This window comes from Arvicola amphibius, chromosome 3, assembly GCF_903992535.2.
Source record: "Arvicola amphibius chromosome 3, mArvAmp1.2, whole genome shotgun sequence".
NCBI lineage: Eukaryota > Metazoa > Chordata > Mammalia > Rodentia > Cricetidae > Arvicola > Arvicola amphibius.
Window position 1 is genome coordinate 37,672,871 of NC_052049.1, and position 72,089 is coordinate 37,744,959.

The window sequence follows — 72,089 nt, forward strand, 5'->3', positions numbered from 1 at the left end:
ACCATGAAGGCATTGTTACATATGCTATGTAAGGACCCTCTTTATTATACTCATCCTAGGCCCTACAGCAAGAATTCTTGCTGTCAGGGGGCTGAAGGTTAAAAGTACTTGCTTTTCTGACAGAAGACCAAATTTCTGTTCCCAGGACCCACATAACCGTTCACAACTATCTGTAAGCCTTGTTCCAAGGGATCCAACACTCTCTTCATACAGACATGCAAACAGAATACTCACATACATCAAATAAAAAAGAATACATGTTTTCTAATAAAAATAATTTTGATTCCTCTTTACTGATATATTCTAGCTCTGTAGGGTTTACTAACTGTATTTTGTCTGTTCAAGCCCGGACAGAGATAAGAGACAGTCTTCGTTAAATCTCACAGTAATTTCAGGTACACAGCAAACACACCTTGAGTGGTGAATAGAAAGGTATATTACAAAAATTTTAATTACATGATCAATTAATTAATAAGGAGCTCAAGACAGTGAGAGAGACTTAAGATCCTGTTTTTTCAATTTTTATTTAAAGTTTTTTCTATATAATATGTTTGGTCATATTCTTTCCTTTCCCCTGTTCCTCCTAGATCCTCCTCCTTTCTTCCCATTCTACTTCATTCTCTCTCTTGCAAATTAAAACAAAACAAAATAAAAAAACAAAAATCAAAACAGACAAAGTAAAACAAAAATACTAAAACAAAATAAAAAATGTGAACGTGTGTGTACGTGTGCAAACACGCACATGCGTGTGTGTGTGTGTGTGTGTGTGTGTGTGTGTGTGCGCGCGCGCAGACACACATACACACACACACAGAGTGAGAGAGAGACCATGGTATCCATTTTCTGTTGGCTAACTCCTCCAGGTCTGCCCTGGAGTGTGGTTGATATATCCTGTGATACTCAATAGGAGAAAGCTGATTTTCCCTTTTCCAGAAGGTATCAATGGAAATTAGCTTCTTGGTTAGGAGTGAGAATTTGTGCCCACTTGTGCTTCTCAGCGTTGGGATTTTTTGGTTTGAACCTGTGCAGGTCCTGAGCTTGCTGTCATGGTCTCTGTGAGTTCATATCAGTCCTATTGTGTCCGGAAGACTTTGTTTCTGTGGAGTCACCCACTGCCTTTTAAAAATCTTTCTGCCCACTTCTTGGCAAAGATCCCTGAGTCTCGGAGAGGGGTAGGGATTCGATGAAGACATTTCCATTTAGGGATGGATACTTTAGAGCCTCTCACATTCTGCATACTGCCCAGCTGTGCATCTCTTTGTTAATTAACACTCAGATCTTAAATGTTCAAGTTTAGGACAGGAAAATAAACAGAATTGGAATCAAGCTGTCTGGCTCCAACCAGTCCTTCCGTCAATCTTCCTGGCCTCCAGGAAAATACATCACTTGCTTTCCAGAGCTGTGAGAAACAACTGATAGGAACAAAGGGAGTTGGTTTCTGTTGTATTTCTCTAGAACAAGTTCTCAGAATTATGGTTCAGGTTTAAATGTATTCTTCATAAAATGCACAGGAAACTTCTTGCATGGATTAGTAGAGATCATAAAAGGTTTTCAGCTCATAAATTCAATTTCTTGCTCTCTTGCTCTGCTCACCATCATTTGATAATAGCGCAGAGGTCTTGGCCGGAGGCTAGCTATTTAGTTTTGCATATCCTAGGCCCCAGAACTATAAACTAATCAATTTTTGTGTGTGAAACTTACTTAGTTTCTGATATCTGTGATAATATCCTAAAACAGACTAAGTCATATATAGAGGCAATGATTTGATTTATCATAGTAAACATGATAGAATCCATGACTCTGCTCTTAAATTCTGGAGAGCTTGCAGGGTGATGAGCAAGCCATGGGTACCAAGGAGCCCCATTGGCATCTGAGCCCTACTTCAGGTTATTCTTGGCTATATGATTTTATGTTCTCTCTGCCACCATTTCTCACCAAAAGAAGCAAGGGTTTTAATCAATATTTTGACATTAGAGATTGCAAAGATGAACAAAATATGCAATCTCTCTGGTTTTATATACATATCTATTGATAAGATTCATACCTATTCTATGTAGTTATGAGGATAAAATGAATTTTCACATATAATATGTGTACAGTAGTACATATAAGAAGTCTAAGGCCATTTAAGTATTCCTATTCCTATTATTACATAATATATATACATAATCTATTTAAATATGTTTATATGTATCTGTCTGTCTTGCTATCTATCTGTTTATTTGCCTCTGTCTCTCTCCAGACAGCCAGACAGCCAGAGAGAGAGAGAGAGAGAGAGAGAGAGAGAGAGAGAGAGAGGAAATCTTTGCGTATCAGCTTATTCAATTATCCTTCAACATGACATGATTTAAGTACCAGTTCTAAAATATCCATGCTTCACAGGATTAATATTTAGGAAACTGAAATGTTTTCTCCTTACTCTCAATGGTGCCTACCTTGATTCTAGCATCTCTGTCTTATTAAGTGGCAATTTTACCCTCTCTGCGATGGTTCTGGAAGTCCACTTGACTTCCCATTAGCTTTGAATTGTATCAACTTCTCTGTGGGACTCCCCTATAAATCTGACCACCTAATTGCTAATTACCTGGCATACAGAGATGGCGCCCAGCTCTTTTCTACAATGTGTTTTCTCAGCATCAATCATAGCTTGTGACCATTGATGATCTGCATTATAGGTCCTGTTTTTCACGCATAGTTACCTTTCACAGGTTAAAAAAATGGCAGGAGTGATGTCATATACGCCTTTACCTTTCCCACATATACCTTTGCAATTTATTACTGTTTGGTTTTCACGTACTTTTTGTTTGTAGAAGCCACAGAGAGTTTGATGCTGAGGATCCTATCAGTCTAATGGTTTGAGGAGGAGTTGGGATGGTTCTCAGCTTGCAAGGGATGGGGGTGGGGTAGTGTAGATAACAGTAATTATGGATGGGATAAGTCTAAACATTGCAACCAGCTAACTCTGTGAAATTAGCTTGTAAAACTACCTTGGGGAATGGGAAGGAGCGTCTCAGCTGGCTTTTGCCTTTTGTCATTATGAGCTAACCACATGCAGGTGGAGAAAGGAACTTAGCAAATACAGTGAGAATTGCTTCTCAGTGTTAGGGATTAGTTTTCATCCTGCTACTCAAGTGTTCAGGAATCAATAGGCATCTGCAACACCCAGAAGCTTGTTAGAGCTGGAGCACTCAAGTTGCACCCGAGCTGCTGTGTTAGAATCTACACCTTAATAAGAAAGTCAGGCTTTTTAAAGGTGGAAAAACACTGAATTCTTGAGTGTTAAACATTTTCTGTCTAGGTTGTTCTCTACACCAGTTAAATGAGAGTTTGCAGCTGGGGCCCAGCATTTGAAAAGCTGTTGTATTTCCAATATTTGGAAGCTCAAATGTGGAGTCATTTGTTTTGTAAATATTTGGATGGGGCAGATGTGAATTTATTTTTGAAGCAGTTTTTTTCCCTTGTGAGTGCCGTTCCTTCTCCTCTTCCTCCTTCTTCCTCTTATTTCTCCTCCTCCTTGTGTGTGTGTGTGTGTGTGTGTGTGTGTGTGTGTGTGTAATAGATGCATATGTGTGTATGTGTGATGCTGGTGTATATGTGCATGTGGAGGACAAAGCTCCATCTCCGTGTCTGGCTCAGGAGCTGTCTACCATTTGTTTGGAGACAGGGTGTCTCCTTTGGAGTTCACTGGTTAGATTCATCTGACTGCCTGGTGGGCCTTGAAAATATATGTGTCTCCACTTCTCCACTTTGCTTGCTTTTTATTTATTTTTTTTAAGATTTCTGTGCATGTATGTGTGCGCACCTGAGTATATCCATGTGTAGGATATGTACGCAGGTATAGTCAGAGGCTAGGAGAAGGCATTGGGTCCTCTGAACCTGGAGTTACAGGCAGTTTAGAGTCACCTGGTTTGGGTGCTAGGAACTGGTCACAGGTCTTCAACAAGAGCACCTGTTCTTACCCACATAGCTGCATCTCCAGTCTCTCCTGCTCTCCTGTTTTCCTTTCTTTATTTTTTGTTTGTTTGCTTTTGTTTTTCCTGAGACAGGGTTTCTCTGTAGCCTTGGAGCCTGTCCTGGAACTTGCTCTGTAGACCAGGCTGGCCTCAAACTCACAGAGATTCATCTACATCTTCCTCCCGAGTGCTGGGATTAAAGGTGGGTACCACCACCTCCTGGCTGTTACTGTTCTTTTTAATGTGGGTTCAAGTATTGAATTCATGTCTTCCCTAATCTCTCTATCATCTCCTTCCTCCTTTTTCTCCTTGCCTCTCCTTCCCTACTTATCCTTACTGAATACCAACATTATTCTAATGTTCTAATGAACATTAGAGGAGTTGGTAAAACTGAACATACAAACCAAATTTGCATTTGCTCATAGGGTTTACCACAACAGTAAAGAGCAAATACAGGTCCTAAGATGTGAAGTTGTCTATCAGGACTTTGGGGATATACATGGTCATTGTTGCATGAAACTAATAAACTTTGCATAAGGTTAAAGACGAAGGCTTCTTTGAAAATGAAGCTATGTGGTTGTCTTAGAGTTTTATTGTTGTAAAGAGGCACCATGACCACAGCATTTCTTATAAAGAAAACATTTAATTGATGTGATAGCTTACAGTTTTAGAGGTTCAGTCCATCATCACCATGATGGGGAGCATGGAAGTGTGCAGGCAGACGTGGTGCTGGTCACATCTCGACCAGGAGGCATCAGGAAGTCGACTGACTGTCACACTGACTGAAGCTTGAGAAAAGAGACCTCAAAGCCCGCCCCCACAGTGACACACTTCTTCCAGCGAGACCACACCCATTCCAACAAAGCCACACATCCTAACAGTGCCATTTTCCTTCAAACCACTATAATGGTTGTGACTTATTTGTGATTGAAGCTGAGGTGAGCGAGATTTTCTTTCATTTTTTTGTATTGTAAAACCATTCTTTCCATTCATAAACCTACAGTCCAACACGTCCATCGGGTCGCTCCTGACTGGATGAGGATGGAAAATGGTCTCTCAGCCCCCTTCATAACTACCAGCACATGTCCAGAATACAGTATATGATTTCTACGTATTTGTGGAAGAACAGAAAGATTCCATGGTGATTCTAAAAGTCACAGCAGAACTCTGTATTGTGAGCTGACTAGATGTATCCTTTGTTTGTTGAAGGCAGTATAACATAAAGGTTAACCTTCAGCATCTTTTTTTCTACATGTGGTTTTGTTAAAGGTACATAATCAAAGGAGAAAGTAAAAGAGACCGGGATCCCTTAATCGTTTCAGGAAACCAGGATGCAAAGGCAATGTATAAAATGCCAGTTTGATGGTTGCAACATAGAATCTAGATACACTTGAGGGCAGGGGTCCTTAACAGCTAAGGTAAGTCCTCATTAACGGGGAAACTAAAACCCAAAGAGATTAAGCTGTTTTCCCAAGGTTTCCATGCCCTCAGACGGCAGTAAGTGAACACTATTATTATATTTTAGTTGTCAAATTGATTGCACTGAGAAATCCCTATGAGATTAGGAAAGTACACCTCTGAGTGTTTGTAAGGTTCTTTCCAGAGATAATTATCTAAGCAGGGCCATGAGAAGGAGAACCCACCCTCAATAGAGGTGGCACAATCATATGTGCTACAGACCCAAATGAACTGCAAGGAACAACAACAACAACAAAAAGCCCATTACCACAGGCATTCATTCGCTGTCTGCTTCCTGGCTACCATGAACTGTGACCCTCCACCACCACCCCTGCCTCTGAAACTGGGAGCAAGGTTTATGTTTGGTTTCTAAGGCATTTTAAAAATATATTCTTAATTGAAATAGAAGTACGTCACATTTGCCCTGTATTTCCTCCCAGCTACCATCCGTTAAATTTAACCCGTGTTTCCCTTTCAAGTCAGCGGCCTTGTTTTCATTGGTGTGTGTGTATGTGCATGCGCGCGCAGACAGATATCTATATACACACACAACATGCTGAGTCAATTTTTGTTGTTTGTGTGCGTATGGTTTCAGGAATTTCCACTCTGCATTAGACAACCTCTTCAGCCAGCCCGTTACCTGTAGTTTCTGCAGGTGGGACCCTGCAAAAACTTGCCTTTTCCATGTTAAAATACCCATTGATACTGCCGGTGTTCTGGTCTTGTTGATGCCATCACAACAGGGAGACTGTTTCACAGCAGACTTTCTCTTTCTTATTTTGGTCCCTTCGGTCTGTCCAGCCCTCTTCTGGGACCGTCCTTGAGATGCAGGTGCAGGAGCTGGAATGTAGATAGAGCCGTTGGGCTGGGCTCCTCATCATCTCTTGATATTTGTTTGTCAGGAATTTTCTCACGGTGGTGAGAAAGCTGACTCACTCATATTTATATGCAGGTAAGCTTATTGGTTAATGTAGCAGAGATCCTACTAATCGAGAACTTTGTGGAACATTAGAGATACTCCCCACTCCTCTACTGGAAGCTACTTCCTTCCGAGAAACAACTCTTTGTTTTCCATTATTTAGCCTATCAACTATCTTCGGCTTCTACCTTTGACCCTTTTCAGTAGTTAATTCACAGGAGTGGAGAAAATATAACACACTAAAATACAAACCCAACCTTTCCCCTCCCAGCAGTATGGGAGAGAGCAAAGGCTGCCGGAAAGGCTGACATGATATTTGGAGATTTCTTGGTGGCTTAGTGGATAGTGTTTGTTTTAAAATGTTAATTCCATAAAGCATCAAAAGCTTAATCCAAAAATACATTGGTACACCTATCCTAAAAAATCTCCCATGATTTAAAACTTGGATGCCAAACCTGACTCAGTAAGTCACTAATCTTCAGGTCATTGATCCATCTCATCATTTGCATTTCTGGAAGAAGCATTAAGGGGCCCGAGGATCAAGTTTTATATTTGAAAATGTGTATGCATGCATTAGTAAAAGGCGGTACCTTCCCAGACTTTTCCCAGACTTTCCTAAACTGAGACTGTCATCGTAAGTGTGAACCAATGCCCTGGTAGCCGATACTGGGTGTGAACCTCTTGAAATATTGGAGGAGGGCCAGCATTTCATCATCGTCTTCGCACACAGTGTCATGCTCTCGCGTGCTGTTCCCGAGCAATGAAATGCCAAAGGCTTATCCAAAATGCCAGTGATGATACACCTCTTCACCCGGAGCACAGCTTCTGCAGTCCCCACAGCTACTTTCCCAGCTAAAAAATGCGGGGGAACCAGCACGACAAGGCCTTCATGAGTCCCTGCTTACAGTTACTGGCAAACAGCAAGCACAATTAAATTTCAGTATTGAGTCACTTGTCAACCGATCAGACTGACTTCAGCTCCTACCACTGAGTCTGCAGGCTGCGTGGGATTTTGCCATATTGAGCTTGGTGTGCAAGCATAGATGTGTGCTATTACATTCTAGAAAAAACGCATTCTTGTCATAGAGGATATATGCCCATGCTATAGAACATGTGTGATACTCACCTCTCTAGTTTCTTAGCTGTGAGTTTTTGTTTCCAGAAGGGTCGACGATAGACACTGATCCGGTGTGAACAGACAAAATGTGTCGCTTTTTGCTGGTTAAAGAACCTACACAAATGCCAAATGAGTCTCCTCCACGCATGAGTCTTTTCTGTCACTTCAGTGGGAGTTTTATGTGGGAATAAAGAAGAGAAAAATGTCACCCAGAGTATGTCTGATCATGATTTAATATCTAAGCCAAGAAATCTTGAAGTACAATTCCCCCACCCACATAACACTAAATCACTGACTCATGCAGGCAACAGGCCTCCAAATAAGCCTTTGCATTACTTAGAGTAGAACAAGCTAGAACTAAGTTAACTTGATGACTCCAAACAACCTTCACAGGAAATCCTCTGATCAATTAGGGTATCTAATTGAAGTTTAAATGGTAGCATGCTCACGGTTTACTTTCAGTCTCCCATTGCGAAAGGAACATAAAAGTTACAGCCAGTGGGGGGGAGAGAGAGAGAGAGAGAGAGAGAGAGAGAGAGAGAGAGAGAGAGAGAGAGAGAGAGAGAGAGATTGATTTAAACAAATATTTCCATCTGGTGAAACAGGAGTGGGAGGAGGTAGAGAAAATAAACGGGACAGGGTATGGAATCCAATGGTTTCTCTACCCAATTAATTGCAGCTTTCTGTAAAACATATACTCATTGAAATTTAGAGTCCATCTAACTTAAATTACCATTAAAAGGAATATTTGTAACAAACACAACTCTGGTTTATTAAAATAGATAATGGAGCTTATGGGATCTGTCCACAGAATTTAAAAGTAGCCCTAGCCCGTGTTTCCTTCCCTTGGGGGTAATTACATGATTCAGTCACTAGACACCAACTAAGCCAACGCAGAGCTAGAGAAATAAGAGGGGAGCATCCTAGGACCCCTCTGCCTGGCTTTTAAGTCGCTGAATTGGTATAGACTTGAGTGTGATGTCAAGGTTGCAGCAGGAAGCAGTAGCGAGCATTCCTAAAGAGGGAAGTACGCTGGGGCTCTCAACCTACGCACATCCAGCAACTGAAGAGAACCATTTGGGAATGTCGAATGTTGTTTCCAACCTGTTTCCTTGTGTGCACAACTCTTCAACCATTCTGTAATCTTGCCTTTTTTTCTTAACCAAACAGACAACAATTCTAGCCCCAGATCTCGTGCTGCATTCTCATTAATCCCCAAAATAGGAGTCTCCGTTAGCCACTTTTAAATGTTTCTTTATGGCTCCGGAAGCAGCACATGTTGTGTTCTGTGTTCTTTGGGGAGAACCCTTTTTAGAATCTTGGATGAGGACCTTTACAGTTATGTTAGGGCACCTGAAGTTCATTTCTAGATGATATACAAATAACCACTCAAGGCCAGACAATACAACACAGCATTGCATTTCAGAGAAACCTTTAATAATACCTGAACGATGGAATTATTTTTATGCTTAAGCTGAAGCCCATGCAGAGTCTATCTAGAATGGCACTTTAGCGTTTATTGTGATCATAACGTGCCCTGCATTCTGCCTTTTAAAGCTTGCTCTGAACTAGCAGACTTGCCAACTCAATTAAACTTGCTGAGTAAATTGTTTCTCTCTACCAGTGTTGTTCCCTCCTCTGCATATAAGAGCAGGGTCATTACCAGCACCCCACCTGCAGGAAGAATTATGAACGAAGAGGAAGTCCTGCTCAAGGGTAGATGCTATTGAAGCCGAGTAATACCAATTAGAACACTCTACTTTTCACTTAACTATAATTTAAGTTGATGGCCAAGAAAATGTGCCCACAGAAATATATTTTGAAAGCCTATTATGTAATACCACTTCTGGACAGGGAAAAACCCACGTATGATGGTTTCTTCTCATCTGCAAGGATGTTGAGCTATTGACATACTAACTCGGGTTTTTATCATTATTCATCTTCTTAAGGATGTGTCTGGGCATTAGAAGACCAATTATTGCAGACTAGTGTGGGCGTTGCTAATATGGAAGATGAAGGTATTTGAAAAGAAGTTTTTACAAATTGTTGGCCCCAGGAATTGATAGGGGTCTCAAAGTTGGAGATCATGTGATAAATCACACAAGGTAAAGACTTGCTCACTGATTAATCACCATCCTATGAACCTGAGCAGAGTGGGTCACAGTCAGCAGCTGGGTAGAAGTGCTCTGTTTGGCTGATCTAGATGAAAGACAACCAACTTCCAATTTGGATCTACAGGCTATAAAAAAGGAAGTAGAAAATTAATTCAGACATTTAGAACGTGCTCCCGGTTTAAGAAATTACCACGCAACAGAGATTCATTTATAGATTAACTTCCTATAAAGTGCCCTCTAAATCATAAACAACAGGAGGAGTTCTTGGAGTTATCATTTGTATCAGCTAGCAAGTGACTAAATACATCTGTACAGGACTATTTGATAGACTTTATCAACTCCTTCTTCAGTTCCTGATGGGTTTTAATCACATAAAAGTCTTCTACTATTGTTACCTATCAAAAATTAAGTAAAATTTAACAGGAGGATTTTGGGTCTCTTTTGGTAGTTTGGTACTTTTCTATATTGCAAGAAACCTTAAATCTAATTTTAAATCTTAAAACCAACAGGCTTTAGCCAATAATCTCTATCTTGAGACTTATACTAAAGATGCTTATAAAGCCAAAAAGAAGATATATAGAAGAGAATTCTGAAGTATGATTTATCTGCAATGAAAACGTACTATTTCTTGAGAGTTAGTCTAGGATAACATTCATTTTAATTCCCTGCTATGTAATACATGATACACTGACATGTTCGTAATACCCTCTACAGTAGTCTACTTTTTCCCAGCACCATGGAATGCTCCTTAAACATGCAACTACATCGTGAAGATTTCTAACTGTAGAATCACTGATGGAAAGTGAAGCCAGATCAACTACGTGCTGAAGGAGAATGCCTTCTGGTGCACAGTCACACGAGGAGGGCTCTACTCAACCCTGATGATGGTTGCTGAGCACTGATGTAACTTTGAAGAGGACTCTGTGAGATGCCTTTACCCTCATTCTAAATCTGTTTGTTTGAAGACAGGGAGCATCACCCAGTCTTTAGAGACAAAGTACCTGGATTCCCATGGTGGTCCCACCTCTGGCAAATTTTCTGACCTCCAGCAGGAAAAGGGCAAACTATACTTTGTTATTATCAGTGGACTCTGGGATCTTGGCAAACTGCTTAGTCACTAAGTCTGCATTTACCTGTCTTTAAAGTGGAATCCTATTTGCTTTCTTCTTTGGGAGGATGTTATGAAAATTAATGAGATAATATTGGTAATTTGCTCTGAGTCTCTCAGAAGAAAAGCACACTTCAAATAGCAACACCATTATATTGTTTTGCAATCAAGCTATATCTTCTCCTTCAATTATCCCCTCAACTGCTGTGTTTACTTCAACAGTTAGGTGTGTCTAACTGGTTAAGGTAATACTTACTTGTATTGCCTTTCCCTATTGGGTGTTAACTTATCCTATTTTGCATGTATTCCCAAGTTTGTTTCTTTGGGAATGGTTTATGCATGAGTTGATTATATTGAATGTAAGAGTGTGATCTTTAGAAAGAGGCTTGTATACCCTTAAGTATATGTGTGTATGTGCATATTGTATGAGAAATGACACACAACAGCCTCTAGTATTTTTAAATGATTATATGCAATAAAAATAATAATTAATGCTATAAATCTTAAGTGTACCTTTCATCTGATCATCTCAGAGTACTTTAGGAAGGCTAATTAAACTTCACAACACTTCTTTACCATACCTATCATTATTGCCATTTTGAAGGTGAAGAAACTGAGGTTCAGCGAGGTTATGTGAGCCGCACAAGGACCCAGGAAGGGCCCTTAGTTTCTTTTTTTTTGTGTGTGTGTGTGTGTGTGTGTGTTTTTCGAGACAGTGTTTCTCTGTGGCTTTGGAGCCTGTCCTGGAACTAGCTCTTGTAGACCAGGCTGGTCTCGAACTCACAGAGATCCGCCTGCCTCTGTCTCCCGAGTGCTGGGATTAAAGGTGTGCGCCACCACCGCCCTGCGGTCCCTCAGTTTCTAAGGCCTAACCCAAGGTGGTGTCCCGGCTAATGAGAGCGCTACAATTCCAGTGATAGACAGTACAAACTGCCAATCAGGGACTCCTAGTAGTCAAGTTGACGCTGCAGTACTTAGAGGACAATGTGTCTCTCTTTTCTCAGCTTCTTCATTTCCTTAACCTTGGAAGGTTTTCCGGCATTTCCAATTCACCCGTTGAGTTTGAATGGTTGGGTAGATCTTGGTGTATACAAGCTTCAACCTCAAAACAGTTCATGTCGCATTACTTCTAGTGTGGCAAAAATACAATCTGAGGGCAGATGTGGCCAGTCAGCACTAACCTGGTACTGATGGATGACCTGTGGCTCTTATCTATGGCTCTGCCCCATGGGATGCTGAAACAGAAGGTTTTAGAAGCTCAAATAAAATTTTATCTCTGGAAAAACCGAGCCTACAATGTGGATGTAATTTGCTATGAAGAATAGGATGAAATAGAAAGTATCTCTTTGCCACTGATAATCTGGGTCCTAGGAAGTAGCTTCAAGAGATTTGGCAATCTTACAGTTCGCAGTCTCGGGTAGACCACAGCCCTTTCTTAGTCGGTAGATAAACCCCAAAGGATGTGTGACATTGTGTTAATTTAAAAAATTTCAAAGGTTCTACCTAAAATGACTTTCCCATTCAGTTGCAACATTTTTCTTCTTATAAATGAGTTTCTGAAACTTTCTTTTCTTCCCAGTCTAGGTAACCATGTTATAAAATGTTTGTTGGAAGCAAGATGAATCAACCTAGTGCTGGGGTAGGTGAATCTAATGGGTGCTGTAGGCAAGGACTCTTCGTGATCTGTCACAGGGCAGGAGGCAAAGCAGCTGGCTAGTTAATCATTGCAGCTTAGAGCGAAACTGAATCCAGATCTGTTTCTTACTGCCTGTAAGACATTGAATATATCACGAGATCTCATGTCTCTTTTTATCAGGTTTCAGCTGGAAAGTACATCTCGAGATCTCAGTTGCTATGTATGACATTGCAGGTATTGTAGGAATATCCCAAATACGACACCTGACATGTGGCAGGCATCAAGGAAATGCTAGTTGTTAGAGTCAGTATTAATATTGGCTATTAGAGTTAGCATTACTATTTGAGTTGTTCCCTGAATTTATTGATGGAAAAATCAGAATAAAAATATAAAAATGGAAAGTGGGGATTGAGTGTGTAAAATGGCAGAGTGGTTTTTTTTTTCTTTTAAGATGCTTGTCTGAATTCTCTGATATTTGTGAAAGGGGCTAAATCCATTCACTGTGATGGAGGCAGGAGAGGATGACAAAGTAATTACAGGAAAATGCAGGATACAGTAATTGGCATAGAAAACCCATTCTCTTCTTCTAGAAAAACTGTTTGCTGCTTTTATGTATTACAATGGAAACTTGTTCTCAGTAAGCCCGACTTCTCTTTTGAAGGTCCCCAGGGAGTGGCATTTGGCTAAGGCCCTACAGCATTTAATGCATGTTCAAAGAAGTTTAAAAAAAAGGTCTGTGAAAGTAATGAGGCTAAAGTTGATGTAAAATAAAAGAAACCATTCCAGATGGGGCTGAGAGAAATGCAAATAGCCTTTCGCTTAAAAAAATGGGGAGAGGGGTGTGATTCATAAAAAACACATTTTCATGTAGATGTAAAAGGCAGTTGGTTGGGAGAGAGAGAAGACAATGGATGCCCTTTGTCTAAGGAGAACAAATTTTGTAGCAGTCAGGAAATCTTTTTCCCTTGCCCTAACCTTGCAGGAAGATCCCTGCACTCTGAGTTTAACCCAAGGGACAGAAAATTCCCATTGGATCTCATCAGCCGGGACTTCAGGATTACACATTAGAGCAGAATGGTGGTAGGTGGAAGACTCAGAACATTGGTGTCCCAATGCACACACAATCTGGAGCTCACAGGAGCATCTTGACTGGTGTACTAACATGTTGGCTCCGTGGTGCATACTCTCTGAAGTTCAATGTTTGAAACATTCCAAATTCTTGCATTTTCTCTATCTAGCTTGGTATATTCTCACATTGATTCCAAAATACTCAAAAATGAAAGCATTCTAAGCATGAATGTGTTGTTACTCTCACTGAAAGCCTTAAACATCCCTTATATCCATCCACAAAGGAGAATTTAAAAAAATCATTTGAAACTGTCTGACTACCACCCTTCAACATAAGGACAGGGTCTGGCTTTAGTTTTCGTCACAGATCCCTCCCTCGCCTAAAAACATTTTCTGCCTCCTGCCATTCAAATCAGTCAATATTAATTATGTAAGGCAAGATCAGATTGATCTGAGGTGTGATGAGAGAAAAATCCACATGTCATACCAGATTTTAGTCTAGAACACGGAGAGTAGAGTTCGAATGGAGACACACTGTCCTAGCTGCTTGAGGAGGGCAAGAGGCAAACGGAATATGATGAAGCCCGAAGAAAGGTGGCAGGTTAAAGGGGACTCTGCCGGAAGGAAACGCTCTGCTTCCTGTAGGAAGGCGGAGGGGCTCGCCTACATGGCTCAGTGCTGGCTTGTTATGGCTTGACTTGGGGATGACTCCCACAGGCTTTGAACGCCGATTTCCCATTGGTGGTACCCAGTGGGGCACAGCTGATAAAGATGAGTCTGGTTTTAGCCTTCGCTCTTCCTGGTGTGCCACGATAGGAGTCGTTTCTGCTGAACTCTTGTCTCCCTGAACTGTGCCATGCCCTCTCCACCATGGCAGACCCAGACCCTCTGGAACCAAGAGCCAAGTTGTACCATTTCACCTTCAGGTTTATATTATTATTATTATTATTATTATTATTGTTATTGTTATTGTTATTATTATGTTTTTTTCACAGCAATACAAAATAAACTGACACAGACTACATGGAAAGAAGCCCCCTGGGTCAAGCAAACACTTTAGCAGAGTGAGGATTGCACTACATCTCTAGAGTAAAGTGGCGCTTGAGAAGCATCTGGCAGACAGCTGTCTAATGCAAACCAGTCCTCCATCATTAGCTCACCTTAGTCTGAACTCTGCAGCCAGAGAAGTTCTAATGTCCCACAAAGAGCAGTCCCCAAGACATAAGGCCTGGAGGAAAGAAAAGCTCTCCCTCACAGGGGAGAAACAAGGATGGTGGCAGGTTTAGTCCCCTCTCCAGTACCCAAGTAGCTGACTGTACTTTCTCACATCTCTCTTTAAAGCCAGACTGGACATTTTTAATTTCTCAAAGTAACTAGAGCCAGGTGGTTGACACCTTTAATTCCAGCACTTGGGAGGCAAAGAGAGGTGAGTCTCTGTGAGTTCTAGGACAGCAAGAGCTACATAGTAAGACCCTTTATACCAACCACCCCCTTCCCCACAAAGTAACTGGAGTATTTTTATTAGTTCAGAGTGGCTGGAGAGTTGTTTCACCTAGGAAGCAGGAAGATGGTTTCCCTTCTTCCACAGGAGAAGCAGGAAGCCTGCAGGACCTCTCAGTGCATATCCCGCTGAACCCAGCTGATAGAACAAAAGCCAGTTGGAAGCAGAATGGCGATAATTAGTTCCCACAGTCTCCCAGCTTCCCTGTGAAGCAAATATAATTACCTCCTATTGACAGATGAGGAAACTGAGGTTCAGAGACATGGTGTAACTTGTCCAAGTTCTCACGGCCAAGCAAGGGGCAGAGCTGGAATGAAAGTACATGACTACCTTAGGTTGCAGCTCGAGCCGCAACAATCCATGTACAGGCTCTTAAAGTCCCTGGGCTCGGTGTTCAACTGTTATATACTGGTATCATCCGCTCCATTGCTGCCTTGTGTGCCAGATACCTTCGGCACCACTGTAGCTCCTATGTGATTCTGTAAACATCCTTTGCTATAAAATGCCACTCAAAATTCTCACAAGTACCTTGCAAGTGTAGGATGGAAAAATCTTTGTCTGTGTTATTGATTTTCGCCTCAGAGTTCCTTCAAAGGGATTTCCATTTCCCATCATCTGTGAAGCCTTCACAGTAGCCACCTAACTAAGCATCAAACTGATGTTTCTTGTACGACCTAAGATTCAAGCACGACTGCCTGAACTTAGCAAGACTTTTGCTCCGCTGTGTCTTGCTTGCTCCACAGGGATGGCAGTCTTCCCAGGAAACCTGAGATGCAAACTGTTATGAATTTGCCTAGTGTTCCAGTTTAGTGCCTACCATAGCTTCTCTGTCCAGCTGTGAACGGTGCATTAGAATGACTGAAGCGTGTGGCACAAAATGTCCCACCAACCCCATTCCGGAGACAGCACACCAAGGCCCTGATTTTATCCGTGTTCTGAATCATGGAAGACACAAGACCCCCTGCTCTTAGCGGAGGGAGTGGGGAAGGGGGTGGGGTGTCTGGTCCTTTACATACTCGAGTTCTAAAGTCAGGCAATTTTCTTCTTTAACCTCGCTGTTGCTCTCTGCCAGCTTGGCAGGTTCCTCAGACCTTCAAAGTTCAATTTAGTTCCAGGTGGATTAGAAGTAAGAACACGCTTCTTCTCACATTGTGAATCAGCTCAGGTAATTAGAGAGATGACAAAGAATTCATTTGGAGCTCTCAACAGAGTTTTTCACTGGCGTTTTGTCTGCTTTCCAAACAAGCAAGGTTAGTTGGTAACTCATATGGAGACAAATCTCAAGCCACGGCAGCTTGATTTCTTGCCAATAATGTCTGTATGTAACATGTCTGTTACTATGGGCTCTAGTCATATTTTATTCGTCTCCTCGGTGTGTGGGAGTAGGAATAAGGAGTAATTAAGAGCTTTGAAGTGCATCATGTTAGACAAATTCATAATTGGAAAGGAGCTAGATTAGCCTCGTGGAAAATAATTGGATATGCATGTGTGCATAGGTAAGTCGCTTGATTGTAAATGTCTTATATGTACAAAGAAATGAAATTTCCATGTATATATAAATAAAATTCCTATGTATATATAAATAAAATTCTATGTGTATATAAATAAGTTCTCTATATAAATCATTTTTCTATATAACATATAATGTTAATGTCAATTTTTCTATATATTACCAGGCTATCCTATTTCTTTCCTCCCCCCTCTGTTTCTATATTTACCATATACCTATAATGTCTACATATAAATGAATATATATATATACCAAGATAGAATGAGATACATAATATATATATGAAATGCCAGTTGTGTGTGTATATAGTTATATACACATATGCATATTCACACATACATGATTGTAGTATAGTGAAAAGATAATATTCATATATATATACACCAAGCAGGTATATGTACATAGATATATTTTCCTATATATGATGGGTACATATGTGTTATATATGTGCAATATATATAGTACCAACTATATCATATATGCATGGGAATACACAGTTCCTATATATAGGAGTGGACATATATAAGCATTCTGTCTGTGTAAGACTCCATGTATTTGCCAGCTGTCTTCTCTTCCAGGCTTTGTGAGAGACACCGGTGAACAGTACTTCTTTTGTGCAGCTTCCTCCGTCCTCCCAGCCACTTCTGCTCATTTCCTGCTTTGTGCTTTACAGTGCTCTGTATAGACAGGTGGCTCTTGGGCTTGTGACATAGTAATTATCTGTTTACTCTTCTGTGTCCTTACCCAACCTATGCCTCCTTAACATCAGGGACTGTCCAACACTAGGCCTTTCCTGCACATGGTAGGTGCTCATTATCAAAATAATATATTCCTTCAAGAAATAATTTAAATTTTATATTGGCATCATTTCAGCAGCAGGCTGCATTTATACAGAGCCCTGTAATATAGTTCAATACTATGTAAATGTACATTCACAGAATTGACCCACATAGAGATGTATGCCTTGAATATTTGTCTCCTCAAATTTTAGAATGGAACTCTCATAAATGGTTTTAATGCCCTCCTAAAAGGCACTCCCAGAGAAATTTCTCATTCTTTCTGCCAAGAGTTGACTTTGGAAAACAGCATCCGTCTATGAAGCAGAAAGTAGACTCATCAGACACTAGATCTCCAGGCACATTAATCTTAAACGTCTCAGCTTCAGAACCATTAGTAATAAGGAACTCTTGCCACAAGCTGCTCCATTTAACATGATTTCTCAAGGCAGCGCAACAGGCTAAACATACGGACAGACATGCAAGCAAGCAAATTCAGACGTATGAGTGAATTCGTTCTTACCCATCCAAAGGAGCAGAGACACCCTGCCTCATCATCGAGACGTCCTCCTATTTCTTCTGCTAAGGCCATCAAGTAGTATTGTCTTCTTTAGGAACCTAGGAAAGGCTGGCTGTCGTTTACACTCTCATTTTTAGTGCGTATAATTTTCAAGCAAAAGGCTGCCTGGCAAGTCCTTCCTCCCTTGTCCTGTGCTCAGTCAGGACCGACCTTTCTTCTGTCAGCTAGGAACTGAAGATCCGAAAGACATAAGCTCATCCATCAGCAGCCCTCTGAATGAAACGGCCGGGACTCGACTTAAGGCCCAGTCCCACTCTCTTGTCACTCGTGGAATTTGCACTTTTTATTTGTTGCTGATCTCTTTGCCCGGCTAAGTGGAAGAGGCCTGAGGCTGCAATTTAAATGGCTTGAACTTGATACAAATGCCCTCGTTATTCACAGAGAAGGTTGCTGACAGACTGCCTCCTGAAAGATTGCTAAATCTCTGTACGAAAGTGTTTGAAAATAGGGCGTCATCCCATTTATCTTGGGTAGCGTCTGAGTGGACGAATGACCCAGATAGCCATTTATGTCCCTCTGAGCCCCGACAGTGTAAAACTTCCTTGGAAATCTTTCTTTAGTAGGAGGCATGATGCTTTATGATTTCACATACCAAACCACCAGAAACAAGAGCCTAGATTTAAAGGCTTTTTTGTTTTTAAATCTCTTGCTATGCGTGCCTGCTTTGATTGTCTTTTTCTCACTGACACAGTTGCGCAGATCACTTAGGGATTTCAAAGTTTTCCTAACAGAATGGCACACAATGGCTTTGCAAGAAGAAGTCATTTGAAGCTTAACTTCTAATGACAGTTGTGTTACTGATTTCTTTCGGGAATTCTCTCTTTTCTTTGCTGTCTTTGTTTTTATTTCTCAAAAAAGAAACCCAGTGTCGTAAAGGGAATCTTTGAAAACTTCATTAAACCCTTTCTGTAAAGAGCCTCAAGGATGGTTACACTTCGTGAGAACAAAGTTCAAGAATGCTTTGGAGACTCTGAGTGGCAGCCCTGTCAGTGGAAAGGGATCCTCTACTTAGTATTGTGACCAAACATGACTATTTTTTAATACGTTCTTTTCTTACCATTTGGGAATTCCTGAGAATGTCTGGGGTGTGTTATCTACCATTTCCTTACCTAGGCTGTTTTCCCCACCCGTCTTCATGGGTTCGAGGGCTGACTCATCTTGTAAACCTCAGTACAAACGTTATTTCTTCTGGGAGCCTCAACAGTGCCGTTTTTAGCGTTCTGGCTCGGGTTGTCCTTCCACACTGTGAACCAATCACACATTTGCATTCTGGTAATTGTGTGAGTGACTGTCTAATCGTCTTTACATTCAGCCTCTGAGTTGGGTGCTTAGAGAAGAGTGAGGGTAGGGCCTGGCCCACAGAGCTGGTTCTAGGACAGCAAAGGCCATACAGTGACACTCTATCTTGAAAAACCAAACCAAAAGAAAAAAATTAAAAAATGCCAATGGTTACTGATTCTTTTCAACATTTTGCTATATGGGTTTATGTCACCTGTCAGAAGACCCCCCAAAGAGTTGAGCTGGCTATGCATCTGGGTGGGTGGAAGAAGGGTGCTTCCACAGGTCCGTACAGGTTTATGCTTCTGTGACTTATCTAGAAAGAGGGTGGAGCACAGAGCTTTTATCAGCCCCAGCAGCTCTGGTGCAGCCTCTCTCAATGTCCTTGCCAGGAGAAGTGCCTTATGCCTGGGGCCTCCTCACCAGGCTCTTCACTGCTCTGAGGAGCCTGAGGCACCACAAGCATATTCTGTCTCTGCCCACATGCTCCATGGTGTCACTCCTGAGTGTAGGTAGGCATTGCTCAGAACCAACATGGCTTTCTGAAGACAAATATGGAGTCTGGGAGTGTGAGCTCCAGCAGAATGAGCAATCTAATTCCTCTCCTCCTGAAGAACCCGAGTCTGTGTGGAGGAATTGAATTTCCCAGGGAAGTTTCTGCAATGAGCATACCCCTCATGCTCCTGCCTCACCCAAACTCTGAAGCTCTGTTATGCTCTCCAAATCTCAATAGTCAGATCCTGGGAAGTGTTCCTGGCCTGTTACAACAACCTCTAGCGGTACAGTGATGGAATGCGGAAGCTGCATCAGCTTCTCTCCACTTCAGAAATAAATGTAAGAATACATTCCATCAGACCAAGGCCACCTCTTTGTTGCCCGAGCTACATAGATTTAGATGCCCCCATTGCTTCTTAAAATCCTAACCTTTCCTCATCTTTACAGTGGTGTAGTAGAGAGCTGTCGAGGAAAAGAATGAACTCTTTTCACCTATCAGAAGGGGGTGGACCTTTCTGGAACCTTTTGTAATTATCTTCTCACCTCATTACATATTTTGACTTATTCCCCTTTGGTTTCATGGTCTGCCAATATATGGCCGACTTCAAACGTCATCTAAAAATTTGGGAAGGTTCACTTGAAGACTACCTACTCAGATGGATACAATTGTTTTTGAAAACATGCTACCGGCTTACACTCAGGTATTTATGATGATTTATAATTCCAAATGTTGGCTGAGAGTCGTGCTATACCAGACACCTAAGACACAGAGGTGAAAAGGCTTCTCTTGCTGCCATGTGGAACCCATGTTACCACAGGGAGCATCAACAAAGCAAACACAGAGCCACACATTATTGCAGAGCCAGCAGCAGAGTCTGAGAGAGTTTTTATATTCCCAAGCATAGAAAAAGCACGGGGACCACCGTTGGTGTTATTTGTGAAAATTCCCTCATTTTAATCACGTTTCTTATTTTCAGGGACTGTTTGATTTCCTCAATGAGGTCTTAAAATAGGATGTCTTGGTGATTATCATTGCCATGCATTTCAGTTTTACCAACATGGATGTCCAAACCCAATGTCTGTCCTATCAGAAGTCTGCCACAGCTCTGATGTGGGGGCATCTTCCAGGAACAAGCCTGGGATTTAAAGGATGCAATGGGAGCTAGTAAGGCTACCCTACCCCATTTTCCTAATTAGCTAAATTCCCCAACTGCTACTTTGCTAGCACCTCATAGGGGCAACTACTTCCAACGTTTTTCTTCTTCAGAAAATTGCATTCTGTCTTAAAGGATAGAAAACAGAAAGATTCTTAAATTATTCATTAGAACAGACTTGCTTCCCAAACGGCAAGCTCGGGTTTAAAGGCTGCCATTGACTATGTATTAGAATTATTCCTCCCTGGAGTCAAAGTGTTGGTCCTACAATCAAAGGAAAGGCAATAATGGGTTTCTCTGTTCTAGATGGGCTCAAATTATGTGCTCTTTCCTTATATGAGAAGATGAAAAGGAAAGCCAAGATGGCATCAAGATCTGCGGTGTCGGGAAGGAGAGTCTGCACACTTGACTGTCTTCCGTAAAGAGAAAGTGTCTGCTCCCTGTGCTGTCATGGAGCTGAGATATTCACAAAGCTCCTGCTCTCAGCAAGCTCATGGCAATTTCCATCATCATGCAGCACACTCAGCTATGGAGGGCTGCCTTACATTATTAATGTACTCAGATCCCCTTGAAATACTAACCTTTACAGCAAGAAACAGGTTTGGAGCAGATAAGAAGAGGCAATGGCAAGACCAGAATACAACACATTTTTTTTCCTTTTCCAAGCTCCTTCAAACCCCAATTAGCTCTCCAAATTCCCAAGAGTCCTCTAAACCATGGTCAGGTGGCTAACAGAATTTGAGCAAATGTAGAAATCTGTCTATCTGCAAGGCTGTTGTTGACTATCTATGACCATGTATAATGGCATGGCTTCCCCACTGTCCACACCCGGTAAAACCTGTGATTGCTCTGACTTTCCACTAGAGACCTCTGTCTGCTCACAGGAAGGCTGGTGAGCCTTTCCTACTCCTGGGAAGTTCTCTAGCAGCAGAGGATAAAAGTTTGCCAACTTCACTCTGGGGGAAGGAGTTTACCATCAAAAGGAAATAACTGTAATGTAATCTCTCTCTCTCTCCCTCTCTCTCTCTCTCTCTCTCTCTCTCTCTCTCTCTCTTTCTCTCTTTCTCTCTCTCTTCCACTTAAAGACATTGAAGCTTACTCAAGCATGTGTGTCATGAAGACAAAAGAATTTCTGAGTCTCAAAGCAATGTTACATTGATGTGAGATGTCCTTCTACAGATGTGTTGCTTTCTTGGTTGATGAATGAAGCTGCTTTGACCTATGGCAGGGAATAATAAAGCCAGGAGCGAAATCTGAACAGAGATATAAAAAGAAAGTAGGCAGAGTCAGGAAGAAGCCATGTAGCTGACGAAGGAAAAGGAGAAGGACACGCTGGAATCTTAGGAATCTTACCAGTAGGCTACAGCCTGTGGAGATACACAGATTGATAGAAATGGGTTAATTAAAGATGTGGCTAGAAATATGCTAGATTCATTGGCAGAACAGTGTTGCAATTAATATAGTTTCTGTGTGATTATTGGGGTCTGGATGGGTGGGAAAAAAGCAAGCAGTCTTCTTCTACATTACACAAAGAAGAAAAAAAAGATGAAAGGGCCTTTTCTTCTCTCTTTTATTTGTTTTGTTTTTTGAGACAGTTTCTCTGCTGTAGCTTTGGAGTCTGTCCTGGAACTAGCTCTTGTAGACCAGTCTGGCCTTGAACTCAGAGAAACGCCTGCCTCTGCCTCCCGAGTGCTGGGATTAAAGGCATGTGCCACCACTGCCCCGCATGAAAGGACCTTTTTCTTACGGTTGCTCCAGTCCTGCTGAGACCCATAGAAAGTCCCCCTGATCAGGTGGAAGGAGGGAGAGTGAGTTGTTTACACACGGGCCAGGAGCTCCTCAGTGTTACTATAGTTACTATATGCTAATCAAGTGTTTTCTGGCCCCTACCATGTCCCAGGTGACCCTGCAACCCCTTGGGTAGCCTTCCTCTTAGCACCCCCAGCCAATGTGAGGATGTAGTTGTGCATCATCAGCAGTAACAGGTGGGACATATCTGGGAAGAGAAACTAAGAGATAATGTTTCACCATTTTCCCAAAAAGTCAACATGTATTCATCTCTAGTTGCCTTTGAATAGTCTGTGAGAGATGCAGAGGCCCGAAAGTGGAAACAATATTCTCTCACTTAACCTGCGCCCCTGTGAAAAATTACCGCAGCTTGTGTTTCAGAGTGTGGGTGTAACTAATTGTGCCTGCTTTTCATCCTCTCTACTACAGCAGCTTTAGAAAGAGGGTCAGGACAGGAGGAGGCCAATGAGTCTGCGGAGCCTGATTGGGAATTTATCACCAGTCAGGAATTCATAGAAATTTCTCAAGACTCTCTCATATCTAATTTTGCTGTGAAACAATTATGGACTATTTGTACATGTTTCTTAGGGGAAAATGACACCGTTTGTGGAGTTAGGTTGTCATTATTTCCACTCATTTATCCAGTCATTACAAGTGAATCAATGTGCCAGTCACTGTAATTGGCAAAGAAAACATAAATGGTCAGGCACAAAGGCTTGATTCAGAGTTCCTGACACATGGTCCCTAAGAACAAATGACTGTTAGGATGTCTGCAGCAGAGTGTGTGTGCGTGCGTGCGTGCGTGCATGCGTGTGTGTGTGTGTGTGTGTGTGTGTGTGTGTGTGTGTGTATGTATGTTTAACTTGGTAAGGAAAATAGATTTGAAACAACCTTTAAAGGGTTTGATGTAAGTAAATAACTAAACACTAAGCAATTAGAAGACTTCACTAGACCGGTGCTGGGGAAATGACCCAGTGAGTGCCCAAGAGCCTGTAGCTTTCTCACAGAGGATTTGAGTTCAGTTCCTGGTAACCGCGTGGGCATTTTATAACGACCAGTGGATCCAGCTCCAGAAGGATCCAGTGCCTTTGGCCTCTGTGGGCATACATGCCTCTACACGTTCACACAAATGTGTGCACAATTATAAACAATAAAAGAATCTTAAAAAGAAACATTTACCGTACAACATGAGCTCAGGGATGGAGTTCTTACAGCTGTTCCTGACACGGAGTTTGGAAACGACTCCTGGCCATGGCATTTGTGTCATTTGAAGAGGATGAGGAGGAATTCCCCAGGAGGTTGCAGAGAGGCTAAATGGAAGTCATTGTGCCCTGACTGGCAGGCCACCTCCAGAACCTGGGGCCAGCCTACAAGCTGAAGTATGATGGGTATTTTATCTACTGCCACTTGACACAAAGATCATGCTTGGTCGTCAGTCAAGTATTACAGGCAGAGCAATGCTACAAGCTACCCTCACTGACCACATGTGCCTGAGAGCAAGTAGGTAGAACTTGGCGTGGGATGAACGAGAAGATACAAATGCTTGTTGCCGGACCAAGTTGCAGGAGACCCTGGCTCCTAGCACAAGGTACTGTTTCTTTTTAACCAGTCTTGAAGAGGGCTGCTCACTTAAATACCCAACGCTCTATCCAGTGTGGGGGAGAGCTGGCCTTGATTCTGCAGCCGAACAGCTGTATGCCTGCTTGATTAGTTCCCTCCGGCCTTCTTAGCATTGTCTGTGGGTAAAAATCATTCACTGAGGAGCTCGTGAGAAAAGGGACTGTGCTAGGTAAAATAAATTATTCCCCTTGTGTCATTTAATTCCCTCGATATCCTGCCATGTCATCTCACAAAATGAAAATATCCTCATAAAACTGAAATAATAACAAAGAGATTAGACAATTAAAAAGTTGAATATAAAACAAAAACAAAACCAGCCCCAAAACAGTAGTTTTTTTTTTTTTTTAATATTCTGGTTCATGGAATTCTCTCCATAAAAAGCAACAACTGGCTAGGTTATCTCCATGTTGAGAATTCAACTATATTTTTTGAGTATTCCTATCTTAATGCTATTGACTTATCAGAGAAATAGATGGCAAGTGAAGGTGACCCTTAGTCCTGTAGCACCCAGTTTATGCCTTAGGCATATTTTGATTACCTAGGAAACTACAAAGCTGAGTTCTTGTGCAAATATGCTAGATTTTGATATTAAAGACAATTTGATATGAAATTTCTAGGGTGTATGTTATTATGAAACCACCTTTTCTTTGATACGGACCTCATCCTTGAGATTTGATTATTTCTTTAAAGACAAGAGAGTCTACAATAAATCAGTAGGGTTGACTCTCAACCAATTTCATTTGGCAGATCAAGTAGAGAATTTGTTCTAAGAAATTAGAAAAGATCTATAAAGAAAGTGATTGTAATACAGCAAGTTATAGATAGGATATTGTTCTTTTGTATTTCAAGAGTGGATATGTATTGGCTTGATTGATAGCTACTGTCTTTATTTGATGGTGAGATGACAGTATCACAAAAATACATAATGAACAGATTTTAAGGTAGAATTTTCTAATTCAAGAAACTAAATTTCAGGACTAGCATTTTTATATCCCAATCCTCCTATCATTTTAAAGTTTGTCTCACTTGTTTGTGGGAATTGCGTAAATACTGAGGAATTGTGGTCATTGCATTTCTTTTGTGTTCAAAAATGGGTTAGAGGATAGCAAAAAGTACTTCTGTCCACTGTTTTATATAACTTTTATTTAAATTGGAATGATTTAGGCTCTCACTATAGCACATTGCAGGAAAATCACTTCTCTATTGAGAATGGCATTGGTGGGATCTGTGATGTATTTCCATGTGGGGGCATAGATGCAGCAGAGTGACCTGTCGCTGTCATCGAAGAAGATGGGCACTGAATGTTATTCAATCCACATTTAAAAGACAAGCAACCGAGTGCCTAGTAATATTGTCAGGTACATTGCTTTCTTTAAAACAATTAAATATTTTTAAAATTATGTGCATGTCTGTGTGTCTATGTATGGGTACGTGCATGTTAGAGCAGGTGCCCATCAGAGGCACTGGGTTCCCCTGGAGCTGCCGTTACAGGCGTTTGTGATCTCCCTGGTGTACGTTTGGTACTAGGAGTCTAATTAGGTCCTCTGCAAGAGCAGTATGTACTTTTGACTGCTGAGCCTCCTCTCCATTTCCCATGATGCTTTCTTAGGACTTGGAAATTATATGGTTTTCTTCTAGATATTTTCCAGCCTCTCCAAGTTATAGGAATAAAGCAAGTAGATGGACATAAATCTGTTGCCCCATAATCTTATTAAAACTAATTTCAATTGGATGTTAAGATTCATACTTGACACTCTGCACTCAAGGCATTTGGATCATTGTTTGAGTTATCTTTGCAGTTTAAATGGTAAAGAATTTTGTTGGAAATTCTTAGAAGTCACCTCTGAGATGGAATTCACTATGCATGAGGCTTGCTGTGGCATGCTGTTGGGGTCAACCTCGAGGAAGGAAAAAGAAGAGGTCTGAGCATCCAAGGGGAAGAGGGCTTCTGCTGGTTGCCATGGATATCCTTGCTCACTGTGCAGCTAGAAGGTAAATGACATTTTGGAGCTAGCCTGAGGTTAAAACAGGGTGGTTGGGACATTAAACACCACAGAGCTCTGATGTTAGGTGTAGGTCACTGGGGAGTCACTGAGTTTGGAGAAGGTAATTTTCCTCTGCCAAGAGAATCCCAGAAATAGCTGTCAGATGAAGCTGTCCTCGGCCGTGTTCCTTGTCACTGCTGGAACAAGTCCATCTGCCCTGCAAGGGGAGCTGGCTGGTCTCACTAACAACCTAGATTGCTGTGCAGAAATACAGCTATTTAATGTTTTCCATTCAGCAGATATGTCCCCACTCAATATTCATTTGGCTCTACGTTTTGAAACTGTATTAGCTTTAGTCTTCCTGTAGTTTCTCAATAATGCTTCCAAGAACAAAGATGCAATCTTTAGAATGCCGGCACTGTCCCACCACAAGGACTTTATCAAGACTGCCATATGAATTCTTTGTCCTCTGTGAAAAATTGGAACATGGAAAATTTCAGCTCTTCATTCATTGCTTTTATAGATTTGTTATAATAGAAAAAGTTGGGCTTTCTTTTGGAAGTTTAATGTTCTTTCTTTTTTTCTGGTTGAAATACCAGCACAAGAATTTTTGATCATTACATCACTTTTTAAAAAGGCACTTAGAGCATATTGGAATGCATTAACTTCACAGATAAAAATATTATTACAGATAACATCTCTCAAATGTTTACCATGTACCAGACACTCAGTGGTTTAGACAGTGACCAATATTAAAATCCATTTTGGAAGATGAGACGGGGCCTTTGAAAAGAGAGGCAACCTTTACAATGAGAAGATTTGAGTGGCTGAGATGGAATTTTGTTCTGGAACCCAAACTCGCATATTTGCTGGGCTGTACTCACTGAGAAGCAGTAAACAAGGGTTTACTTTCAATGGTTCCACTGAAACATCCTACTGTGCTTTCTGCTGTTAGATGACAGTGCATAATTATATAGGAACGGAAATAAAGTGACCCAACACATTATCAGGTTCATAACAACGCACGTAAGAGGGATTTTTGTTTGTTTGTTTGCTGTTTTCTGTTTCCAAGCCTATGAACGCATTTGTTTATTCGTGTTTTCTCTGTTATTCACTTAGTAAATGCATTTCAGGTGTTCCATATGTGTCAGTGTTTGCCCTAGGTTCTTGTGTTCATCAGGGAATGAATGTAGGGAATGAATCTGGTTGGCTTGTGTTCTAGTGAAAGGGGAGAGATGACAGGAAACAAAAAAATTAAGTTGCTAAATGATATGAAGAAATAATGAGGCCAGAGGTAAAAAGACTCAAGAGTAGAAGCAATTGATATTCCATTATATGCTATTCTTTTTATTTTCTTCTATTTTAGAGAAAATCATTTTCCCGTGCAAGCCTCTAACGTTTCAGCTAAAGATTACCTTGAACTATGATCTTCCTACTTCTACTTTCCAAGTTCCTGAAAGCAGTCATGTGGTTCTAAAGACTGAAACCCATGCATGCCAGGCTAGCATCTACCTACTGACTGCATCCCCAGCCTAGAAGCTACCTTTTTTTTTTTTTTTTTTTTTTTTTTTTTGGTTTTTCGAGACAGGGTTTCTCTGTGGCTTTGGAGCCTGTCTGGGAACTAGCTCTGTAGACCAGGCTGGTATCGAACTCACAGAGATCCGCCTGCCTCTGCCTCCCAAGTGCTGGGATTAAAGGCGTGCGCCACCATCGCCTGGCAGTAGCTACCATTTTAAATAGGACAGTTAGCAATGCTAATCCATACTTAACGCAAAAGGGAATGGCAGGTGTTATCTTTGCAGGCATATGGAGGGATAACATCTTGAGAGTCAGAGGACCCAGTGCGTGGCCTAAACACAGGAACCTATCTCTTTGTAGAGAGGGACTAGTAACACTAGAGTAGTGTAACCAAAAGAATTCGTTTTCCCCTAAAAATAAAAAAAGAAATGAGTCAAAGACCTGCTCATCATCTTTTTCCATTCCATTTTGTTTTTCAATAAAAATTCAGGAACATGAATGATCCAACTCTGTATTCAAAGGAAAAATGTCAGAATGGATCCAGTCTTGAGAGCAGGGAATACATGTTCATGCTTACATCTGAGAGCCTGTTTGTCTCAGAAGGGTGCATGCTAGCCCATCCTATGACAGAATGCAGGCACGATGGCAAGCCTGGTACAAATGCTGACCTAACAGCTTAATCATGGTACTGACCCAATGGTACACCCAGAAAAGGTCCCCAGGAAGATGCTCTATAATGTCATGATCTGAGGATTAAGTTTTCCCTAAGAATGCAGTGACAAAGAGAGGAAGAATTCTGCCACACCTTTCGTATAGATCTGGGCTCAGGTAAATTCCAGTTAGTTTTACTGTCTTGTCCTTAATCCAGAAGGATAGGATTCACTTGGGAAAAGCCCTTATCCTTAATGATGCCTTCTCATTGGAACACATCTGCAAGATTGCACATCTAGGAAAGAAAGCAAGGAACAGGTATAACTAGTGAGGTCAGATTCTGCTCATTATTATTAATAGAAAATGCAGGCTTGACTTTTGGTTATGAAGAAGTTAAATGTACCAGTGTATGCACTTCTTTATAAGAGTACTATATTTTTTAAATAAAAATACACCTAAATATTATTTAGTCTTTGGGAGTTGCACATGTTCTTTCTTATATGGCACCAAAACTAAAATCTTTAAATAATTGCATTTCCCAATTAGCTAGCTTGTCGCGATAAAATTAAACTTATGATGAAAATTTAAATTTTTGTCAAATGATACAAAGGGTCTTTTCATTATCCTAACTTGATCCCTGTTTCTTAAGATAGTTTCTGTCAATGTCTGAACAAGTAGAGAAGATTCCAGTTACAGCGTTTGATAGAAGCACCCCCTTTCACATAGTGTCACTCCGTTGTGTCCCATTCCCCCCTTTCTATCTCCCGCCACTGCAGACAAAACTCACCAAAACAAGCAGAAGAGACGGAAAGCCACACTGGACTACGTGCATCGAAGCACATGCCTGTGTGCAAGGACATCATTTTTTAATTTTAGGTACGGCAGGGGAGCTTCGCATATCCCACGTAGCATAGTGATTTCTAGTAGTGTCCATTTTCCTGTGAGCATTACGATTTCTATGTTTCTTTATGGATGAATAACATTTCACTGGGTCTGTGTAACACATCTTTAAAATGTTGGGTGTTGATGAACACCTAGACCAGTTCCTGGTTGACTTGTGAGTAATTGTGCAAGGATTTGTGTGGCGTAGTGTCTCAGCATCCTGTCGGCATAAATTCAGAAATTATGCAGCTGGGCCATACAGTGTTTCTATTCTCATTATCTTGAGGAGCCTCTATATAGTGGATACAAACTTGAGCATTCATAGCAGATGCAATCTCAAAGTATAGAATCTCGGAGTAGTTTTAATCTACATTTCCTTGATGGCTGGATAACAACCATTTAACTCTTGCTGAAGAAAAAAAAATAAGTGTACTTTTAAGCTTGTGTGTTAGGTTATGAATGTTTACACATTCTTACTGTCTTGCAGGTCATACTTTAAACTTATATTTGCAAGGTTATGGTATTTAGAGGGTAATTGGGGAGCTACTGGGAGGTTAACGAGGTTCAGATTCAGTTAAGGAGGATATATAACTTTCAAGATGAAATCAGTGTCCTCAGAAAAAGAAACAAAACAACATCTCAGTTCCTTCCATCTGACTCTCTCCCATATTAGAACAGCCAGGCATAGCAGTATGTAGGTAGCAGGATGTCCATCACCAGAGAAAGAACCGGATGCACCTTCATGTTGGACTTGCTGGGCCTTCTCTTGATTGATGGGAACTGCATGTAAGTCACACATGCATACTTCATCATTCTGTTGCCGCAGTCAGGGCAAGGTGACATCGGACTCCACAGTTTGGTCAGTGTCACTGTGCCACGTGACTAGTGCCTAGACGAACAAGAACAATTTCCGAGACATGGTTTATTAGCTATTGTTCTAATGATTCGTTGCATTATAAAGGAATTATCAAGTAATTACTATATTGCCTGATAGAGTATAATAACTATATTAAATATCTTAAAAACATAAACGTACAAATAACATTATCTGGAATGAGCGGGTTATATTTATTTTAGTAATATATATATATATATATAATATATATACATATACATTAATTGTTCTTATACATATACACATATAAAAATAAATATACATACACACATACACATATGTGTATGTGTGTATGTATAAGAACAATTAAAGAAAAAGAAGCTGTGAATTTGAAAGAGCACAATGGGAGGTTTTGGAGGTAGGAAAGAAGAGAGAACTAATATAATTATAATCTCAAAAATTATTTAAAAAATCCTCCTGTTTTATTAGGACAATATACTTATTAAAGTGTGTCTCATTGATGTGGGATTTCCCTCTGTATGCTTGAATACCATTAATGACTCAAGAAACTGCTTTGGACCTATAGCAGGGCAGAGCTTAGGTAGGCAGGGAAGACAGAAATGAATGCTGGGAGAAAGAAGGGAGGAGTCAGAGAGATGCCATGGAGCAACTGCCAGAGTAAGACATGCCAAAACTTTGCTGGTAAGCCACTGTCATGTGCAATACACAGATTAATGGAAATGGGTTAAATTAATATGTAAGAGTTAGCCAATAAGAAGCTAAAGCTAATGGGCCAAGCAGTGATTTAATTACTACAGCTCTGCGTGATTATTTAGGGTCTAAGCTAGCCGAGTGGCCAGGAAGAACAAGCCACCCTCCCCCCAACATCTCATTTTACATTTTCAGTGTATTTTAATTAATTATATCTTTTACTAAATTGCTGTCAGCATGGTTTAGATAGCTACATATTTTATTTGGGTCCTGGAACTGAGATGAGGCCTGGCAGAATCCTCAGAGGAAACCTCTAAGAGACCAAAGCAGTAGATAACCCAGTTCTCCATGCCCAGGACTGCACTTCATTAGGCCTCCTCGAGTTCTCCCACTAGAGAAGGAAGCTGCACCTGCTCAGGTGTTTGGCAGGAAGCCCAATGAAACTGCTTCTGTTTTGGTGAGACCAACCACTGTATGAGGAATGCTTGAATACAGAGGAAGTAGGTAGGGGATTTTCCAGGATTCAGGTAACTATAGGAACATGTAGGGACAATAAGGGGGGAGGAGCTTGCAGTTGGATATGTGAGTTGTACATCTAAAGTTAAATTTATAGGCTCCTGTCCAGTCTCTACAATTAAGAATGATTTTTCTCAAGACTGGGACAAAGTACTCACACTTCTTTGGCCCAAACATTGCCTATCAATCTCCTATTTCTTGGCCTTGCCTCGTGCTTTAAGATTAAAACAAAATAGTAAAAAAAAAATAATTTCAGCCTTTAATATTTTATTTAATTTTTTTCCTAGAACACCACAATTCCTTATGCTGATTTTACACACCTAAGTGGCTTTAAGAATAAGTTCTGAGGTTTAGGTAGCTCTAGGGTAGAACTGGGATGTGAAGTTACATTGCTTTAATCTAAAACAAAACAGACTCTGACAAATCACAGAGCCTTGATATACCTTGGCTATATCTCAATCCCTGTGGTTATACTATTTCTCTATAAACCAAAAGCATCTTGTATTGAAATAGCTTTATGATATGTTTTAGGATAGGAACAAGCAGCAGATATTTTTATGCAAAAATGTAGTCTTGTCTCTGTTGTTGCTGCTCTAGAATACCATACCCTGTTCCTCTTTGCATTAGATCAGTTTACATTGATCTTAGTTGCCTGATAGAATTTACGAGTATTGCCATTCAAATTGTCTGTTCGATTATAAGTATACAGATGAGCAATTTTATAACTTTGTTGATAGGCCATGTTTTAGGCTAGGCTCTATACATACTATTTGTAGGATAATTTGGTAGGCACGCCAAAGAACCAACTCTATGCCAAATCCCCTTTCATCCAAGAATTCTTTAAGACATGTGGCTAAAAATTGCTCTATTTCAACTTTTAATATCCAGTTTTATTTCCATATAACTCGACACTACTTCAAACTCAAATCATGATCTATACATTGAAATAAAACCACTGGTATTTATGAAAATTGCAACACTGGATTAGCCCATTGAAAAATCCCTCAGCCCCAAAAGATAGAGTTTCAGTTTAAATAGGTTAGCTGCACTTGATTTATGAGTCCCAAATCCTACTCTTTGGCAACATGCCCTGGGATGGGAACTTAATACAGAGCCTTACCGGTAAGCCAGACAAATGAGCCTTCTGTTTAGAATATAACATGCAGCTAAAGCAATGCTTCTTAAACATTTTCATCTTTTGGGCTTTGGTCCAAGGGTTTGTGGTTGCTACTAAAAATACTGCCATTAAGCCTTCTTGAGAAGCATACACAAGAGTGCACCCCCCATCCTTCCGTGGAAAGACATTTCATACAGCATTTAAAGAGGCTGCAGAGCTGGTAGTCACATGAACGGGAGAAAGTATGGCATCGTTACTTTTGTATTTTTAATGAGCCTCGGAATCAAGCTTTAGATTTTTTTTTAACCTTCATACCCATCTTTTAATGAACTTAGGGGAGATGCAGAGTGCAGAATATAGTAGGAAGCGTGAGGCACTCCTCATAGCAGTATTTTATGATTTTCTTTAGACAAGGGCATTAGCTAATTATTTGTGTCAGAAATCCTGGGCCAGGCTTAACAAGTGAGCCTCTGTGAGCCCTACAGTGTAGGTACAGACAGATGGAAATCGCCCAATGCTGGGGTGACAGACATTTCAAGTCTTAGGGCATTTATGTGGAGTCTGGGTAGCACACTACTTCCAGACCTACTGTTATTTCTAGATGTCAAGGTACCTGAGCTATGAGAAATGGTTGTGCCACACTTTTGGCCCCTGAGTATATCTGTCTCTGTATATAACCTCCAAGGCCATTGCTATCAGAGAATGCAAAGGAAGCAGATAGCGCATGCCCAGCAGAAACGGCTCAAATCTCAGGTCTGTCATTTGTAATCTTTGTGACTTTGGAAAGTGACTACACTTTTCTGAGTTTCCAACTCTTTGGGTATGAAAGTAGAGTAAGTGGAGCAGCCCTTGAGAGGACCGAAAATGCTGATGTCTTCTCGTGTCACGGGAAAAGGAAGGCACAACGCTCTGGGAAGGGCTGCATCTCGAAGAAGAGTCTGTGTGGATAATGGCTGTGGAACATTTTAGGTAAGGCAGTGTCCCAGTGTTTAGGACTCTGTGTGTCAGTCTTGAGACAACAGGATGCCGTGTTCAAAACCAACTGGGAGAGCACAGAGAGGCCAGGCAGGACATAAGCAAGTGAGCAGAGTAATGTCAATTCTACTCAGGGTCAGCATAATCAATGCGGCCTTTTGGCCTTATGGTGAAATAAAGCGTATAAGGGAAATGTTGTGAATATACACTATTATAAATACCAGAAGTGCTTAATATTTAAGTTCATTCTTAAATTTTGACATATATTATTAATGCCTAAGTTCTTTCAGAGTATATAGAGGGAGACCAACCTTAAAGGTTTTTTTTTTTTTTTTGCTTTTTTTTTTTTTTTTTTTTTTTTTTGGTTTTTCGAGACAGGGTTTCTCTGTGGCTTTGGAGCCTGTCCTGGAACTAGCTCTTGTAGACCAGGCTGGTTTCGAACTCACAGAGATCCGTCTACCTCTGCCTACCGAGTGCTGGGATTAAAGGCGTTCACCACCACCGCCCGGCTTTTTGTTTTGTTTTTAAAGCAAATTATACAACAGACATGAGCTACACAGACTAGTCTCCATCAGGAACATTAAGTTGTTTATTTAGAAATTCTTCAACTACAAAGCTGAGAAAATTGGAGATCTAGCCCGACAGAAGTGGAGCTGGAACACGGAAGTCTTGAGTGTGCTCAGGAGCCTGAGGGAAGCCTGCGCCTCCCAGCACACGGGCTGACTTGAGGCCACTCTAGAAGAAAACGGCCTGTGTCTAAGGGGTGTTTCCTCTCTAGGGGAAAGCAGATGGTGGCTCAACTTCTACCTATGCAGAGGCCATAGAGTATATTTTGGAAACAAAGGTTGTGTGGCTTCAGGGCAGTGCAGCTCTTGAGACATAGCTGACATATTATAGCTATTTTCTTCCTAAGTGGGTCAGTAGATTAAAACCCATAACGAGAACTCCTTTACATATTTAAATTTTAACATAAAATTGTCCTTCCACAAATCCATAACTAGAAGGCATTTTGTTAACACCAAAGTTCTTAGTTTAATACGTTTGTTTATGTACGTGTATGTGTGTATATGTGTGTGTACATGCTTGTGCATAGGCGTAGGCTGGAGTAGGGCATTGGATCCCTCAAAACTGTAGTTACAGGCCCTTGGCCAGTGCTTTGTGTTTTACACGGAAGCTATGGGCTGAGCTCCAGGCTTCACGACTGCCCAGCAAGCTTTCTTCACCCCAGAGCCCTCTCTCCAGTACTAAGTTTTTTTTCTAGTAATTAATTTTTAAAAGTATTTCCTTTTTTAGATTATAATATAAACACATCATTTCCCCTTTCCCTTTTCTTCCCCCAGCCCTCCTAAACATGTCTCCCTGCTCTCTTTCGAACTCGAGGTCTCTGTTTTCATTGACTGCTATCATTCTAAGTTTTTTTAAGTCTAAGGAACTATTGGGCCTAGAACTTACTTTTTGGTCTTGACATTTATTATCTTGTGTCAACTTAATATAACAAGCAGCAGCGTGTTCATACAAAAAAAAAGATTTCTTTGGCAGATGTCACTAAGCTTGCTTTTTCAGTCCCCAGATGCTTTATGAAAAATCATTATGAAACAATCAGCTTTAAACAATCATTTTTTTTCAAGATGAACATTAGTAAATATTATTTCTACAATGGTCTTTTATATAGTGCTCTGCTAAGCTTGTTAGGTGATGCTCATGCACACACGTAGGACGGTAGGTGAATTTGGAACGCCTGTGTCTGAGAACTGGCAGGAATCTCAATACTGGTACCTCTTCTATGATTTAGATTTTCTGTCTGCCCAAACAGGGATTCTTTGCATGGTGAGACAAGATGTTACCAGTCCAGTCCAGGTTCAAGATGAGGAATGTATTTTTCATAAGGGGTTCTCTAAGAACCACAGCCACCCCTACTCTGTCTTCTCGCTGCTGAAGTTTGTGCTGGAAAGGTCCCTAAAGCCACATGTGGAAGCTCTGATCTCCAGTGTGTCACTATGAGGGGGGGGGGGTGAAAACTAAAGATGAGAACTACCAGTACTCAAGTCATTTGCAGCTTGTTGTCAAAGGGAATCATGGGACCTCAGTCTTCTCCTCTTTCTTTTTCTTTCCTCACTATGAGGTGAATGAATTTACTTGCCATACCCTCCTCCCTGATGCAATTCATAATTCAAGTTATAGAGAAAAGGGGTGACTTTAGTTGCCAGTTTCAGCAACTGAAGTCCATTACAATGTGGTCAATTGTTCCTGGACTGAAATAACTAAGACTGGGACCTAAGTCACCTCCTTCTCTCTAACTTGATTATCTCCTGTATTCATTATCGTAGCAGAAGGCTGTTAAGTGTGATGATTTTTTTCCTATTATATTGACACACTCTTCTTCTCAAATCTTTATTTCTATTTCCTCTTCCGGAAGCTCATTCCTTCCAGGATTGCCCTTTTGCTTCTTTAGTAAAGTTTTCACCTTTTCAGGGGAGCTCTTGAAGTACAGGAGCATGCTTTCCACTCTGGTCTCGGTATTGGAAGTCACGGTCAGTTCTCTCATGATGTTCATGCCTGAAGGATTGCCTAGAAGCATCACCTGAACGAGGCTGGTCCCAAGGATTTCCAAAGTATGGGCCAGGATCCAGCCAAGTCACTGGAACGCCAGGCTCTACTAATGATAAAAGGCCAACCAACACACATTACTGCTGAGTCTGCATGCCAGGGCCAGGCAGCTTTGCCCTGTCCTCCCCACACCCACGACACAGCACGTCCCTGGATAATCACAGGTGGCATCTTGATTGAAGAAATCTCACTGGCATTACAGCACATCCATGAACTCCTTGACCTTGTCAAATTTGTAAAACCATGTACTTTTCTATGAAGTTCAGACTCCTAAATGAAAATATGTACATATACAGACTGATTTTTCACAGTTACATAACAAATTCTATGGATTATACTAAAGAGCAGTTTTTTTTTTCTTTAGGAGTAGATATGCGGGGAGATTTTCCTCTTTGACTCTGAGTAGCCAGCTAATGGATGTTTGGAAATTCTAGGCCCATTTGTTCTCCCCATACCCAAAAAGTCCAAATATTTGATGTCATTCATGACCAATTTAATAGGAGGTCTGAGACTCTTTGGTGGCCTTTGCCTGGACTTTTAGTTATAAAATGCATATCAGCTATTATTATAATGGTGTTGAGTTCTATCTGCATGCATAATACCAATTTCAGATGGGAATTAGGTAGCAGAGGTGGTGTAGAGGTCACAAAAGTCATTTAATATTCTATTACTCAGGGATTTTACTGGTCCTTTAAAGAAGAAAGAAAGGGAGTGTGTGGGAACGAATGGCTCTTTCCTTTGCAGTAGAGATAAAGCCCATCACAAACAACCCGGACAAACTATGCTCAAGTTCAGTGTGGAATGAGGAGTAGAGTTTGGGTTGCATGCTGCTATGGAGAGTAGTCTGTGACATTCACTTAGCTACCATGGAATCACTTCTAAATGATGGGAGGTAAAAGGGACAGATGGATCAGCATATTGACAAAAGTCATATTTTCTCCCCTTTCTTTTTCTAAGATTTTTTTACTTTATTTTATGTGTATGGGTGTTTTACCTGTGTATTGTGCCCATGGAGGCCAGAAGAAGGCACTGGATCCCCTGAAATTAGAGTTACAATGGGCTGTGGGCTACTGTGTGGGTGCAGGGGATGGAACCTAAGTCCTTCCAGACCCCATAATGGTTTCGTTGAGTTGCCAGAACATCTCTGTGACAAATGATGGCAGGAATTAGAATTTGGGGATCGAGGTATAGATACTTGGGCCTTATACAGAAGCAGAATTTTTGATTGGATGAAAAGTGAGAGTCAAAATGAGAAGAAAACTGTTTTAGAAGGACACTATCAGCTTCTTAAAATTTTACTTCCACTGGAGATCGTGCGATCTCTTTCTCTATTCTTTCCAAGCCTCAAAATTCCTACCGTCTCTTCATGTCTATTTCAGCTGTAATTCTGTGCATTTATTAATGTAGGGCTTCCGTCCTTTCTCGTAGTTGCATAGTGGGTATAAAGAGTGGCAAAACAACACACATATTCCCATTGTAAAGGGTACGTCCCATATCTCTTAAGTGGAGCACAGCTATTCATACAATGCCCATCAATTGGAATATTGTTACTGCTTTTCTTTGTACCAGAGTTTGCATAGGTGATAGCAACCCAAAAAGCTTAGATTTTATTTTGAGTTCAGGCTTTGCTACAAACTAGTTATGGTCAAGCTATATGATATATTAGCTTTACATAAAATGTGTATTCATATACATAAACATACCAGTTGGCTAGGGATGGCAGTAGTGTGGATCTCATTATATCAGAGTTAAAGGAATGGAGATGATACGTGCCAGGTACTTAAGTGTCTGGCACATAGTTAGACTCTACCGTGTCAGCTGTGCTGACTGTGAGTGTCTTTTGCGTTGTTGTGCCATACTCATGCTTTTGTGTGCTCCGGGACATGACATTTACAAGTTCACTGGCACTAGATAGTCTTTTGTCTAATATTTAAACTGTAGCTAAAACAGGCCAAATAGTGTATCAATAAATCAACTTCCAAGTACTTTAAATAATGCTGTCATTTTGTTAGGAATCAATGTAAATCTCTTGCTATGAAGAGATTTACAAAGCTCAAACTACATGTCTGTTTGGCTTTTCTTAATGGGCACACCTCCAGCTTTAACATATTTTACTGTGAATAATTGCCCCATCCTCTTACATTGCGCTGTCGTCATAGTGCCTCCTTGAAGTCTTCTAATGGATAATATTTCTATTGTCCTTTGTCCTATTTTAGGGTTGATCTGAACCACGCCCAAGCCTCTGGTCATTTGGTGGTAACAAATTATAAGTAACATTATTACCATAATTAAAAGGCTGAATCGGAGTGGCTTGGGAGGGACATGTAGTCCATGAAGTCACCTTTGGCTCTCAGTCAAATGTGGGTCATTGGTGTCATTGACCCTACTTACTCAATCAAATACTCTCTGTTGAGTTAGGTGGTGGCTTTCAGAGTACATATTTCCAACACTTGGACTCTGTGAATTGTCTTTATCCTAAGAGCTAGAAAGATTAATACTCTTTTTAGTGGATTTGCTGTGCACACCCATTCTTATTTTACACAGATTCTTCAAGCTTTGCAAGAATCTATTCTGAATGTCTTCCAGCTCAGATCTCACCTTGTCAACATGGAAAATAAAGAGCTCAGATATTAGAGAAGCAATAAAAGAGGATCATAATTACATCTTTTATGCACTCTCCGGCATATTTTAGCAATTATGAGTAATCAGATGGCCAGTATCTGAATTTCTTCTTGGCATTTCTCCCACTTGTCTTGGTTGCAATTAAACTGCCATTACTGAGGAAAGAATAACCAGGGCCAGAACATTCTAGGGACTGAGGGTGTCTGTCCGTCTCCTGTACAGCTCCCCAGGAGCTGTTACCCCATTGTTACTTTACCTGTTCCTCTGGAAACCATGAGGATCTCAGTCTTTCTTTAGGCTCCTCTGTTTAACTGCACCTGTCTTCTCCATAGAAAAAGAGACCATCGCTCGAAAGAACAGGCACACTTAATAAAAACACTTTCACGTTGTCTTACAAAATTAATTTTAACATTTCATTGGCTTCATCATTGTATATTAGTTCTTTTATTTTTATATCAACACAAAATTTTAAAAGTGAATAAAGTCCTACAACAAGCAGTAGATCACCATATGGAATGGATAGACTACTCATTTCATATTCTTCAAGAAAAAGAATGTAAGATGCTCATGAGAGAATGATGTTCGTGAGGGTCTAGTTGGATTTCTAGCACAATAAATGTTTATGGTAACAACATTGTCTAAAATCTTCTTGGGAATTACCACTATCATATTTGTTTAGGAAACTTGGCCACATTCAACTGGGCACTTAAGATTTAACCTGTTGGCACAGAACAATACTTAAATGGTAATTGTATGCATGCATGATGTGTATATATGTATAAAATTTATAAAAACGTTATTCACAAGCCGGGCAGTGGTGGTGCACACCTTTAATCCCAGCACTCGGGAGGCAGAGGTAGGCAGATCTCTGAGTTCGAGGCCAGCCTGGTCTACAAGAGCTAGATCCAGGACAGGTTCTAGAAACTACAGGGAAACCCTGTCTCGAAAAAACCAAAAAAAAAAGTTATTCACAATCTATCATACTTTTGTCAAAATGATTGAATGGGTATATACTGTTATAGACAATAATCTTCCTTAATTAACAATCTGTGTAAATGCTGTATTTTATGGGTATTAAAGTACTGTTCATAAAACATCTGTAGCAATAATTTTATTAGTTGAGTTCTCCACTAAAATCATTCACAGTAATGAGAGTTAGAGACAATGGCTTTATTTTAAATATATTAAATGCAGGATCAAAAGGATTTTGAGAGTATGCATAATCTATAGTTATTCACCAAAACAGAACTTTCGGTGTCATTTCCCCCTATTCAAATCTGAGTGTGAATGAAAATAATGGAAAAGATATAAATCAAGGGCTTTCATCAAAATAATTTAGAAATGCTATTTGAGGCAAGTTTGATATCATTGGTTAAAATTTTTTCATACATCAAATTTTAATTTAGCTTGATGACTATTTAACAGTTATGTTCATTGAAACATGCCATTGTTATAAGCTTATATGTAGACTGTATCGCAGTAAATAAGAAACGCAAGGCAAGATGTTTCAACAAAATGCATTCCCAATTCATCCATATTTTAATGTATATGGGCTATGGTAATAAATTCCTCTCAAGGGCACTTGACCCAGTGCCAATCTATGTTGGAAAAAGAGCAAAGCTGCCAAGCCGAGTTCTTTCTGCACCGACCTACTTGCCGTTGGCTACCGAGGTCTGACCTTCTAACATGCCACGCCTCTGTTGCTCTTTGTTGCGTCTCACTGTGGATGGACTTCACTTCACCGAATCATAAATCACCCTGGCCACTCTGTGTGAGTACAGAGAAATGTGAAGGCAATTTAAGTCCTTCCCCCTTGTTTCTCCTGCACGCTTTTGGTCTGGCAAAGAATACAGAAACGGAGAGTAGGGACGGGAGGCATTCTGGCACATCCTCCGAATAACTAGTTTGAGTTTGCGAAACACAACAGGTCAGGAAAACCTTGGCGTTCCAAAGCACCTGAGTCCCAGAGCCTGCTTGAGCGGTGCGATGTGTGCTTGTGGTGCCCTTCCAAACGTGCTCAGCTTAAGTCACACAGAAAAAAATTATTAATAGCTTTGACCTTTTAGACTATTATATGAAGACAAGGTTCTGCTCTCTTAAAGGCCGCTCCATTGTGATCTCTGTTTTTGAAGTGAGTCACGTACTCATTTCCTCTCCAGAAAGTCTAACTCGGAATGTGTTCAGTCAGTGGGATTACTTTTCCTTTAAAACATGCCCAAGCATCTTAGATTTGGGCGGCATAGTCAAACCAACTAATGATTGGATTCACTGTTAAACACGTGTAAGATGTTGAAGCAAATTGTCACCAGCCCACAGAGATCTCTTCATGCAAATGGGAATTCTGTTAGGAAATTGAATAAAAACCAATGCAATAGAATTTAGTATCTATTAGAGTGTCAAGAGACACTGACTGGCACAATCATACAAGCAAAAGATTAATATGAATGAAAGCAAGTCCGTGTAGATCCTTTTCAGCACCTGACTAATGAAAATCTGCTTTAATATGTGAGTAATTGATGCAATAAGACTTAGGAGTATTTATTCGTAATGAGGATTTGTTTGCACTGATACAAGAGATCTAGTGTACAGTGGTTTAGAAGCTCCTTGGGATTATAATATTCTTTGATGAGCAGAACCTCGTTTCAAATCATACTGCCGATTATTTTTCCAGTGTCTTCACGTTACAGGAATAAAAAGTAGCCAGGTGTGGTGACATACCACAGTAACCACAGAACAACAGAATGGGAGGCAAGGTAATTGCAAAGTTAGGGCTATCCTGGGCTATAGGGTGAGACCCTGCCTAAAAATAAAACAAAAAATTAAAAGTCTAAATCGACAATGATAATGAAATGCTCACTTATCGACCATTCTCCATTGAGGAATTCTAACCAGTCCTTCATTTCTTCATTTATCTATTGTGATTGTTACCAGATAAAAACTTAAATTGGGATTGAATCAGTTCTGAAGCAATTCTGGGGCATAGGAATCCTTGTGCGATCTGTGACTGACAGACATAAAATCAGAGAGAGATTCAAGATTCTCTTTACCTTGTCTCTGCTCTGCTCTGTTTTCCACTTCTGTGTATCTACAATGAGAATGCATCTTCCACAGATCAGCTATAGTAGATCACTTTGTAGAGACACACTGTGATGCCGCATCTTGAAACTGAAAGGGTCATAAGGGAAACAAATGGTTGCTTCTCTTTTCCAGCTTCACCCATCCCTTGCATAGGCTATGCTAAAGAAAGCCAATGAGTCAGTAACTCATGGTTTTTCTCTCATTGAGAACCCGTGATGATTCTGGCCTCTTAAGTAACAGAGAAGCTCTTTCTTGTGCTTTGACACTTCTAGGTTCTGAACTGGGAACACTGTCTTCCAACAAGGGTTGTGCTGAGTTAAACACTCTTGATTTATCTTCTAGGATACACATGCAAAACTTTCTCTAGCTGGGTGTGAGGTTTCTCTAGATGGCTATGAGGCAGCTCTAGCTGAAGTTAATCTAGCGTGTAGCATAGGCACGTGTGCAGTCTTAGCTACTGAGGAGGCTGAAGCATCAGGACTACAAGTTTGAGGTCAACCTGGCTAACTTAAAAAGACCCTGCCTCAAAGTCAAGTTTAACAACCACAGCTCAGTAATAGAGCACTTGGCTAGCATGACTATGCCCCAGGATTAATCCCCAGCATCACCAAAGTAAGTAAGATTAAAAACAAAAGAAAAAAAAGAAGTCCTTCAACTTGTTTTCTTTCGTTCTTGAATTTTGATCCTTAACTTAACGAAATCTGCAAAGTCATTCAAAATAAGGAAGTCCTCACAGGTCCTAGAGAGTAAGACCTAAACATCAATTTTTCAGAGCTATTATTGAACCCCCTGTGGTAGTTTTGGTGTGATCTGATAACCAAGCATTTCTTTCAAGTCCCTGTTTATTTCTATGGAGATCCCATGCTCACTGATGTTCACATGGTCCATGTCCTCAGCATCATGTGCTCTTTCCTCTGTAAAAGCTTGTAGCTTTGTTCTTCCAAATTTGCAATTTTTTTTCATGGATAACTCAATAGCCAATCTCTCTATTTTTTGGTCTGTTTCTAGCCCACATTACCAGCTTTTCTTCCTTCCATGGAGCTATTCCACCCCAACACCCCACTCTTATGTTTTATTATCACTCCAGCTGCTTTACTCAGCACCTCACGATGCCCTTCCACTTGGGCATCTTACTGTTACCTTCTACCCACAAGCGACTCAACATCAGTGAACCTCTTAATACTTCACTTTTACTACTGTAAATTCTCCGCTAAGTTTACCTTGATTATAAAAAGTGCTCAGTGGTATTTGCCTTTGGTATTAGTAACATAAATATTAGCACCCAGATCTGTTTCATCAGCTTTCCCACTTCCTTGCCAGTATCCTCGATTGTCCTGACTCAGGACCGTTCCATCCTTTCATCTGCTCCATCTCAAATCTCAATACATTACAGCAAGACAGACCCAGTCTTTGCCATGAGTGATCTGGAGACAGGCATTAGAGACATGAAGGCACCAGATAATAATGAGAAATATCGTGAGTGTTCAGAAAGTAAGGGAAGCAAAAAGGAATGTGTCCCCGAGAAAGTGACGTTTAAACTGAAACCCTATCAGTGCTAACAACAGGCTAAATGAAGTATGGCAAGAAGACACTCCTGGCAGCTGGAGAAATATACACAGAGGCAGATGACCATGTATTTCTGGATCAATTTTGGCATGCCTTTCTTTGTGGAATCTTCCCAGGTCTAAGTCAGGAATCCCCTTCTGGAAGTGGTCTCCGTATTCTCCATTCTGAGTAGCTCACAATATGTTGTATTTCCTCTCATTTTTTTCCCTTTTAACCAACCAGGTTCTGTAAGAAGGTTTGATATTTTACGCGTTCCTCATTATATCCCAGAACGTCTACAATATCTGACAAATAATTGAGGCTTAGTGAAGTTTATCAATTAAATCAATTAAGAATAAGCTCCCCGAGGGTTGACACTAGAGAAACAAGCGAAGACCAATTGGTTGTGTTGTCCTGACAGTCATGGCAATAGGATCTAGTCATATTGACTGTCCAAAGCAATGGGTGTTTTTTTACTTTTAAATTTATTAATTTATTTATTTTATATCCCAACTGAAGCCTTCCCTCCTTCTTCTCCTTTTTTCTGCACCCCTCAAGCCCACCCCCTCCATATTTGCTTGAAAGGGACAGGCTTCCCCGGGGCATTAGAAAATCAGGGCTCATCAAGCTGCGGTAAGACCAAGCACCTCCTCCTGTATTTAGTCTGGGCAAGGGAATACAGCATGAGCAATAGGTTCCCAAGAGCCAGCCAAAGCACCAGGGACAGCCCCTGCTCCCATTGCCAGGAGTCCCACAAATAGACCAAGCTACACAATTGTCACTTATATGCAGAGGGCTTAGGTCAATCTCATGCATGCTTCCTTACTGGGTCACACTGGGTTTCCATGAGTCAGGCAAGCCTTTTCTGTGGGTTTGTCTATGATGTCCCTTACTCCCTTGGGTCCTAAAGTCCTTCCTCCCTCTCCTCGGCAGGACCTCCTGATGTCTGCCCAATGTTTGGGTCTCTGAATCTGCTTCCATCAGTCACTGGATAAAGACTCTTTGACAACAACCAGGATAGTCACCAATCCAATCACAGGGGATGGCCTGTTCGGGCTGTGTATCCACTGCTGTCAGGAGTCTTGCAACCGTCCTTGTAGACTCCTGAAAGTTTCCTTTGCAGCAGGCTTCTCCCAGGTCCCATAAAGCCCCCTTTTCAGTAATCTTTCTCAGCATTCCCCCCCTCTGCCCACCCTTCAGGTTCCCATGTCTACCCGCCCACCCCTAGTCTACCCAGAATATCTCCTCTATGTCCCCTTCCCAGGTAGATCCATGAGTTCCCCCTTGGGTTTGTGGATTGTAACATGGTTATACTTTTCAGTAAAGATCCACTTATGAGTAAACACATAAATATCACGTTTGTCTTTCTGGATCTGGGTTACCTCACTCAGTATGGTTTTTCTTTTCTAGTTCCATCCGTTTGCCTTCAAATTTCCTGATGTCATTGTTTTGACAGCCAAGTAATACTAATGGGTATTTTTTTTTTGTAGTGTGTGGGTCTTCTAGGTATTATTATTGAAATGCCTTTGATTCTTTTCAACTTATGTGGCAAAATGATTCTACATTTAAAAAAAAAACCTGAAGAAATTTTATGTAAAGTAAACAATATTCAGGGTATGTTCAGACGCACGGGATGCTCAGTCTGCTGGAGCAAGAACACTATAGTGCTATTTCCATGTACACACAGCAACCAAAACTATCTTTACTTATCCAAGGGATTTTAGATGCGCTGGGCCTTTGCTTTGTTTTTGGAGTCTGTGAGAATTGGAGCTGGTCTTCTGGGCAATGGTTCTTGACCGTGTGTGTAGCAGTCAGTTGTGGCAGAATGTGACAAACAGCACAAGGCACTTCCATGCACGATTTACTCTTTTCAAAGTCACAAATAAGTTAGAAAGATATAAGTAAAGCAAGGTTTGAGATTTTTCTTGCTTCATTACTGGTTTCATTCAATTAAAACATTGCCTTGACATCTGGCTCCCACCTCTGTCTGATTAGAGAAAATCACAGCTTTCCTTGTTTCATGGGTGGCTTTAGATCAGTTAGAGCTTTCTTATGGTTTGGAGAGCTGAGGGAGGCAGTTGGCTGGAAGGAAATTGGATAAAAATAAACCGTTTGCATGTGGCCTCTTGGACTGATGATAATGGATCAAGGGATCTGTTTTTTACAGAAAGATTAATGCTATTTCAGTCTTGTATGAGCAGGCTCCAGAATCCAGAGGTGGAGGGGTACTGGAAGGCCGTGTTTTCTTGTTTACATTATTGAAAACCTTTACTTTGAAGTTCCTATGTCAGGAATTTCCCATCCAAAGTTAACAACGTAAGTATTATCAAAGCGCATCTCATAGTTGTGCTCTAAGCCACCAAATTTCCAGTTTCCCTGAGGGGGAAGGAGAGCAGACTGTTTCCTATACTGAACATGGAAATGCTAATCTCTGAGCTGCTAGATCGTGGATACTGAGGCAATACTGTCCTTGGGGGAAGATATTGGCTGTAGGTCTCTTGACAAGTAGACTTCAAAGGTTGAGTTAGCACCACCCTGTTTCCAAGATGTCAGCATTTGTGACTTTGGTTTAATCCCCTTCATTTAGAATAATTGTATTTGGATAAAACTGTGGTAACAATAATGACATATTTCTGTAAAAATTAGTGGCTGTTGTAATTTCGTCATAAAGTAAGATCTCCCTTAGAGGTTCATGTGTGGAAGGCTTAGTCCCTGCTGGTGGATCAGCCTTTAAGAGACGACTAGATTATAATAGCTTTGACATCATCAATCGAATAGTATAACAATAGATTCAATAGATTCATGGTGTCATCCAGAAATGATAGATACTTCCAGATATGATTTGTAGTTGAAGGAAGTCGTGTCCTTGACTTCTCTTTTTCCCTCTCTCCCCTCACTGGTTGTCATCAGCTCAGTAACTCTGCTCAGCTACACAGTCACTACTATGACATTCGTCCATACCACATGCCTATAACAACGGTCCATGATGATCATGAAATCTCTTAACCCATGCTCCAAAAGTTAATTTGTCCATGCAAAACAAAACCTTTCTAACATATCAGTGAATTAGAATGAGCTTTGTGCTATTAGGGAGACTAAAGAGCTTGGCAAATTTCAAGTAATTCACCTCAAAATGAGAAGAATGAGCAACATTTGCTGATTTCAAGCTGTTCTCATAGGGAAATGTCAAAGGCCAATAAGAAAGATAGAAAACAAAGAAAATTTTAGTTGGTGCAATGCTTAATTTTAGTTATTAGCTTCACTAGACTCACTTGGGAAGAGTATCTCTGTTAGGGATTGTCTATATCAGGTTGGCCTATAAACAAGTATGTGGGGTGTTGTCTTGATTTCAGCAAATGCTATGGAAAGACCCAGCCCACTGTGGATAACACTATTCCCTAGGCAGGGAGTCCTGTACGACTGGAAAGGAAACTAAGTAGCAGGCATGCAGGCGTCCATTTTCTCCTGCTCTTGATTGTGGATATGATGTGACTCACTGTTTCACGGTCCTGTTGCTGTGACTTTGCCACGATTATAGGCTATAGTCTGGAGTTGTGAGCTAAAATCAGCTCTCTTACTAAGTTGTCTTTTGTCAGGATATTTAGTTGCAGAGACACGAAAGAACACTAAGCCAGGAGGATTTCTATCTTTCAACTTCAAATTTAACTCCACATTTGTCTTCTTTGTATGCTGGGCTTCCTTAGACGTTTCCTTTGGTACACCACTTTGCTTCAGTGAATGACACAACCCCCGAGAATCTTTCCTCCCTGGTATTCCCTTATTCTGTTATTATTCAGGCCTAAAGCATTAATAAGTGTGCATATTAAACCCTTTTGAAATTTTGAAAAATATATTTCCAGATAAATCTGACCAAAACATACTCTTTGTTTTGTTTTTTGTTTTTTTGAGACAAGGTTTCTCTGTAGCTTTGGAGCCTGTCCTGAAACTAGCTCTTGTAGAGGAGGCTGGCCTTGAACTAATGACCTTTTTTTGATTATACCACAAACACTTGAACTTCAACTTCACAAAAATATAACAATAAAATGTTTGGCTTAATTTAGTAGTACTGCATAAAAATCCATCTGAAAATAGATTTTATTCCTAGAATAGGCCACTGAAAAAAAATCCAGGAAATAAAATTTGATTGTTCTAGAGGTCATTTACTGAATAATTTTATTAAATAAAAATTATCCCAACTAACATCATTTGATTATCTGTTATCTATTAGTCAGGTACTGTTAGACTTTGAGAATCAAATCAAAACAAAACAAGAAAAGAAAGACATTGCTACCAACTGTGAAGAATGTGGCCTACCAGGAAAGGCAGGTTTAGGAACAGTTCATTGCAAAGGGATGATGTATGTCTTGGGATACAAGCATACAACATATAATTAAAATGTGGTAGTAAAAGACCGTGATTAAAAGCACAAGGTCTGTATTCAAATTCTCGCTCCATTATTTAGTAAAATTATGCCTTTCAGTTTTATGATTTATAATTTGATGGCTTCATTTTCTTTATTTGTAAAATAAAGAGGGGTAAATATTATACAATATTTTTATGCAAATTTAATGGTGAAATCAATGTTTACCACTTGGTAGAATGTGTATGTTTCCTAGCATTATACTGTAGCTATTTTTATTACACCAGTTAAATGACAACTTTCTCTAGTTTTTGTTTGTTTGTTTGTTTTATGTGATGAGACAATTCACTTCTCAAGGGAAGGCATCAGATCCCTTTGTTCCAGCCCTGAGACTTGGAAGACAGACTGTTCCCTACTTCTGGAGCAAAACATAGGTTTGTTTACTGTCCCTTACAATGAGCCTGCTGTCTCTCTCTGAGGTCAACATCAGGTAGATGTGGCCTTCCTGTATACGGCCTTCCTTTCCCATTGCATAACCCTAGCTTGTGCAAGAGCCATCTGGCCCTCTGGCCCTATGAGAGCGCAGCGGGAAGCGCTGGTATGTGCACTGACAATCTCTTGGCTATTGCTGGAGCTCTTTCTGAGCAGTCAAGTCTTTGTCTCTGAGTCAGGAATCTTGCATCTTTTCCCAGCATCCACGTGACTCTGTCAGGCTAATTGACAGCTCCAAAGAGTGATGGAAAGCCCTGTGCTTACACAATCCTTGATGCTAACAAAACGCTAAGGAGATCTTGTACCATCCAGATAAGGGCTGTTTTTCAAGCCGCATTTTCTTTGCTTCCTAATAGTTTATTATAGAAAATTTCCAAGCACATAGCAGTATAAATACTTGATACCAGAAGCATTTTATTATATTGTAAACTTCTTGATAACAAAAACAGAGAATAACGTTTTAATTTCAGGGGTATAAAAATAAATAATATCTGTCCTTTATAAACATCACTGTCCTGACTGTCATTGAGCTAGGAAAACCTGAACTTGTGAACGACTACTCCGTTGGGGTGTTCCTGAATCTCTTCAATGGATGCTGTCAGAGGAAACTTACGAGGAGCAGAGGTGTGGATCCAGTAACTTCTGGAATCTCTAGAACTTTTGCATTCTTTCTGAGCCACTGAGAAGTTGGTTTGCTTTCACCAGCTCCACAGAGTCGGGGAGAGGACTGTGAGAGAGCGCAGGAGAGAGGTTCTGTGGCAGTGAGGTCTGGGATGCTCTGAGATACAGACTAATACTTTGCCTGTTTGTGAACTATACGGCATTTATCATCTAAAATGTGTCATATTGTTTTAGAGTAAGTCTTAACTCATAGGGTAACTTTTAATGACATTATGCTGCAATTTGAAAATGGACGATAGACAACTAGGACCCTCCATTTTCAATATTAACATATCTAACTTTGAAAAAAAATACTACAGGTAACTGTAGTATGACACACCAGTAAGAAATACATCTTACTAAAACATTTCTAAATGTATTTTTCTGTGCCTCTAGAATCCTCTTTATAGATGTGAGTCTATCAGAGTATGTCTCCAGTTTCTTAAAAGCAATAATGTCTCTTGGTTGGTAATATGAAGCTGTCATTCTTATCAAGTTGTTGTTTGAAGTTCTGAAAACATTCTTTGAATAAATTATTGAAAGAATGAACCTAGATTTCAAGAAAGACTATGCATGAATATACTTATTTAGTTTTTATTGTCTGTAAGATATAATTTTCCCTCTTTTCATGTACTTGAAGTTAAATATGACAAATATAGAATTTTTCTTTTTTTTGTTATTTTTGTGTTTCGAGACAGGGTTTCTCTGTGGCTTTGGAGCCTGTCCTGGAACTAGCTCTTGTAGACCAGGCTGGTCTCGAACTCACAGAGATCCGCCTGCCTCTGCCTCCCGAGTGCCGGGGTTAAAGGCGTGCGCCACCACTGCCCGGCGGCAGAATTTTTCATTTAAAAATTGATAAATTCTTGTAGCAAATTGTACCCAGTTGATCAAATATGCTTTCTGCTTCCACTATACCATTTCCTATCTTCCTGCCTGTACTTTATTAAAGTCAAAGATGATGTATTCGTTTTCAACAGCTCACAATGTAAAGTAACAATCAATGGCTTCCATTATCTCCTCTTCTGAGCCTTCACTTGGATGTTCATACCTGTCAGCCATTTACATAATGAGTGGAGACTGAAAATTGCTTTCCCCTCCGATAAGCACTCTTAAAGTGTGTCAGTTCCTATTACCCAGCTGCATAGCAATGACAGTTTCGTGTCCCTAATATATGGTGAGATAAAGGCATTTTTGAATGGCCCTTAATTTTAGCAGGCAAAGCTTTGTTTCAAAAAATCCTCCCCACTCCTCAGAGATCAGTTCTGATGTTATTCAGTTCAGGGTTTCATCCCCCATCCCACGCACTGGCTTAGTTTTGTTTTCTGAGCTTCTGGCTGGGTTTGGCTTCGATGAAGGCTCCCTTCTCCATCTCTGTTAACCCTCTTAAGTGATGCTGTTGAAGTGGACGGCAGTGTACTGTCCGAATTTTCTTGGCAACATTGATTTCATTCTTCAAGTCTTGCTGAAATCTATTGTTACTTTGTAAATGCCTTGCATGGAAAAAAAAGGTCTCTGTTGTCATGTCCATGTATGGGTGATAGTTTTCTAAAATATTCTAGCATGAATGAAACATAAGAATCAAGATAGGTGTCTTTTAAATCATTCATTAATGTGTAAACAACTTGAAGTAAAGTACAATGACTGTTTAATGAGTTTAGAGACTGAAATTTGTTCATTCAAAATCCGTCTAATCTATTTTTGTCTTTTCACTTTTCTGAGATAGACAGAGTTTTAGATATTTGCAAAAGTGGACTGCTCATATCCTACATCTAGGGGGAAATTTCCTGACTTCTCCATTATAAATTGGAACAAATCATGTTCGTTTTATTAAAAAGTTCATGGCTTTACCTGCCAGGTAGAAAATGGGCTTAAAAGATGCTGAGTGTCATCTCTGCCTCCAACTTCTGAACACCAGGCCGCAGGAGGAACAGAAGGCTGCAGCTGGCTCTGCTGGAAATACATGGACTATGGGAAAACAAGTTTCCAGACAGAGCTGATTGATAGTTCCCTGACAAATGACTGGGCTTGAGTTAGTGCTTACATAGGGTAATATTGGTTTCATAGGAAGGCAGGACAATTACTGGTCACTTGCCTTTGCATGGTTTGTGGCAGCCTCTTTAGATACTGAAGCTGCTGCACCTAGGTGAGCTTTTATTGCCTGGTAAGAATTAGCATTTCCGCGTCAGTGGGTAAGCTGGTAGATCTAAAGAGAGATCCTCTGTGCCATGTATTATGAGGTCTGAAGTGTTTTATGAGCCATTAGATTATTAACACCCTTTTAGCTGATCTTTTAAAAAAGAATATTTCATCTCCATTTTTTAAAAAGGATTCTTCATGTCATATGCTTTCCTTTTAATTTGATGGGTCTAGATAGTTCATGCATAAAGGAAAAAGGATGGGGTGATGAATAAAATTTTAAAAACACCCAAATTCTCTAAGACTGTGGAACTTATAAGGATTTGCATCAAAGAAGACGAGTATCTTTGAAGACTAGGATTCTTAGATCTATCACTACCTCTGGAGCAGTGGTTCTCAACCTGTGGGTCATGACCCCTCTGGCAAATTTCTATCCACAAAAAATTACATTATGATCATAACAGTAGCAAAACTATAGTTATGGGGTGATGGTAGTGCATATCTTTAATCCAAGCACTCGGGAAGCAAACAGGAAGATCTCTGAGTTCAAGGCCAACCTGGTCTACAGAGCAAGTTCCAGGAGAGTCGATGCTGTTAGACAGAGAAATTCTGTCTTGAAAAACAAAACGAAACAAAAACTACAGTTATGAAGTAGCAATGAAAATAATTTCATGGTTGGGGGGAGGTCACCACAATATAAAGAACTGTATTAAAGGGTCACAGCTTTAGGAAGGTTGAGAACCGCCGCCCTAAAGGAAGTGCTCTGCTTAAGTGTTTGTTTGTGTGTTTTGTTTTCCCCTTTGTTTTTCGAGACAGGATTTCAATGTGTTACAGTCCTGGCTGTCCTGGAACTAGCTCTTGTAGACCAGACTGGCCTTGAACTCACAGAGATCTGCCTGCCTCTGCCTCCTGAGTGCTGGGATTAAAGGTGTGCCATCACTGCCTGGCTCTGCTTAAGTGTTTTAAAAGAGATTTCAGATGTCCTGGCCCTTAACTGTGAGTTCCAAACTTGAGCATGGTTGCCATTACTGGTTTACTTAGTACATGCACTTACAGTTTATATCTGTTGACTTAAACTTTATGAGAAATTTGCATGCCATGGGATATTCCTAAATGTCCTTTCCTAGATGTTTACAATGTGCACACATTTCCTCACATTTGAATATACCTTACATTTGACAAGCATCCTCATTTTGTCCTAAATTTATATACTATGTGAATTTATGGTCAATGTGTGTTAGCAGGAAGGTACCTCTCTGCACAGTAATGCTTGGTTGATACTGTGTGGAGCCTAGAACTGCATCTACCTACCTACAACTAGACTGTGAACCTGCAAGTGCTTGGGTTTTCCCAAGGACATTTCTTCTTTTCATTCTAATCCATGCCAATGGGCTCATTGTAATTTTGAGGTAAGGAAAGTGGGATCATTATCTTCACTATATGAAGGGTTTGAGAGACTGAGGAGGAAACATATGGATCCATAGGTAGTGAGTGGCCAGCTCATGAGCAGTAACTAAATGCTGGCAAGTATTTCTGAATATTCTTTGAGATCCATGCAATGTCTCCAAACTAATTTGTCAGCAATAGAAACTGGCTTCTGTCCAAATAACTGAATAGAAATCCTTTCTTCTTTTTTTTTCTCCTGAATCAAGAGCAACTTTGTCGATCTTAATTGTGATTTACATTTAGAAACAAACATATAAGCAAAATGAGACAATGATCTGGGAATCACCAAAATTCTGCGATACAGTAAGGATCTAGAATACAACAGAAATCGTTTAAGTTTCAGAGAGATTTTTCAAAAATACAGTGAATGGCTTCAAGTTACTTTTTATGTGTTTGTGTGGGTAGGGGGACTGTCCTTCAACAGTGTATTTCTTGGCAAGTTGACATGGTTCTGAATATGGATTTACTTCCATCTGTTTGACCACATTTCTCTGTGTGGTATAGCATCATGATTTGATTTCCTATTCATTATGCTTCCTTCATTAATTCCTGATATTCAAGGAGAGTCATTCCTTCTTTCATGTTTCATAGGTGTTGGCGGCCAGCGTTTTCTTTCTCTTTGCAGGTGCCACCATGACTCTTCCCTCTCATGTCCCAAGGCTGGAAATCAGACTGTCTTCTCAGTTCTCAAGTAAGACAGAGATCAGGATGTTTATGTGTCTTTATCAGCACATAAAGTGGTGGATAGAGATAGCAAATGTGAAGTTCAATTTCAGGATTATCTCACAATCACCAAACAGATCCTACAGTTCCTTCCTTGGCGGGGTCCCTCTCTTACAACAGCCCCATGTCTATGTGGAATGGGTGGTTTATTCAAAACCCTGACATATCAGAGGTTTTCTAGACCTGAGAATCCAAACATGAATAACTCCCGGCACAGAAAGAGTTGTTTGCTCTTACCTTACATTGTGGCCTGGCTCTATAGTATTCTGTCTTTGCTTACTTCTAAATTCTATCTATGATTGTTAGCAGCACAAGTGTTCATTCGTTTCAGAAAAAAATCTTACTCCTTCCTAGAGGGACATAGTATATATTCATTGACTCTCCATATGGGGAAGTTCTATAGTTCCCCCAAAGATAGACAGTTTAGCCAAATTATAATATATTATAGTATACTACTATTACTGTAGCAGTCAAAATTAGACATCAGCATGTTCAGCAGAACCTAAGTTATTGCACCCTAAATGTTGGTTCTCATAAAGTTTTGGATTTCTACCAACATAAACTATACCATGTTGAGTTCAATCTGTAACCCACAATCAATCTAAAGGTTTCACTTATGTTTGGTCTTGTCTCTAAATCTCTTTTGATTTGTTTCTTTTCTTATCTCATAATATCTCAAATATAGATCTAAAATCCTTTGTTGAATTTCAGATTGTCTAAAGATAATGTGTGATACCACTCTATTTGAATGGTAAATGTGTAAAGTCTAATTACTTTTATAAATTCATTGATGTATTATAATTTAACAAACACTGAAATAACACCGCATTCCACATACATTGCTATTACTTTAAAAATGATCCCCTCTTCCCTTCATTTTGTGCCATTCATTGGAAGTAGTATGATGATTTACATTTTGTTCTCACCCTGAGGCTTAGACAGTTTAAGTGCTTACTGCAGGAGAGTCAGGCTAATTCCCAAATCCATGCTCTTAGCACGCTTACGGGTTTAGAGTTTTGCTATTCTGAAGACAAAATCTGCAGAACCTCAAAATATTTACAAGCTTTTAAGCCATGTATGTTCATTTCTATATCTACCTAACTCTGTGTATATATATCTCTCTGCCTGTCTATCATCTGTCTATTAATGTAAGAGTTAATTGTATGCATCAAACTTCATAGGGCCACTGGACACCCAGATGCTTGGCTAAATGATTTTCATGAGCACATCTGTGAGAATGACTCTAGATAACAGTGTCATTTTGATGTGGGATTCCCTTCTGTATGCTATGAATATGTTTTATTACCATTGGTTAACAAAGAAACTGCTTTGGCTTATAACAGGACAGAATATAGCCAGGCTGGAAGAGACATATATAGAGAGAGAATAGGCAGAGAAGAGAGATGCCATGTAGCTGCCAAAGGAGACAGACGCTGGAACCTTATTGGTGGGCCATAGCTTCGTGGTGATACACAGATGAATAGAAATGGACCAAATTAAGATATAATAGCTTGCTAGAAATACACCTAAGCTATATGTATTTAATATAGTTTCCATGTGATTATTTGGGCCTTTGCAGCAGGGAAACAAAGTCTCTGCTGATATCATTTCAATTTGTGAGCCCAATGAAGTAGATTTGCCATTGCAGTGGGTGGCTATTACCTAAACTACTGAGGGTCTAAGTAGAACAAAATGGTAAAGAAAGGGATCCCCTCTCTCTGAGAGCCTGAGTAAGATATCTTCTCTGGGCATTGGAGTAGGATTTATGTTGTTGAGGCTCCTTAGATGTCAGTCTTCTGCCCCTGAACTAGATCCACACCGCCATCTTTCTTCCTCTTCAGCTCTTGGAGAACAAACTGTCGGACTTAGCCCTCAAAGTTATGTGAACCAGTTCCTCTTAGTAAGTCTGTGTCTCTCTGTACATGAACATACCATTGATGCTATTTCCATGGAGGAGAAGTATTATATAATACTTATAACATGTGTAAAGTCTTACATGGAGATTTCACTTAATAAAAAATTATACTCAGGCTTAGAAACCACTAACAAGACAAGGACCTGTGTTCTCTCAGAGGCTCGCTGGGTGTAGTTCATTATTGTGTGGTCTGCTGTGTATATCAACAGAAAACAGAAATAACACTTCTGTCACTCAGGTAGGGCCTTGGTGCTTTAACAGCGATGCTGTCTGGCATCAGTTGAGAGTTTGGAAATCCAGATTTTCAGGTTCACTCAGACCTATTGAATTAGAAACAGCATTTAAAACTAGAGCTCCGGGTGATTTGTGTGCATGATAAAGTTTGAGAAGGGTGGGTCTGTAGCTGCGTAAATTCAAGCACTAATTTAAGCTTATAATTTGGACTACAACTAACTGTTTACCAGATGTGCAGGGCAGGGTGTCAATACATGAACACCCCTGTAATGTATGTTTAGTATGCCACTGTTATGTCACCAGCAGGAGCCAGTGACAGAAAATGGTATTTAATATGAAGAAACACCCTGCTTGAAAATGTTCTTCACGTTATTCAGAGAGCCTAAAACATTATGTTCAAGATCCATCCCAAGTCTTGTAAGCAGTGAGGAGCTCATGCCATCCATCCCACAGCATGATTTATTGATCTATATACAGGCATGCAAGTTCATTTGCAACACCCACAAAATACAGCCTTGTGTAATTTGTGTAGGTATCACTGTTCTGGGGTCCCTGTGTCTTCTCTTTTGTTATTACTCTGGCCTTTCCCTTCAATCTGAGGGCTTCCCGACTCCCAGGTATCCACAGTTTCTCCTCCTGCCCGACTCACTCCTCTACATGTTGGCATCTGTTCTGAAGAGTCTTGTAAGTTGTTCTTGGGCCACCCTGTCGTATTTTAACAGTCTGTGTACCCTATCCTGACCCTGGCTAGTCCATCTTCTGGCTATCCAGATAGAGGACTTTTTTGAAACACTTGGAATAGCTGTACAACTACAGACTGACTGCTCACACCCTTGCCTCATTTCAGCTCCCAAACCTGTTCTTCCAGCCCTGCTTGCTACTGCTGGTCCATAATCTATTAGCATCTGCAGTACCTAGTTTTTCTCATTGTCATGACCAAACACCTTATGAGAAGCAAAGTAACAAATCACAGACTTACTAAGATTTGCAGTTCAGGGGATTCAGTGTGTTCTAGTGGGGAAGGCATGGGGGTAGGACCAGCGTCTGTCCACAGTGGCAGAGGGATTAGGAAGCAAAGAAAGTAAAATGTCAAACCTCAGCTGGTTTTTTCCTTTCCCCTCTTTTTCCAGACTAGAACTCCAGCTCATGGGATGGTGTCATCCACACTAGCCCTTCTGAGCCCTCAGTCAGTCCTCTCTAAAAACACCCTCACAGACAGAGTCAAAAATATACTTCCAGAATTATCAATCTAATCAACTTGATAGTCAGAATTAGCCACTGCAGAATTAATCCCTTGCTCTACACAGAGATCCCTGCACTGTAGGAACTGATCCTGCTCATGAGAATGCTAGAGCACTCCGACCACAGCCAGCCAGCCAGCCAGGAGAAGCTAAATGTAGTTTCTGTTTGCACTCTAAAAGCAGCCTGTTATGGTATTTAAATCAAGGTCAAAACAGAGTCTATTTGGTTTAATTAGAAAAAAAATTGAATTTCAAGATCGAATCAGTTAGGTATTTTTATGACCCAATCAAGTTTCCCAAATAAAATGATGAGGTCCAAGCCTTTAGCACCATGCCTGGCTTCTAGTATGCATGACGGTTCTTTCCTCCAAGCAATCAGTTCCAATAGCTCCAAAAGATGCTGCTTAGATACAGTGGGTCATCTGGAATCTGGCTTTAGTGTCTGTATTCCAAATCTGCCTTCTTGGGGCATATATTAGTCATGATAAGAAAAGTCTGAGGCCTTTTGAGCAGGCATACCTTTGTAGACAGAAACATGCCATTAAGAAAGACAAGGTTTTTTAATATAATAATTTCCCCATAACCAATAAAAACTACAGAGCCTTCTACACAAGTGAGGGTTGCCGTACAAGTGTGATGCAGCTTGAGAAAGAATAATATGTATTCTGTTCAGCTGGGTTAAAGCCAGTGAGCATCTGGTTTAGGCAGATAAAGGGGAGCATTTGTCCAGACACCTGCCATGTGCAAATTGCTTCTCGCTTTTTGTACTTTCAAATCAGGAATCCAAGACCTTTACAAGGTTATGAATAAATAACTAGTCTGAGGGCTTGCAGACCAAAGTCGTCATTAAACTGTACAAGCTTTGACTCAGGAAGGAATGAGCCAGGCACTCCATAAGAGCTATAGTTCCAGGGCATTGCTGTCATTGCAACTTAGGTTCATCAGTCGCTTCTGTCTCCTGTCTCGTTCTAAGAGATTGCTCTCATTGCCTCATCCTGATGGCCTTTGGCAGATGATCTGTGTCTTCCTTGTAAGCTTGGTTGGTGCAAGCATGAGAATAGAGGCATTGGATTCTCACTCTTCATAAAGATGGAAGAGTTGGTCCTGGTAATTTGAGAGGCAGGGCATCCTTCCTTTCTGTGAGGACTCTCTCTCCCTACCTTGACATTACTATCTGTAAAATGGCTCTCCAGTGTCTTCTTGTACTTGATGCTCCTGAAAGTTTGTTTTCAGGAGACATGCAGAAAAATTCACACTAATGAGTACACAGCTGTTAAGATCCTAATGCCAAGATCGTAATCCTTTTTTCCAAAAATGCCAGCATATTTAACTGAAGACAAATCACATGTTGAGCAGGCAGAGGAGTTTGTTAATTGCAGGTGTAGAGAATGTTTTGATGTGGGGGGTTTTAAAGACCATTGACATGACTCCATGGGTTGGGCATGTAGATTGTAGAAGGCTTACTTGTCATACAAATAATTCTGGATTCAGTTTTCATCAATATAGAAACAACAGTAAAGGCACAAGCCTATAATCCTTGGAATTGGAAGGCACAGGAGGGAGGATCTGGAATTTAGAGTCATAAGCTCATCCTGGAAGATGTAGTGAGCTCTAGGCCAGAATGGGATAAACAAGATCTGATGTTTAAAATAAAAAGTTGAGAAAAGATGGAAAAATAGGCCACCTATACTATTTGCTCTCCCTGTGTGTAGTAAAGGCTGTTTTGTAACTATGAGTGATGGAAAGTAAAGGTCGAGATAAATTGGTAAAAATGTGAGATAAAACAAAGGAAAGCAGAAAGAAGAAATATCTGTGTAAGGGGGAAATCTTATGGGGACCCAATCATTAGTCACAGAACTACAAACAACTAAGGACTGCTGAGAGAGGGAGAATTAGTCATTTCCAGGGTTGAGTCTCCTGGTTGGTTATTCAGTCCAAGGTGGTCAACTCTGAAATCATTTACATATAGACACAGCTAAGGGAAATCAGCAGGTGTCTATGGATACATGATATTTTGAGTTCCTATCATTTATAAAGCTCAAAGATTTGGTCCTGAGTAAATTGAGAAAAAAGTGTATTCTTCCATTCTATGAGGACACTCTCTATATCTTGACTTTGCTATTTGTAATATATACAAATATATATATATATACACATATGCACATATATTTAACACCTATACATCTCTCTATATATATATCTATGTATTAGTAACAATATAGGAAAAAGAGGTCATGAATTTGAGAGGGTGAAAAAAAGGGAGTACAGGGAAGGATGAGATGGAGGAAAGGGAAGGAAGGAAATGATGTAATTATATTATAATTAAAAATATATATTGTTAAAAGGTTTCTATTCTTAGATAAGAGGACCTGTATCATGCAGATTTTAGGTAGCTGAAAGAGAAGGGCATTCAAAGACAACAAAATAGGAAATGAGTGTCTCACCAAAAAAATACAATTAGATGAGACCAGACAAGATAATGATAGAAATTAGCATGCTCATTATGAAAGTGTGTGTGTGTGTGTGTTTGTGTGTGTATGCATGTGTGTGCACAGGCTTTTGTGTGTGCTAAGGGCTTTCAGTGCTAGTATCTGATCTGAAACAGGAAAATATTAATATTTTTGAGGATTAGAAATAATCTTAGAACCAAAGTTTAAGAAATATAATTTGGCTGTAGATTGAAGTATGAATTAGGAGAGATTGAAGATGTGGGAGAGCAACCTACAATCATGCACATTTGAGAGAAAGAGGAAAGGTAAATTAATGAGAAGAAGGAAAATGGGAACTTTCATCCTGCTGTGTAGCGAATCATTGGCATTAGTAAGTGCTCAGTGCATACACATAGAATGAGTAAGTGAAGTAAGGCCAGTCTTTGCAATGAGTAGAAAGTTAATCAACAGCTGAGAGAAAGGGAACAACAGGAAGTAAACAACTCCCTAAGTCCTCCCTCTATTCACCACCAATATAGTCATGTAATGTATAACGTACTTTCCACATACTGGCTTTCTTGCATGGTGTAGAAGGGTCATGCTACCCCATGGTCTTTCCGTATGATGTTGTCCACCACATCTGGGCTGACCAGCTCCTGACTGGCAAGGCAACAAAAGTTGACTCCTGCTTCCCTGGTATCCAACTCTCTTGTTAAATCAAGAACAAACTAGACAACACAAGGGAGCAACCCTGTTGGAATTATCATGTGATTCCCTTGTGTGTTTTGCTGCACACATATGTGTAAAGGAGGAGATAACACCAATTTCTGCTCTTTTGGTTGTCTTCTTATGCATGCTCTTTCAGTGCCTAGACAGACAAACATCTCCTATTCCTCTTTTTGAGCAACTCTTTGTTTCATCCCCATATCCCATCTGTACTGAAAACAGCTACTGCAACAAGTCTGAACATGATATTTGTGGAAAGGCTGCCCATATTGCTGGTCCTTGTCTGGTATCAAGGGTTTGAATTTCTTTCTTTCTTTCTTTCTTTCTTTCTTTCTTTCTTTCTTTCTTTTTTTTTTTTTTTTGGTTTTCGAGACAGGGTTTCTCTGCAGCTTTTAGAGCTGTCCTGGAGCTAGTGCTTGTAGACCAGGCTGGTCTCGAACTCACAGAGATCCGCCTGCCTCTGCCTCCCGAGTGCTGGGATTAAAGGCGTGCGCCACCACCGCCCGGCTTTTTTATCCCCCACAAGATGGCATGGGAGGGAGTTTGCACAAGCAGCACACGGACACACACAACACACGGAACCACTCCGTGACAGAATCACTCACGCACAGGATTCGAACTTGGGAACACACACACTCACGCGCTAGCACGCCTGCGCCTTACACGCTGAGCCACCACCCGGCTCGCTAAGTGTTTGAATTTCTATAAATGCAATGCCCAACAAAATCCAAACAAAACTCTTCACAGAATTTGAAAAAACAACATTCAACTTCATATGGAAAAACAGAAAACCCAGGAGAGCCAAAACAATCCTGTACAATAAAGGAACTTCTAGAGGCATCACAATCCCTGACTTCAAACTCTACTACAGAGCTACAGTACTGAAAACAGACTGGTATTGGCATAAAAACAGACATGAGGACCAATTTAACAGAATTGAAGACACAGATATCAATCCACACATCTACGAACACCTGATTTTTGACAAAGAAGCAAAAAATATCAAATGGAAAAAAGAAAGCATATTCAAAAAATGGTGCTGACATAACTGGATATCAGCATGTAGAAGAATGAAAATAGATCTATATTTATCATCATACACAAAACTCAAGTCCAAATGAATCAAAGACCTCAACATAAAGTCAACCAACTGAACCTCATAGAAGAGAAAATGGGAAGTACACTTGAACACATTGGCACAGGAGACCACTTCTTAAATATAAGCCCAGTAGCACAGACACTAAGAGAAAATATTAATAAATGGGACCTCCTAAAACAGAGAAGCTTCTATAAAGCAAAGGACACGGTCAACAAGACAAAATGGCAGCCTACACAATAGGAAAAGATCTTCACCAATCCCACATCAGACAGAGGACTGATCTCAAAAATATACAAAGAACGCAAGAAATTGGTCATCAAAAGAACAAATAATCCAATAAAAAATGGAGTATAGACCCAAACAGAGAACTCTCAACAGAGGAATCTAAAATGAGGGAAAGACACTTAAGGAAATGCTCAACATGCTTAGCCATCAGAGAAAAGCAAATCAAAGAACTCTGAGATTCCATCTTACACTTGTAACAATGGTCAAGATCAAAAACACCGACTGGTGTAGGAGGTCCTTCTGTTTATGTGTTGCCTTCTTTGGTTAATGAATAAAGAAACTGCCTTGGCCTTTTGATAGGGCAGAACTTAGGTAGGCAGGGAAAACAGAACTGAATGCTGGGAGGAAAAAGCAGAGTGAGAGAGAAAGTCACTATGGAGCCACCAGAGTCAGACATGCTGAATCTTTCCTGGTAAGCCACTGCCACATGGCGATATACAGATTAATAGAAATGGGTTAAATAAAGATGTGAGAGTTAGCCAATAAGAGGATAGAGCAAATGGGCCAAGCAGTGTTTTAATTCATACAGTTTCTGTGTGGTTATTTTGGGGCTAAGTTAGCCAGGCAGCCAGGACGAACAAGCAGCCTCTCCCTACAACTGATGACAACTTATGCTGGAAAGTTTGTGGGGTAAAGGGAATACTCCTCCATTGCTGGTGGGAATGCAAACTGCTACAGTTCCTTTGGATATCAGCATGGTGGTTTCTCAAAAAATGAGGAAACAACCTTCCTCAAGATCCAGCAATATCAATTTTGGGTATATATACAAAGGATCCTCAATCATATACCACAAGGACACGTGCTCAACTATGTTGATAGCAGCATTGTTTGTCATAGCCAGAACCTGGAAATAACCTAAATGCCCCACCACCAAAGAATAGATAAAGAAAATGTTATATTTACACAATGGAGTTCTACACAGCAGAAAATAATAATGACATCTTGAAATTTGCAGGCAAATGGATGGATCTAGAAAACATCATATTGAATAAAGTAAACCAGACATAGAAAAACAAATATAATATGTACTCACTCATAAGTGAAGTTTAAACATAAAGCAAAGAAAAACCAACCTATAATTTACAATCCCAGAGGACCTAGACAACAAAGAGTCCCTAGGAGAGACATACATGGATCTAATCTACTTGGGAAATAGAAAAAGACAGGATCTGCTGAGTAAATTGGAAGCATAGGAACCATAGGAGAGGGTAGAAGGGGAGGGGAGAGAAAAGGAGGAGAGTAGAGAAATATGTCTAATAAAAGCAACTAACAAAAGAGTTTGAATTTCTAGAGTCACTTAAAAGTGGCTAGCAGTTCCTAAACCATTTCAACAATGTTTGTACTAAACACAATCTTCCTTCTGGCAGTTGGGAAACCTGGTATTTGTGTGGCAGCAGTACCTGCCTAGATGTCTAGCTCTCAATATAAACCTTTGACACTAGAGTCACTCATGGGCTTCCCCATAGACTATAGTTCACATGTGTGGTCACAATTCCATGCCAAATGGTTAAGTATGTTTCTTCTGACTCTAGAGAAAGGAGACTTGAAGGCCAATCTCATTTTTTTCCATCTCTTACTTGTGTCTTCCCCTTTGTTGATTTTTTTTATATTCTTTAGTAATACTGAGTCAGAGCTAAACGAAAGTACAACAGTTCAATGCCTACTATGGGGGCCCTGGCACACAACTGGCAGCTTTTCAACACTGTTTACCTACATATGACAGGTTTTCACTTTAGCCATGCTATTCAGCTTGCTGAAACATTGTTGGATCACTCTGGGTAAGTGAGCCTCCTGGCTGGCTCCCTGTTTTAACTTCTTTTTGATAGCATGTAGCAGGGTAGGTGAATGGATCAAAACATTACTATGTTCTCATCATTCCTCTGCTCAAGCCCTCCAATAGCCATGCATCCCTTTAAAAGGAAATCTCACATGAGCAAAATAGCCTGGATCTCTTCCTTGCTTCCCAGACTCCTCTCCACTCATTTATGTCACTTTTCCTAGACAAGTTCCCTCCCTAAAGCCTTCCCACTCCCGCTCACATACTAGGACTGGCCTGCCAGAAGGAGCTTGGTCCCCCACTCCCTTTACATGTTCTGTCAAACATCAAACCACCTGTGATGTTAGTTTTTACACCATATTTCTCTTCTCTCTTTTGCTATTTAATATTTACCAGCAACTTCCTTCACTGACTATTTATCTTGTTTCTTGTCTGTCTCTGATCAGAATGTAACTCTTGTGAGAGCAAAGACCTTTGCCACTGTGTTAACTGCCGCATCTTCCATCCCTATAGCAGTGACTGACACACAGAAAGCGTTTGATAAAAACTTAATGAATGAAAGGATGCCTAAAAGATGAATGCCGGAAGAGCAGAGGACCTGGCTTAACCCTCAGCTCTTCCGAACATCCATTTTCAATTCCCACCACATTAAATGTTGATAAAGACTTCCTGTTATGTGTAATTTATCTTGCTCTCCCAGGCCAACACTTCCATGGTTAGAACAGTATTTCTTGAGTTGTGATTGTTCAATAGCAGCAGTCATAAAAATCTTTGGACGAGTAAATAAATGAGCACGTTTTCTTCTCATACCAAATCGCTTTCCAAAGGAATATTTTAAATTTCACTGCCACCAGTGCTATCAAAAATGAAATCAGGATTTTGGTTTTTTTTTTAATGCAATCATAAGTGCCTTTATTTTATTTTGTTTTCTTTCTGCCTTGATTAGTTCTAACTACTTTTAATTTTTTGTTAAGTTTATAAATCATCTATGTTTGTGATCTTTTGTAGTTATGTAAGAAATCATGAGGAAACAAGAACAAGGAAGTTAATTGTTTTCTACTTCAAAAGGATTTGAAAGCATGAGAGACATTGGTCCAGATAGTTCCAGGAGCTTCATAGGGAGAACATCGGGGCAAAGCTGAGGTGAACATCTGGCCCTGACTGCAGGGCAGGCATGCTTCACAGTCTGCAGCTAGTACTTTACACAGCTAATAGATGCCACGTGGGAAGGATGCTCAGGTTTGCCGAAGCCTGGTTTTCAGAACTAAACCTTCTACTTTTCAAGCCTCAATGTTCAAATCTGGAGGCAAAAATATGTGACTGAATCAATCGTAAAAAATATTCATCACAAAGATAGTGAAACAGTTCAAGAGCAAGAAGCAGCCAAGGATTACAACATGAGAATCTGTGATGGTCTTTCACTCCCTCCAAAAATCTCAAGCATAGTCTTTATTTTCTTTGGAATCTCTAAGAATTCCCTGTAAGAACCCGGAACTAATTCATGTTTATTACTTTTTCTTCCTTTATCATGTTTGCTGATATGATGATTGCAATGATAATTGGCTGATAGTCACTCCCCCATTTGATAGGAAGTATGCTGTCTCATTACAGCTGCTACTAAGTATCTGTTAGAACCATAGCAGATGTTTTTGAGAAGCAGCATGCACAGGGTGTCCGCATCTTATCAACCACACAAGGTGGCACAATAAAGGGCCCATTTGCATTGCTAGTTACTCTATTTACGTACAAGGAGAAACACTCAGAGCTATGAGCAGAATAACAAAAGTTATTGTCAAAAATCTATATTCTGGAAGAAGTCACTGTTCTCAGATTTTTTTTCAGAAAAGAGGTATGACATTAGTGACTCAGGATGGTCTTTCATTTGGACAGTTCCCTTGTGATCAATTATAGCTGGCACACCAGTGTGAAAAACTTCTGTTATAGAGACATCAAGTTGTCATAATAGAAGATCCAGAAGCTGTTGACTAGACACTGAGACTCTTCCCAAGTTCTGTGGGTCACACTCACAAAACTTAAGTCTTGGCAATCACCTTGTGATTATTAATATTTTTAATTTTTGTTTTTATTTTTCCATTTTTCGAGATGGAATCTCTTTATATGACCCTGGCTTTTTTGGAACCCACTACCTCGTCCAGGCTGGCTTTGAACTTACAGAGTACTAGGCTTAAAGACAATGCACCAACACACTCAGCTAATTATTATTTTTTTAATCTTAGGGTTTTTTCTATGACTCTTTAGGGGATTCTATGATATAAGAGAACATGCATGTATTTTTGTGGCTATTGTTGGGTGTATAAACATCTAAATCACTTACTTGACCCTGAAAATTCCAGAGGAAATAGCATCCAAGTTTCAGTTTCAAGTGGGCACAATGGAAGTGTATAGAAGGCTGGTTTATCACCTAACATAAGGTGACATCAGAAATATCGCACAGTGCTTTATTTAGTTTTGCTTGGGGTATGATTGGTAATTCAGTATATAAAGAAAATGACCCAAAACCCATTTCCATAATGCCAAGCCACGGCTCTACTTTATCATAGCTCCATTCCCTTGTTGTCTGAACATTATTGCTTAATTCATCACACCAACAGCATCGTGTTCATGTCAGGCCTTTGCTTGTTTCCACTGTCAAGGCAACAAATATTAATAAATGGAGTTTCCTTTAACTTTGAGGGAGGCAGCAAAAATAGATGAGAATTGGATTTATTGCACTTTATTGGGAACATTTTGTAAAGTTTGAATCAGAATCTTGAAGCTTACATGGGATTTCATCTTATATGTGTCTTCCTAGGAGAGAAAGCTATTTAGGAAGTATTTGTAGCTCTTTCTGAAGAGTAGAAGCCAAACAAATGCACAAAGTGAACATGCTTCAATGTCTGCTATTAGGGATGAGAAATTGTATGCGATTCAAAACCCACTGTGTACAAACTGCCTTTGTCCAGTGAGCATTATATTTACAATTTTTCTACAAATAAAACAAAAATCCTTAACTCACATTTCAGAGATATTAGTAGGTTCCTGTTGAGCTAATTAAGGGCAGGGTCACTCTTAGGAACTCTTAGGAACTAAATCTGCTTGCACAGATAGCAAACAGATTGAAGATCAATCTGCAGGTGGGTTAACTACACGGTGAAGTTCGTCCTTGGTGACATTGCAGACCGAACAAGCGCAGCAGACAGTTTGTATGGTGGTTATGCTCTGTCTCCTGGAGTTGCCCTTTATGATAGGATCACTTTTTTACACTCCCAGGATCAACTGATTCCACATCAGTTTTGTGTCCTTTAGATCAGACACCTTGGGGAAAACCGAGCATCAAGAAAATGAGTCAAAGGTTTCTCCATCTCTTCCTGATGAATTGCCTACAGAGAGCCTGCCACTTGCCCTTTAATATTTTCATGATGCACCTTTGTTATGATTGGTTTTGGGGGGGAAAGCTATGTACAGCTCAGTCTAGACATTATGGAAATAATTGCATTAATCAAACTTGAGTGCAGACACGATTATGGAATACCAAGCATATTTTTTCCTTTTTGCTTTCCTTCAATCCTCTCTCCTCCCTCCCTCCTATCTTTCTTCTTCCTCTTTCTGTTTCTGTTTCTATTCAAAAATAGTTTTGTTCTCAAAACTATTTTTTGTCAAAAACTATTATTTGTCAAAAGTGTTTGCAAGATGGAAAATTTTGGAAGCAAATAAGTTGTCTTCCAAAATGACAGCTTTGGATATAGATTCTCTGAGAAGTAATTGTAGTGTTTTCAGTGTTGAGGTAAAATTGAAAACGTCTTTTAAAAACAATCTTATACTTAACTCCTGGGAAACTGCCTTTGCTGGTTACTTGCAACTACATACAAATCATCCCCAAATTTAGTAATGTAAAGCAACACTCTCTGAATTATGTACATAATTTCCAGCTCCAGAGAACATAACTTGTCACCACAGAGGCAGCACATCCTCTCTAGGTAGCTATGCCTCTGCCAGCTGGCTCTGTGGGTAAGAGAAGGCTCCTGTCTGTGTTTCTGAAAATCTGTATTTTCTGCATCTCTATGTCCTCTCCTGGAGCTCATTGTATAATGACTGGAATATCCTGTTGATGGCCTTTTATTCCCTATGTGGTATTTTAAAATACCATATTTTAGCATCATACAACTTGACAGTCTCAGTAGCTTGACATCTTACATGGTATCCAACGTTCATACAGAGCACATGTTACAGTGAACACAAAGGGGAAGCTGGTTGTCCCCCAAGTTTTGGAACCAGGGGAACTGAGGTTACTTTTCTTCTTCCACATTTTCCCATCAGAGATAGTAACAGCCCATTCATATGCAAGTGGCAGGGACACAGTCTTCCAGAACCCCAAGAGGAAGGAAAGTGGAAGTAGCTATGGCAAAACCCAAAGCTATTTAAGGTGATAGGGGATATGTTCCGTGGCCTTTTGTTTTCTAACTTCAAGGAGTATTCAAGGTTCTATTAGTTAATGATGAACTGTTATATATTCGTTGTGGTGGTTTGAAAGAAAATAGCCCCCAAAGGGAGTGGCACTATTAGGAGATGTGGCTTTGTTGGAGTAGGTGTGGCCTTGTTGGAGGAAGTGTGCCACTGTGGGGGTGGGCTTTGAGGTCTCTATTCATAAGACTCATTCAGTGTGACAGCAGGTCAACTTCCTGTTGCCTGCAAGATGTAGGACTCTGAGCTGCTCAGTACCACCTGTCTGAATGTCACTCTGCTTTCTGTCACGATGACAATGGATTGAACCTCTGAAACTGCAAGAAAGTCACCCCAATTAAATGTCTTATTTATAACAGTTCTAGTGGTCATGGTGTCCCTTTACAGCAATAGAAAACCCCAACCAAGACATGCATCCATCTCAAAATAATGTATGGCTATGCTTAGAATATAAACATTTTTACATATTTAAGCTTTGCTTGGCAAACCCATTCTAAGCAGCACAGTTTGCATATTTTATTTGGAAATACAATCTAATAGGTCAATATAGTTTAACTTGCATTATAAGATGTATATTCCACTACACTTGGTATATTCTTTTCCCAAAATGTCCTTTCCATATGCTTGATTTATTTGTTTACACACACACACACACACACACACACCTTTAAGTCCTTTCTCCAGCTCAATCTTTATACATATATAAATATAAGTTCTCTGTAATGGGCAAGAGATAATTCCTTACCAACTTCACCTAAAATTAAAGCTTTTTTCCCCCTCATTATTCTATTATTTTTTAAGATTTATTTATTTTTATTTTATAGATATGAGTGTTTTGCCTTTTGTGTGTGCTTGTGTGCATGCATGTGTGTGCGTGCGTGTGTGCGTGCGTGCGTGTGTGTGTGTGTGTGTGTGTGTGTGTGTGTGTGTACAGAAGAGGGCATTACATTCACTGGACCTGGGGTTACGGATAGCTGTTAGTCAACTTGTGGGTCCTGGACACTGAACCCAGCTCTTCTGAAAGAGCATCAAGTGCTCTTAGGCACTAAGCCATCTCTGCAACACCCATCTTCTCATTCTTGATAGCTCTTCAGAGGTGGAACTACTTTCTTTTCTTTCTCTCTTTCTTTTTTTTTTGATTCAACTAATGCCATTCTTAACCTGAGGCCTTGTTCAGAGTAGATGCTTGAAGATTATTGTTCAAAATGAATAATTGAGAGATCACTATGTGATGACTTCCACTGATTTTGCTTCTTTTATAGGATGATCCACCTAATGGTTGGTTACTGACTATGGCAGGAATTATAGTAAGTGCCTTACAAGAACCTCCTCAACAATCATCAAATGACGGGTGGGTCAAACACCTCAACAGAGCTCCATTTTCTGAGTGCTCATTCAAAGGGAATGAGACATTCAAAAGAAAACAGGGAATTCTTTCATTCAGGGGAACTGCAATACGTCCTATTAAGGTCAAGCAAGATGTGCTAGAAGGGACAGGACATGGAGGTGTAACCAACTTTATGGGTGGTGGTCAAGGCAGACTTCTTTCTAGAGGTGGCTTTTGAGTTGAATGTTTAAATGTTATTGATAATAAACAAAATGGGGAAGGCATGGTATCCCAGGCATTGACAAGCAGAAATGAAATGATGTTTGCTCTGAAATTTGATGGCTATGAATCTATTAGCAGGGTACATAGTAGAGGAAGATCATAGAAGGTTGCAGAAGTAGCTTATATGTTGTCCCTGGGGTGGGTAGGAGCAAGGGAGAGTGGAGAAACAGAATAAGGCTCAAGGGAGTGTGAGAAGAGATTGATGGGGAAACTCTTATGTATTTGTGCACCTTCTAGGTGACACAGAGAACTATTGGTTAACTTTATTCCCAACATAACTAAAATATCAAAAACCCATTGAAATAATTTAAGTAGAGAGGTGGCTTGTTCAGAATTATGTCTTCAAAATAGTGTTGACTTAACTGTAATTATAGCACTTTACTTAAATAATTAGAATGTGTAAAGGGTCAAACATTATTTGCATGATAAGTTGAGAATAATTCAAGCTCTGGTATCCAAAAGTTAAATCTGATTCAAAGAATATATGGAAATACCTCTCTTCTGTAACTTCTGAGTGGACCATTTTATATGAAGTCATGGCCTACATTTCAGGTCCACAAAGAACAGCCCATTATCTCTTCTATGTCCAATATAGTGTCTCTTCTACTCTCTCTCCACACAACTGAGAGATTATTAGGGAGAGTTTGAATATGACAATGGTACCTTGCCCCAGAAAAAAAAAGCCAAGGTATTGTTTCCCCAGTAAATGCTAGTGACATCAAGTTGTATTTGTTTCTTTGCTGTCGTTAGTTTAGCAGATTGCATACAAATATATAGTAAATGATGGAAAGAAGCTAGGATTGGACTTGCAAAGAAAAGCATTAGATTCCTGTCCCAGTTTAGTCTACAGTCCTAGGCAAAAATTTCTAAATCTTTCATCTTCATAATACCACTGATATTAAGTCTCACCTGTGAGAAGATATGATGACTTCATGTGGGTTTTATAAGGATTAAAAAAAAATCAAAATACTTGTGATCTATTAGACACTCTGAACTAATTATCATTGTTACCAATATTTTGTTTCCTTCATTTATAAGGTGTCTTAGTTACAGTTTCTATTGCTTTTATAACAGCAACTCTTATAAGGAAAACACTTATAAAGGAAAACATTGGAGTGGCTTGTTTACAGTTCAGAGGTTCAGCACATCATCATCATGTAGGGAGCATGGAAGCAGGCAGCCAGACATGGTGCTCTAGCTGCAGCTGAGAGGCCTACACTTTGCAGGAACAAGAAGTCGACTGAGACACTGGGTGCTATTCTGAGCATAGGAATCCTAAAAGCTCACTCCCTCAGTGACACAAGTCTTCTCACAAGGCCATACCCACTCTAACAAAACAGCACCTCCTAATAGTGCCATTTCCTGTGTGGGGGGGGGGCGCAATTACATTCAAACAACCACACAAAGGTAAGACAAATGTCTGAGTAGCAGTTCAAAGTGCATATTGCTTTTGCAGAGGATCCAAGTTCTCTTCCCAGTGCCTGTATCAGGCAGCTTAAAAGTGCCAGTGACTTCAGCTCCAGGGAACCCAATACCTCTGACCACAATGGGCACCTGCACTCATATGCACATGTAATTAAAGTAAAATAAATCTTTAAAAAATAAATAAATATTGACTTGAGGCCTACGAGTTGGATCAGTGGGTAAAGACACTTGCCACCACGTCTGAAGAGTAAATTGAGAGAATCATCTTTTGACCCCCATGTGCTTGCTGGTCCATGAACACACATACACACAATAACTAAAAAAAAATGTAATTTAAAAACATAGTGAATTATTTCCCCCTTCTTTATAACATCTCTGTGGCATACAGAATGATCCCTAGAATTGGCCACACTCTAGTTCTTGGAACCTTTGGATGAGTTCTATTCACTGCAACCAGGACTTTTCAGGTACAGCTAAATTAATTATTTTGAAATAAGAAACTGATCAGGAATTTTCTGTGGGCACCAACAGTAACCATAGGAGTCATTATAAAATGGAGTCGGGGAGGCTAGACAGAAGATACTATGCTGTTGTCTTTGAAGAAGGGAGAAAGGGCCACCAGGTAAGAATCACAGTCACACCTGGGAGTTGGAAAAAACAAGGCAAAGGCACTTGCCCTATAATCTCCAGAAAATAAAAAAAGGAAAAGAAAGGAGAGAGAAATATTTCTACCAAAATCTTAGTTTTCACACAGTGAGACCCATCTCTAACCTTTCAAATTGTAATTCATACTGTTTTCTACCATGACATTGTAGTGATTTGTTATGATAGCAGGGCATACTAATATACTATGTGGCAGAATAAATGATTTTAGTTTGTCAATTTTTTTGTGTGAAACATTTTGGTACACAAGGATACCTTTAAGTATATACAAGTTTATATATTATCTTCTATAATAATTGACATTTTTATTGGTGGGGAAAATCTGCATTGTATCTAAATTTGTCACTAGGATAAGGGTGTATTCCAGTGGTAGAACACTTGCCTAGTATGTGTATTCAATGTCCAGCATACACATGTACATATACACACATACACACACACACACACACACTTTCTTCTAATAATTACATTACTTCTTCCTTTTGTTGCTCTAGTATTATTTTCCTTGATTACTTTAAGAACTTGTGAGTGAGGTAACCCAGACCCAAAAAGATGAACATGGGATGTACTCACTCATAATCGGTTTCTTGCCATAATTAAAGGACATCGAGCCTATAATTCGGGATCCTTGAGAAGATAATAAGAAGGTGAACCCAAAGAAAAACATATAGTAATCCTCCTGGATATTGGAAGTAGACACGATCACCGGGCAAAAATTGGGAACTTGAGGGTGGGGCGAGATGGGGCCAAGGGAAGATGGGGAGAGAAAAGCGTGAAGGGTAGAATGGGGGGAGCTCGGAGGAATGGGATGCTTGGGATACAGGAAGGGTGGATATGGGAGCAGGGAAGCATATATCTTAATTAAGGGAGCCATCTGAGGGTTGTCAAGAGACTTGACTCTAGAGGGGTTCCCGGGTTTCCAGGGAGATGCCCCCAGCTAGTTCCTTGGGCAGCTGAGGAGAGGGAGCCTGAAAAGGCCAGTTCCTATAGCCATACTGATGAATTTCTTGCATATCACCATAGAACCTCCACCTGGTGATAGATGAAGAAAATGACTGAGCCCCACATTGGAGCACTGGACTGAGCTCCCAAGGTCCTGATGAGGAGCAGAAGGAGAGAGAATATGAGAAAGAAAGTCAGGACCGTGAGGGGTGCATTCACCCATGGAGATAGTGGGACAGAACTAACGGGAGATCACCAACTCCAGTTGGAATGGGACTGATGGAACATGCGACCAAACCGGACTCTCTGAATGTGGCCGACGGTGGGGGCTGACTGAGAAGCCAAGGAC